The following is a 60,948-nucleotide window of genomic DNA, read 5'->3' as shown; positions in this document are numbered from 1 at the left end:
TAGGACCGGGGGGACGCGGCTGTGGGGTGCCGGCTGCCGCGAGGAGGAGTTAGGCTGCCTGACACCCCGCTGCGGTGGCCACCTACCCCTCAGTGGTGGCTCTGGCGCTCTGCCATGGTGGCTGTTGCCCCCTTCTCCCCCGGTGTTTGCCTGTCCTGTCCCTGCCGGTGGTTTGAATCCCAGGCTTATCAATTTCTGCTTTTGTAGCTTTTTTTGTCTTTTTGGGAGCTGGTGGCTGCCGTGGGCAGGGCGCTCCCAGTGCAGTGTTTGCCCTAAAGCCTGAGGGACTGCCGGCTTCCCCTCCAAGCTGTGTCTCCTGGCCAACAAGTGTTTTATCGCATAAAACCCTCCCAAAAATTCCGCGAGAGCCTCTCTTAACTGCATTTAATTGCCTTGTTTTACCTTGCTGCCTTCAAACAGAGCGTTAATAAAGATGCTTCTTTGAGGATCTCTTGTGGTAATCGCACTTGTACATTAAATAATGAATTCTATGAAAATATATAAAAGGGTATCTTCTTGTGGGTTTGGGGTTTTTATGCCGGTTCAGTGCTGTTCCTCCTTCTGTCGTGATGTGTGCACCATCGCGACAGAGCTCGGGGGCTGCCCAAATTCCAGCCCCTTCCAGCTGTTCCTGCTCCTGGGAGCTGCTGCCCCCCTCCCTTTTCCACGAGGATACAACTGCAGTCACCAGCTCTTGATTTTAAATTCAAATCTGAGAATTTCCCTTTGGGTAAGAGATTGTAAGAGTTAGATTTCAGTGAAGAGAGGAGTGAGTTTTTAAGTTGTTTATGGGACAAAATCTGTGTTGCTCCTGTGAAAAACGCCAATCACTTGTTTTTAAAATTTTTAAAAGTTTAATAGTAATAAAATGGTTATAAAAATAGTAATATAATTAGAGTAATAAGATTTGAACAGTTGACATTAGGACAATATGAGACAATAATAATACTTGTGAAAAGCCAATCATACAATACACATTTTTCACACTGCTGAGCCTTTCCAGGGTCCTGATGGGTAATAAAAACTACCTGAATGCCAACATTAGTCTGACAATTTATATAAACATATTCCTAATTTTTTACACAGAGAAACACGTATAAACAGCACTGAGACTCTTCTGCTGTCCATTGGAAAATAGCTCATCTCTGGAACAAAATAAGCATAAAAATTTACATCCATTTGCTCTCATAAACATGTAAATCATAATTTGGATGAGTAACCTGGGTGTTTTTTCTAGGTAAGGTTCCTTATGTTTGAAGATGCCACGCTACGGAACAATCATTGTCATTAAAAGGAACGGGACTGATGGAATTGTTTTTCCACTCACCTCGACTTCTTGTTTATTTGGAAGGTGAGAATTTGCTTGCATACATTGAAATAATGAGTGTTTTCCTGCAGATCACGTATTTTAATGCTTTTTTACAAAAATAAACGTATATTTAGGGATGGTGTACAGAGGAGGGAAGGTGATACTGGACTAAGGTTAATGGAAGAGTGGAAAGTTAAACTTCATTTTATTACTGCTTTTTTGTCCTTTCCTTGCCAGAACTACTTTTATTGATTGATTTTAAATTTATGGCCACAGGAAATCAGGGGAAGGGATTAAAAGTGATAAGACCAACAGCAAGTCAAAAGCATTAGAGATTACCTTAAGAGAAGGACAGAAAGGAAAAGTCTGTACATTTATAAACACATTTTAACTCACTAATAACTTTTCAGAAGGTGGAAATGGTTATGCAGGTGAGACCAAGGGTCCAGTTACCTGTTTGCAGTCTCAGGTCAGAAATGTAAGCTTGAGAATGACTTTAACAGCTCATTTTGTCTAAAAATATTCCCCAAGTCTCAGGAAACTCTGGAGTAAGTTAATCCCACAGCACCAGCTGTGCTGTAGCCGTGTCTCAGCTTGTTGTGATCCGCTGTTTTCAGTTTGGCTGTTTCTCTGTTTTCCTGGTCTCAGTTCTCTGATGCTGGAGGAGTGCGAGCTGCTATTTTTTACCAGTTTAAAGAGACTTTGGTAATTAATTTTCTTCAAATTAGAGACATCACGCTGCTGTACCATTACTAACTAAAATGTTGGGCAATGCCCTAATTCTCCAGCAGATTTGCCAGTGTTTTGTGTGGAACTGAACCTGTGCTTTGCCCCCAGGAAAACAGAATGCGACATCCGCATGCGGCTGCCCTGGGTGTCCAACGAGCACTGCAAAATCGAGATCAATGAGAACAAGGAGGTGAGCTGGGATGTTTTACTGAAGCATGCATTGCCTCGCTGCATCTCTGCAGGTCACTCACGTTTTTGTTTGGTTTTCAGGCAGTCCTGACCAATTTAAGCTCAGTGAACCCCACGCAGCTGAACGGGGCTTGCTTTGAGCAGCCTGTTCCCCTGAAGCACGGAGATGTGTTAACCATTATCGATCGTTCTTTCAGGTATGTGCCACGGCCAGGCTCTTTAATTATTCAATTCTAGAGTAGAAATAATGTTTAGTTTATATTTCTCTATAAAATCTTACAGGATTTCATCAGAAGGCAGCATTGCTTAAAGTTATCTTTTTATCGCTTGTATTACATTAAGCTAAATCAGTAAAGATGGAATTGTTTAGACATCATTCTGATTCTGTTTCAAGAGCTGTGTTAAAGCCTTTTAAATGGAGATGTGTGCACTGCTGGGAGGGGGTAACTGTTCCCAAGTCATTCCTCTTAATAATCAGAATTGAGTCATCAATTCTTTGACAAAAAATGGTATTTTAAAATATTTTTTCAGGTTTGAATATCCTCTGCAATCAGCACCGAAAAAGAGGCGTTCCAGGTCTCCAAAAGATGAAACTCTGCAGGTAACTTTGTGGCTCTGGGATTTTTCTTTACAAATATATTGGTAGTAGTGGCGTGATTTTTATTTCCTTATTCTCTTTTCTTCTTAAAATAAGTTATACTTTTCTTATTAAAAGTAACTTTTCAGCCCAAGACTGCTGATTTATGTTAAAATACAAATGAACTCTTTCAGATAAATGCTTTGAAAGACTTAGTAATTTTGAGTCTAAACTTTAGTCAAAAATTTGTCACTTTTTGGTAATAGATAATTAATAATTCATTATGTTACCAAGACAGAGCTATGAATCTTCCACTGGATTTGGTAAGAAGGGAAGGTTCAAGGGTTTTTATTCTTATTTTACAGCTGCTTTGACAGCTCAGAATTTAAATGAAAAAACAAAATCAATTTCTGTTCTCTAGGGCCTCAAATATATTGGCCAATGTTAAATATTGCAAAGTTCAAGGATTTCATTTGAATGCTTTAAAGCTTGTTTAGGGACAGTGCAGATTCTCTTCTAAATAAGGTTTTTTCAATGTAGAATTGAAAGCTGAAGTACAAAATATTTGTTGCTCTGCTGTAATGTTGTACAAATTTACAGGTTCTTCATGTTCAGCAGGTGGCAGAAGTGGAATTATTGCACAAACAACCTCCAGGAGCTAAAAGTCTTGATGCTTCAGGTTGGTACCTGTTTTATGAGGGCTTTGTTTGCTTTTGTCCCCTTAACTGCATTTATTGTTGGTATTAGAATTAAAGTTAAAAGGGGGGGAAAGGCATTTTTCCAATCTGAGTGCATCTTGCTGTGTCAGTGGTTATCTCATCATGTTTAAATGCTGTGAATTCACCTTAGACATTAAAATTTAACTTGAACTGCTCTGCTGACCTACAGCTACACCTTTTTTTTTAGCAAATATTGCATTATCTCATGCATTCTTTACTAATGAAAAATTGAAACAAGTATAATTTTGGAGGTACATGGTACATATTGAAATAATTGTTAACAGGAACTGTTTGCTGTAGAACCAGAAAAATCCAGAGCTGCTAATTCTGGGTAGTTATAACCCACAGACTGGTAAAATGCTAGGATTGCACCTTCCCATCCTTGTTGTCTTAAATAATCCAGATTTTCAGAGAAGGCTTTTTATTGTCATTTCTGACAGACTTGTCTCAGTTCAAAAAGCCCCAGCTTGCTTTCAAGTGTTCCATTTCAGTAGATCCTCGTTGACCAGGAAGATCTCTGCTGACCTGGATCTTCCCCCTTGGGAGGGAAAATAAGGAATTTTTAATCTGTATTTATGGAACTTTTTTTTTTTTGTAGCTCTGCAATTTTAAAGTAACTCTGCATCTGTATTTTTGTTTCACTTTGCTTTCTTTGTAGATAATGCTGAGTGTAAAGAAAAAAATACCAATGAAAATAAACAAACTCCAGAGGAAAATCTTCCTGAAGCTTTCCCTGTCAAACTCCAAACACCCAAATCTTCACAGAGAATACATTGTGTTCTTAAAAAGCAAAATGAAATGTCTCCCTTTAGTAAACTCTATGAAAGTGTGAAAAACGAGCTGAAAGTGAAAAAACCTCTGCGCAGGAGAAGCTCCTCTCAGCAAGCTGCAGAAGGAGACCCTGGGTGTGTTCTGCCAGAACCAAGTGCTCCCATTTCATCCCAGAGCTGTCCTTTTGATCTGGGCAGCCTGGCTAAAGGCAAGAAAACAGGCAGTATGGGAAATATTGAAAAATGCATAATTGTGAGACGAGAAGAAGAAAACAGCCCAGGGTTTAACCAGCTGTCAGCTGGGGCGAGAACTCCCAGGAGGAGTTTTACCATGAGTCCTCGAGCTCCCATTTCAAAGGAGGTGTCAGGGGATACCAGTCAGAGTCCGTTGCAGGATCCCAAGGAATTAAGGACACCTGGCAGATCCAGAAGTGCTGCACTCACACCCAGATCCAGCATCGGGAACCGCAGGAGCTCCCTGGTTTTGCTGGAGCAGTGCTCCATAGAAAGGTTTGAGTGTCCAATTCAAGGGGCAGTGTGCAGCTCCAGAAACTGCAGTGCTGCTGAAGGATCTCCGTGTGTGCTGAGCACACCAAGGCCCAGGAGGAAGAGTCCTCGGTCTCTTTTTGTGTCACCTCCCAGAGAAACCACTGGAATGAATCCTGGAAATCCTGACGCTCCAAGGACCCCACGGCGTGGGTCGTTGAAACTGAAGTCACTTCCAGAGATCCCAGCTGGAGCTCCAAGGGAAGATGCAGTGTGCAGAACTGAGAACACACAACTGCCTTTGCCAGAAGACAAAAGCTTAAAGCAACGACGAAACAGCAAACAACAAACACCAGGAAAACCTGCCCAAGAGGTGCTGAAAGAAATCTGGGATCAGGCAAACCTGGATAACTCAGAGGTGGGACATTGTGAAACCCCTGCCTCTCTCTCTAATTCCAAGAGTCCCAGAAGAAGCAGCAGGGAAAGTAAAGAATTCTTGGACAAAAGTGCCCATTCAGAGGCATTGGCTGCAGAAGGAATGTTGGCATCTCCTGCTGGTCAGACACCTGGAAGGAAAAGGGGAAGGCCAAGGAGCTCTGGAGTGCTGGCTGAAACAACACTGGAGACAAACACTGCCCAGGAACAGCAAGATTCAGGCAGAAAAGCCAGTACAGCTCCAGCAGAGATGGCCGTGGACACGTGTCACCAAAACCAGGATTTGGAAGATGCTCCAAGACCTCGGAGACCATCAGTCAAGAGAAGATCTTCTGAATGTGCTGCTGAGCTGAGAGACACTGAGCCTGGCTCAGAAACCAAAACTTTTGGCCTCTTGCAAGGAGAAGACTCAGGTAAGTACTTTGGATTGCCTGTCTCGTTTTTGGTATTTGAGAAACTCTGTAGCACTTTTGTAAGAATTCTTCCACTTTGGTAAAATGTGGAACAAATTACTGACCGTAATTGTGAAATGTTTATCATGGAGTTACATTTGACCTTAACAATACGCAATATGTATAAAATATCCTGGATTTAATCTATTTCCCTTTAAGGTAAGTTCCTCTGGGTTTGTTTCCAACTTTGAAATGCACAAGGAAAGGTTAAAATGCTGCCTTGTGTTCTTGGAGATCTAAAAATCGTTTCAATTGTTCTTTTCAGGCAAGACAAAAAGAATCTCTCAGAAGAGGAAAAGTGGTGAAACACTCCCTCAGACTCTGGGCAAAAGAAAGAGAGTGTCCTTTGGTGGTCATCTGAGCCCAGAACTCTTTGATAAAAGTTTGCCTCCCAACTCTCCCCTGAAAAGAGGAGCTCTCCCTGCCAGGCGGAGTTTACCCCATGGAAACTCTCCTCGGGCTGTGCTCAAAAAGGCTCAGTGCTTGAAGCACTGGATAGATCAGGTAAATGTTCAGAATAATCAAGTTGCTGAGTCCATTACTGTGATCAGACTTTATAAATAATATTATATATGTATTTATTATTTATTCAAAATTAGTAGTAACCCTTGTGTGATGTGTGCTGGTGTCACTCGTGAGTGGTTTGGGATGCTCAAAGAATCATCAGCTAAAACAGGTTTATAATAAAGTGAAAGTACAACCATTGGCAAGGTCACTGCTACTTACTGGATGCGTAAAACACACAAGGGAAAATTGGGCTAAAAGTTTAAAATCGGTCAACTATAATTGACATAAAATGATTTAATTGGTGGCTGGGGATGGATGAAGGGTGAGGATCAAAAGTAAGGTAAACCCTCCTGCCCAACTTAGCCCAGACTTGATCAGCAGTTTAGGAATCATTTATCATTTGTGAAAAAGTAAAATCCAACTCTCAGGCAGGGTTTGCCTGGACTGATCACTTCACTAAAAAGAAGGAAATATCTTCCATACACTAATTTTTTTTATTTTTTTTTTCCTAGGAAGAAAAGAAGTCACCCAAAAATTCCCCAGCCCAGCAGCCCCCAGGTGCCTCATCCCCTGTCTCAACACCCAAAATCCCTTCAGGCTCTCCAGCCCCCTTCAGGAAAGGGCGTTTCTCCATCTCCCAGCCCCTCACACCATTCCCCATTGCAGAGGAGAAGGATGCTAGCACAGAAGACATGGATCCAGAGGAGAAGAGTGGTGTCCAAGGGAAAACCCCAAAATCTTCCCCTGCTGCCCAAGATGCCAAAGCCTTGGTGACAGGGACACCTGCCAAGTCAGCCAGAGGTGCCCAGCGGCGCTTGAAGGGCTCTGCCATGAAGAGCAGAGGTGGGGCTGTGGCTGTTATCAGTGCCAAGAGGAGAAGTGGTGCCTCCAGTGCCAATTTATTCGGTTGGTTTCAACAGTTAATTTTTAATACTCATTTACATGCTTTAAAAATACAGGAACCCCACTGGAAAAAGCTTGTTTTGTTATGCAGAGGCCACCAAATAATTGGTGAATCTTCTGAAATCTGCTGGCCTTAGTGGAAGTGCAAAGGGTTGTATTTTCTCATTCGTACAGCAAATTTATTAAAACATCTATAAACTCATTTAAAGACAAATACTGATGTTCAGAAGTTAAGAAATGGTAAAATTAGCATTCTCTTTGCAAGGTTATAGTCGTGATCTTTAAAATCTGTCAAGTTCCAGTAGTGTTAAACTAAACCATGTTTATCACACTACTGTTGCTTTGAAAAACTTAACCTTTTGTAGCAATGCAGCTTCACTTCGGTTATTTTGTGCCTTCTTTTTATACAAGGCTCACAAACTTTGTCCAGGAGCTGGGCTGTATTTAACTACTCAAAGTGGTACATAACTGATAGAAATAAAAAATAGGATCATAACTGGGTGTTACTTTCAAATCCTCAGAATTCCCAGTGTTGAGCACTGATTTCAAACAGTTTTGACAGCATTGGAAACTGTAATAGGGGAGATCTGGTTCTGCAGGTTTTGACTTCTGAATAAACTTTGAAGAAGGGTGTATTTGTCACCTGTTTTCATCAGTTAAATCAGTTTGACAAAGTCAAATTCCCCATTCACCCAGGATTTTTTATTACTTTATTATTTTGTCCATTTTAATGGCAGGGAGAGCTCTTGACAAATACCAGTGGCATTCCATTTCTCACCACCTCTGTAATGTGCTTTTTAATATCACTGCATCAATTCCTTCTGTAATATGAAAATAACATCACAGCTCTTAAAAATTTCAGCTCCAAAATAAAACTGTTTCCAGTGCTATTTCAGATAATTTCCTGGATGCTTGGCATTTTCCTCTGCATCCTGCACACCCTGGCAATGTCAGCTTTTCAAAGTTCTTTTTATTTACAAACTGACATAGCAATTCTGACAAGAGAAGAACAACATCCTTTTCATGGATGGAAAAGGAACAGTATTCTCCTTTTAATCTCTGTTTTAAAAAGTCATTTCTTTTATACGATCCCTCTGTTCTGGTAGCTTTTTTTCCTGAAGTAAACAAGGCAGGTGTCCTACAACTTCTAGCTTCATTTATTCCACAGCTGTAATTCCCTGCTCCCACTGCTGTGTACAGAATGATGCTATGATGAAGGTAACTTTGCTTTGGGAATTTTGGGAGTGTGTCACAAGGAGAAGGTGATACAAGAAAAATTATGGGAAGTCTGTAAATCTAAATTCAGGATAAAAAAACTGAAATTCCTCAGGAAGGTGGTGAAAGAAACTTCACTTAGAAACAATTTCTCTTCTCTTGTTAAATCTCACCAGAGTAAAGCTCATCTATAATAAGCGAGGCTGGAAAGCTCATGGCAAGTTTCTGTTGGGAAAAAAGAGTTCCTTCCAAAAGAGAGAGGAAGGAACTGGGTCAGTGTTCAGCTGTAGGATCTGAGCTGTGTTTGACACCGTGTGAAGCTCATTGTTTTGGTGTGGAAAGCCACACTGGGTACTTGGAGTCTTCTTAAACTTCAGCTGAAATGGGGTTTTCAAACTGAGAATATTTCAGAGAACACTTCAGGTGTTATCAGGTAATAACAACCACTTTCCTCTGCCAGACTGCAGAAGATGTATTGGAATAATAAAGAAATAATTGTAAACTTCCATTTACACGGCTGAGAGTTAAATTTGTTTTCTCTCCGTTTCTTCTAGTTGCAAAATCTTGGGCAGAAGTGGTAAAACTGGGGGTTGCAAGACCACAGCCAAAGACTGCTAAAAAAAGTGTCCATAAAGGAAGAGCCCTGAAGAAACTAAACCACCCCCCAAAGGTATCCTTTTCTTTTTTGTGTTGCTTTATTTTCCTGCATATCCACCAAGAAGCTTGGATGGATTTTGATTGAGAAGCTGAGCTCTTGGTGTGATGTAAAATGGGAGTTGATGTCTCCCACAGCATGTGGGAAATGGAGGTTTGTACAAAAAGAATCACAGAATTATTAGGGTTGGAAAAGACCTCCAAGATCTTGGAATCCAACCTCTGATCCTAAAAATCAGGCCTTTCCTAAACTCAGGCTGGCTAGGCCTTCCAACCCTCGCTGGTCCTGGACATCCTCCAGCCTTCTGGTTAACCATGGCTGATGATAAATTATGGGAGGAGCTTGGCCACCTCTTCCACCATGAATCTTTGTTTAATAACTCTTTTTTTTCTTTTCCCTCTGCAGACTCCAGAGAAGAAAATAAAAGATCACTTCAGCACAGGTCATGCAGAGTCACCTGCTACCATAGTTGTAGGTAGAGCTTATTCCACCACAGTCAGGTCAGCTGGATATGTCCCTAAAGTGGTGAAAAATCCCAAGCTGAAGCTCAACATGGATATGGATGAAAGTTTCACAGGTGAGATTTCAAAGTCTGTTGCTTCATCTGCCTGCTGTGCAGTTCTTCTGTCAGAACATCTCATTTCTCCAAATATCATTTCTAGGGATGCCTGAAATGTTCCAAACTCCAGAACACCAGGGAGGAAGAACATTTCCTCTGACTGCTGCTCAGAATGCTGATGTTACACCACCGTGGGCTGCAGGGGACATTTCTGACTTGCACACTCCTGAGGAATCTGGTAGGTTTGGTATTTTAAAAAAGAAGATTTAGGTATATTATGGGTTAGCAGCAGTCTCAGCCTAGGCAGACTTAACTGAGGTGAAGCATCCAGCAACCGTGAAAGGTACTATTGAGATTTGTCAGGTATTAAAAGAAAATGTCGTTCCAGTTAATTTCTGAGTAGAATATTTTATTATTCATTCAATTTGGATGGAACTTCAAGCTGCTCTTGAGTTGTTTCAGACAATGCACGTGTTTGGGTTTGATTTCTAGAAGGGTGTATTTGAATTTAATTTTTTTTATTATGCAGCAATTAAAATGCTTTGATTTTCTGCTTGATTTGTTTTCCAAATGACATAAGTCTACTGATTATTTCAGGAGAGATGATGGTGTCACCATTAAATAATTCAGATGCTTCAGAGCAGAAGCAAGACAGTCCGGGCATATTCCACCTTCTGAGAGAGGAGTCATCTCCATCTATGTTTGATGAAATAGCCACAAAAACTCCTGAAAAAAGAAAAGCTGTGCGCAAGGATACTGTGGATAGTTTAGCAGTAATTTCAGAAAAACCAGCATCTCTGGTGAAATCAGGAAGTAAAAGGAGGACTCCAAAGCAGAAGCTGGAGCCAGCTGAGGTCATGTCAAGCAAAAGGAAGATTTTAAGGACCCCTGAGAAAAGGTCAGAACCAGAAGAGGTTTTGTCAGGTATCAAGAGGCTCATGAAGACCCCAAGGCAGAAGCCTGAGCCTACCGAGGTTTTGTCAGGCATCAAACAGCTCATGAAGACCCCAAAGCAGCAACTGGAGCCTGTAGAGGTTCTGTCAGGCATTAAAGAGCTCTTGAAGACCCCAAATCAGAAACTGGAGCCTGTAGAGGTTTTGTCAGGTATCAAACAGCTCATGAAGACCCCAAATCAGAAACGGGAGCCTGTAGAGGTTCTGTCAGGCATCAAACAACTCATGAAGACCCCAAATCAGAAACTGGAGCCTGTAGAGGTTTTGTCAGGTATCAAACAGCTCATGAAGACCCCAAAGCAGAAACTGGAGCCTGTAGAGGTTCTGTCAGGCATCAAAGAGCTCTTGAAGACCCCAAATCAGAAACTGGAGCCTGTAGAGGTTTTGTCAGGTATCAAACATCTCGTGAAGACCCCAAATCAGAAACGGGAGCCTGTAGAGGCTTTGTCAGGCATCAAGCATCTCCTGAGGACCCCAAAGCAGAAACTGGAGCCTGTGGAGGCTTTGTCAGGCATCAGACAGCTCATGAGGACCCCACGGTGGAAGCCAGAGCCAGTGGAGGACCTGTCAGGCATTAAGCAGCTTCTGAGGACTCCACAGCAAGAGCTGGAACCACTCACAGACGAAGTTGCCTTGAAAAGGTTGCTGGAGACTGCAGTAGAGAGCAGGGAAGCAGTAAAAGCTGTGCCAGGTGTGACTTCAACCAAGAAAACCCCAAAGCTGAAATCCCAGCCCGTGGAAGACATGGTTGGGATCAGCCGCATTTTCCAGACGCCAAAGGGAAAGGTTGAGCCTGTGGAAAACATGTTTGGAATTAGCAGATTGATGAAATCTCCTAAAGAGAAATATCAACCAGTTGAGGATTTTGTGGGGCTGCAAAGGCTCATGGCAGAACCCAGGCAGAAATCTTCTGATTCTGAAGTGGACTATGCTGGAGTGACTGAAATGTTTGGTACCCCAGAGGAAATGAAGGTAAAATACTTGAACTTTTGGAAAGGATGTTTTTAGACTTTGAAACCTGTGGTTTAAATGAATGTAGACTTTCTTGTATGACACTTTGTATCTTGCAACATCTTTTAGGGACAGCTGCATTTGTGCATGTTAAAATGTATTTACTTGAAAGGACTTGTCACAAACGAGTGTTTTAAGGTTGTTTAGGTATCATTAAAAACAGGCTTAATATAAAAGTGATAAGGTTAATATTAAAGTGACATTCCCAGCATCTCATTCACCACTCCACACTGACCATTACAGGTAGGAGAAGTGAAGTTGTCCAATCAGTGGGTCAGTGTTGGTGATGTCTGTGCCCAGCCTGGTTTGTTCTGGTCCTTCTTTTTATTGTGAGAACAGTCTTCAGTGGAGATGTGCTGCCATCACTGCCAGTATCATTTCCTGAAAAAATTATTTTGATTCTGATATTCTATAGGTAAAATGCTGAGTATCCCTGGGCTTAGTGCTTAGAACACAATAAAACACTACAGAACACTCAATTTCTCTTCAATACCCCAAATTCCCTTTGAGCACTCATTTAGGCACTCCTCAACCTCTTCACAATGTTGTCTTTCACTTTAGATGGAAAGAATTGAATTTGCTGTGTTGGTGGGTTGATATCAGATAAATGGATGCATTTATAAGACTAATTGATTTAATTTGTAAAGAACAGAGTTTCACAAGCTTTTTTATAAACATTGCTGTACATTCATCTGGTATTGGTTGGCTCCATAAGTTCTTGTCCTGTCAGACATGCATTTATTGGTTATTTTTTATTCCTTTAGGTCAGATCAGTAAATGTCATGGATTCTCAGGGAAAAATTGCACCTCCTGGTTCTAATTCCAGTCATAAACATGGTAAGAACAAGTATTTTGCTTAGAGGAGTAGTGAATATATAAAATCATAAATGTTACCATGAAGTTCAAATGTTGTTCAAATCTCTCTCACTGAGCCCAGCTATTTCCTGAGCTAAGATCATTTTTTCCATTTGACCTATCCAAATAAATTAAGCAACTTCAGTCAGAGGCCTGGCCTTAAATGTAGGAATTGGTTAAATATTTCTTTATTTATTCTATGATTTGTTTGAGCAAGATGCCTCTGTGAGGAAAATGGAAATGCACAGACACTTTGACAGGAATGTCTAATTTTTGTTTGTGCTATTTACCCTGTTCTAGAAGAGAAAGGAAAAGTTTCCCAAGGTGAAGATTCCCAACAGAAGGACTCAAATGGAGAAGAGCAGCCTACCCAGAGACCCAGAAGGGGAAGGAGAGCTGTACCTCCTGCTGTAGCAAAACCAAGTGAAAATGATGTGCGTTTAAAGGATTTGCAGAGTCCTGACACCCAAGAGGAGATGGGAGTGATCACACCTGTAAACAAGGGAAGAGGAAGGAGGACAAAGCGTTGCATACAAGAAGTTGTTCCAAAGTGTCCTGATCAGGAAGGCCTTGACATTGTTTCATCTATGGAACCACCTGGAGCTGCTCAGAGACCAGGGAGAGGTAAAAGGAAAGAGCTGAAGGAGTTAAAACATGAAAATGAAAATCTGGAGTCTTGTATTGAAGATTCCTCAGTGCTACAAAAAGCACCTGCAAACAAACAGAGTTTGCAGGACTGTGGCATCAATGAAACTGAAGATGATCCAGGCACAAAGACAGGACTTGGAAACATTCAGAGTGAAATCTGTCAGCTGCAAACACGTTCAAATAATCCTGATAGCAAAGCTACTGATAGTGGGATTGAGGACTGTGAAGAAGTGCTCCTGTCACCGAGGAGGAGGCGCAGAGGAGTGGAGAACACAGAACCAGTGATTCCACCAAGAAGAGGGAGACGAGCAAGGAATGACCAAGGTGAAGCAGCTTCTCCAGGAGACCTTCACAGAGCAGCCAGAAAGCCTCGTAAAGACCCATCCCCAAAGGTTTCACAAAGACAGGAACAGGCTTGTGACAAAGCTCCTGAGGCTGCCACAGCACAAGAATCTGAAAATGGCACTAAACTTGAACTAAAGGCAGCAGAGAGAAGAGTTAAGTCTCTTAGAAGTACTAGAAACAGAAAGCACTCAGCTGAAATAAAAGCAGACATTAGTGGGGTTGCACTTGAAAATACACAAAATATTCCAAAAACTGAGGAAACATCAACTGAAACTGATGCTGAAACACAATCCCATGTGAAAAATGAGATGAAAGGATCTCAGGGATGTGAAACAGAAAATGCTCAGGAAAACACAACAGAAGCAGCTCGAAGATTAAAGGCAGAGTCACCTTCTGCAGAGACAAACAAAATGCCAGTCAGTGCTCAGAACATGGAAATAAAGAGGACTAGAAACAGGAGAGGCAAAAAAGACTCTTTGGAGCAAAAAACTGAGGAATTTACTGAAAATGTGAGCAGCCTAAAAGCAACTGCTCCCAAACTTAATTCAGAAACAGAAGTGGATGAATCTTCTCTCCAGGATTCCGTGGGCTCTGTTTGTGTCAGTGCAGCCCCAGGCAGGAAGGAGCAGCCCAGCCCAGGTGCCCCATCAGTCCCTGCTGCAGACAGTGCCAGTCCTGCTCAGGGCAGTCAGAGGAGGACGAGAAATGAACGGGGAATACTTAAAGCAAAGCAAACTGAAATCCTGCAGGGCAATCCAGCGCAAGGAAATGCAGGGATGTGTAGAAGAGGAAGAGGTAAAAAAGTTAATTTTCAGCTTGAAGAAGGCAGTTCCAAAGCAATTGAAGGAAAAAGTTTACCTGAGGGTGATGAAGGGATGACTGCCAAAGATAATCAACATGAGAGTTCCGAAAATCCTCCTTCACAGGGAAGGAGGGGCAGGAGAAAGCAACTTGATTCCATCCCACAAAAAGCTAGTCCTGCCTTTGTAGAAAAACAAACATTAAGTGCAGATCACAGGAAAGATGAGGCTGTTGTACAAGAGCCAGGACCAGCTTTGGAAGCTGCTCCCTCTTCAGCAGAGGACAATCCACCCAGGCGGGGCAGGAGACGCGAGGTGGCTGCAGCATCACAGAGCAGATCTCCTTCTGTCAGAACAAGACGTGGGCTGCTGGAAGGTGATGCTAAACAGATGGCAGAAAGAGAAGAGGAAAATCCAGCTCTGGGTAATAAAGCTTTACAGCCAAAAGTGAATGCACCAACAAGGGACAGAAGGAAAAAGATGGATCCGGCACCAGAGGCAAGAAGTTCAAGTCCTCTCCAGGGAAAATGTGGCTCGTCAGAGACTAAAGATGAGGGTACTCAGGAAGAACAAAGTGTGCCTTTGGAAGCAGTGTCCTGTGCAAAGGAGAAGCCAGCAGGAAGGGGCAGAAGGAAAGAAACTGCTCAGGCATCACACACAACCAATTCCATCTCTCTTCAAGGGAAGCGCAGGTTGCCGGCAGGTGATGGAGACGAAGCTCCCAAAGAAAAGCAGAATGTTCCTTTAGAGACTTGTGATTCATCCGGAAAAGAAAATCAGCTGAGAAGAGGCAGGAGGAAGGAAATTGCCCCCTTGGTAGAAGCCAAAAGTTCTATTCAGGGAAACCAGGTCCTCTCAAAACAAAGTGGTAGAAAAAATAACAATAAGGAAGCTAAACAGAATTTGGACAATTCTTCCCAAGAAAATATGGAGCTTGTAAAAGGGAGCTTGAGGCAAGCAACCACTTCACTGACTCTTAGTCCCACCTCACTTCAGAGTTTGCCAGAAGATGGTAAAGACAGAATTCCTGAAGAAAAACGTAAAGTTTTGGATGTAGCTCCACCTGCAAAAGAAAATCCATCAAGAGTGGGCAGGAAGAAAACAACTTGTTCCACTTCTGAAGAAACAATTTCCACTTCTCTCAGGGAAAAACCCAACCTGCCCAGAGGCAGAGGTCAGAAGAGGATTCTTAAAGAAAGTGAAGATGTATCTCCAGAAAATAATCCATGCCAGGGGAGAACAAGGCAGTTGAGAAACAACAGGAGGAAGGTGGAGGTGTCAGAGGCAGCTACTTCTACTCCCCATAAAAGCAGTGACTTGCCAGGAAATGGCAGCACTCTGGGAACTCAGGATTTGAGTGGAGCATCCACTGGTTCTGAAGAGAATCAGTCTGGAAAAGGCCAGGAGGGTGACCCTGCTCCACAGACAGCCCCCTCCTCTCGCAGAAGGAAGTGCCAGCTGCCAGCAGAGGGCGAGGCACCCAAAAGATTCAAATCAGGTGAGTCAAGGCTTGGCTTTCTCTGCAACAATTGTGTGCAGAGCTCTGGGGCTGCTGATGGAAAAGATCCAAGATCCTCCATGTCCCTCCTGAGCTGAGGGACCCAAACTGGGCACAGCACTGGAGGTGCCTCCCCAGTGCCCAGTGCAGGGGGACAGTCACTGCCCTGGTCCTGCTGCCACCTAAAATATTCCCTGGAGTTTTCAGCTTGACTTAAAAAACTCCCAATTAGAAAATATTCTCAAATGAATGCTTTGAAGTAGAAATGGCAGCAACTCTTCAGAGCTACAGCAGGGAATTTCCTGCCATAAAACTTGCTGTTTTCATTTTTGCAGGACTTTGGTGTTGGTTCTGTTTTAGTTTTACATATCAGTGGAAGGAATTTTAGCTAAAATGGCAGCTAATTGGTTTTGGTGCTCTCATTAATGTTAACCTACTTTCAGAAATAGCTGTAAATCCTCAGGGATCCAACTTAAAGGATATTGGATGTGCAGAATTGTGGGGTTGGTATCTGGTTTGTTGAATTCAGAGATGTAATCTTTGGAATGTTGTCATTGGGGACATTTCCTTTCAAAACAATGTAGGTGAGGATGGAATTTTGTGGGAAATATTTGATTGATGATATAAATTGACATTTTTTTCCATGTGCAAATAGGGAATGATGAAAATGGGTCTGTCCAAAGAGGAAGAAGAAACAAAACTAAACTTGGAGAAGAGGATGCAAGGGCAGCTCAGACCACTGGAGGGATGGAGAGGAGGACAAGATCCAGCACAAGAACAAGGAAATAGCCTTAAGAGTCCCAGAACCAGTTTTTAAATCAATTCAGTAATTCCAATTACAGGTTTTTTTTAATGTGAATTGATTTGCACTCTGATTTTAAGCTAAGATTCTTGCTAATTACATGGTTACTTTACAAGATACATTTCTTAATGTAGATAAGATAAGAAGTAGATATTTCTTCAGCAGCTTTGCCAACGTGTGGTGGTTCCTAAGCCATGGGGTGCTTGTGCAAAGCTGCAAACATAAATTACATTTTGTTTTACCAGTGTTTCTCCCTTTTTCCTGTTGATCAGTACAACAATCAGGAAGCCATATTACTGCCAGCTAAAGCTATTTTCTGCTGAAATTTTCCTACGCTTAAGTTTTATTTTTCGTTGGAGTTCTGTAAATATTCTCTTTTTAAAAAAAATAGTTGTATTGGCAAAAGTATTATGCTAAATTTTTAATAAGTTTTTTTAAAAAAAATACTAAATTTGTATTGAAGAGTTTCAGGTTTTGAAGTCATTAAACTTGTAAACAATTTGGGACTTGTGTGATTTTTTTGGTTTTAAGAATGCTTAAGTATGTGATTGCTGCTGACTTACGAGTTCATTTCTAAGGTTTGTCCTCTGTGGTTGATGTGGTTTGCAGACAGAATTTTTAGGACTTTTTACAGATAAATTGTCTTCAAGGCTGGGGGTTCTTGAACGCAGAAACAGAGATAATTCAGCCTGGGCATAAACTTGTATGCAGTTTTTAGGCCTGACTTTAAATCCTTTGTTTATGTGGTGTGTGAGGAGTCGGGGATGTTTCTGCAGCAGAGCATTTGGAACTGGAATTGTTCAGGTTGGAAAAGACTCCTAAGACTCCAAACCTCAGACTTGATATAATATATAATATTAAGGGGTTTTTCTAAAATTTTGGCTGGATTTTTTGTTTGTTTTTTTTATCATGTGGAATGTGCTGTACCCATATCCACAGAGGGTTTTTATTGAATTATAATGCACTTTTTTTTTTTTTAATTACTTCATTCTAGTGTGAAAATTCCAGTCTGTCCATACATCCAGGGCTGTTCCATCCCAGGTGCAGAATCTGGTATTTTCCCTTGAACTTCACATGGTTAAATACGAGAAGTGGAATAAATTATGGTGAGGAGTCTTTTGGTTTGGGTTTTTTGTGGTTTTATTAAACCCTGTTTCCCAATCATCACATTCCTAAAACTTTAACCCTGAAATCTCAGAGGAAAGCAAAATTTTACCGTCTTCCCTAAAATCAAAACTGCCTCCTCTGTGTAAGCAATGCCATGATTGGGAAATACAGGGATCCACAGGAATATTTTTCTGGAATATTTATTTTCAAGTTGTTTGGTTTTTTCCTCCAGTCACTCAGGTCTGTCACTTTTGGGTTTGGTCCAAGTTCAAATCTAACAAAAGCTCAGCTCAAATTAAATGCCTCAGTTCTCTTCCAGAGCTGGAGTTTCTCCCCAAGATGGAATTTGTGGATAAACTAAACTTGAGGAACATCTCCTGAAGTAAATTCTCCTTCTCTAGTACTAAAAAAATCAGGAATTGTCTCCTCTCATGGCCCTTTCCCAGGTGCTTCACTGGAGTTGGTCTCAAGACTGAGAAGGAATCCTGGGCAGAGTCTCTCCCTAAGGAATTTATCCCACTGCTTTTGTAGGAATTGGAGAAATCTCCAGAGTTAGATCCCAGTTTCTGTAGTCTGTGGAGGTCTGTGCAAGGCCAGATGTGTTTGGTGAAGAGATGGACACAAGGTAGGATGGGAATTCCCAAAGCAAAGGTTCATTTGTGGAAGTTTCAGAAAATGATGTTGTCTCATTTTTGGGAATGTTCTACAGCCAGCCAGGAAAATCAGGAGCTGAAGGTAGGTGGCTGATGCATTTTATTGTATTTATTTGGTTGTGGGGACCCTGCAGCCACCCGGACCAGGGCTTTGCTCACTGTCCAGGGTGTTTCCAGAGGAGATCTACTCTGTGCTCTTTGAACTGATATTTAACATGAATTCCTGCTGATTCAAATTGGATAAAGATGTGTTTTATTTTATGGGCAACTCCATTTCCACTCAGAAAATTTGAAACTGCAAGTTTACCTCAAGGTAGGTAATTCTGAGGGAGAGCTGAGACAAATCTCTTTCCTCTAGGAAAATTTCCAAATTATCTTTGTGATTTCTGTAGTGTTACATCTTCATTGTTGTGTGGCAGCACAAATTTAAAAAAAAAGGAAATGGTGGGAAAATTTCATTGCAAGTTTTCTGCATTGTCAATGTTTGATTTTTAATCTGGGCAGATGATTTTCCTAAGGAAGGAAGGAAAGGAGTGGGACATAAATAACATCAGGAAGCAGAGGTTTCTCTTAGTTATCTGTGACTGTTGCTTGCATTTAAAGTTGCTGGGTATAGATACATGTATATGTTTTTATGTCTATGAATTTATTTAAAGCTAATTTCTCCAGTGATTTTTGAGGGAGTAATAAAGAAGAATTTGAGTATTTTAAATTTTATGTAAATATAGAGAGCTGCCTGGTGATATTTACCTCACTTAGGTTGGAAAAGCTCTCCAAAAGCATTGAGTCCAACCCCAGAATGTCCAAGGCCACCACTGTCCCATGTCCCCAAGTGCCACCTCCTCATGGCTTTTAAATCCCTGCAGAGTATTTATTATTTAAGCAGGAGCATTATTTTTCCAGAGGTTTTGGTTTGATCCTCCTTTTTGATGGATTTGTCACCGCTGTGCTGTCAATTGTCACCGATCCCTGTGGGGACCTCCATCTATCCTCTAAATTTCATCTCCACACTTATTAAAAATAGATGGACTTCCTGCTTCCACTACATAAACAAGGTTGAAAAATCAACTTGATTGTCACAGAGAGTTTCAAAACTTCCTGACAACAAAACTGGATTTTAATATTTCAGCCCTGCCTTGCCATCAATTGTCGGGGTCCGCTGTTATGTGTCTCTGCCCCGACACGGGGAAAGTGGTTCTGGGCGGCCGCGATTGCGAAGGATGAGTCTGGACTCTCAGATTCTCGGTCTTCAGTCTTGTTTATTATCTCTTATCTACAAAGCTTTCTCTCTGCCCAGCCGAGGTCCGCTCAGCAGGACAGTCAAGTGCGCTCCCCCCCACCCACAGGGCAGTTGTGTCCTTTATAGTAAAAATTACGTGTGACATATTTACCTTTATTTCCCAATACTATTCACCCTTATAGACAAGTGTACCTTCACCCTGAACCAATCCCCAAGTATCAATGCCACAGCCCTGCCTGTTCCTGACAGTTTCTTTCATACCCAATTTCCTTCCAGACTTCTTGGCTTGAAAGAGTTCCTCGACAGCAAGACAAGCTGCTTAATTACATGAAACACGGAAAGAAAACTCGCATTGGCTTGAATTTTGCGCCTTTTAATTTGTCTCTTTCCGTGGCGTTCCTCCCCTGCCCTGACCCAGAGATGTGATGCTATTTTGGGAGAACAGTTGTTAACCTTGGAGCCGAGCTGTAAACACCCCCAGAATTTTGGGATTTTCTGTAATTTCCCAAAGGCTGGGCTCTGATGGAGGCAATTCTCAGAGATTAGCAGAGAGCAGGTAATTGATGATCTTTGAGGACGTTGTCTCCATAGATTCCCACTCCAGCTTCCTTCCCTGCTCCTTTAGAATATAATTTATGGCTGGTACTCAGAGGAGGTCACAAAAAAAAATCCTGGAGTCAAGTGGGAACTGCCACCCTTTTAAAAACTTCCATGTGATGTTCCCTGCCACTCCAAAATTTGTAATTAGTGAATATTCTCAGGTTTGCCAACAGAGGCTGGAATTTGTGGATAAGCTTGAGGAACATCTCCTGAAATAAACTTCCCTTCTGTAGTACCAAAAAAGGACTAAAGACCCACCTGGAAATTAAATATCAGGAGTGTGGGGAAGTTTTGATGGTGCTCAGGGCAGATATTGATGTTTTTGTGGTTCTGTGAGTGGCAGGTAGATCAGGACTTGTCAGCCTGTGACAAGCAATTAACAGTAAAAATTGGGAAAAATCAGTGTATTTGAAAGATAAAACCCCAATCCTGTTCTGATCTTCAGCATTATAAATTTCCATTTTTTATTTAATGAATTTAAGAAAATTCTCCAGATTAATTTTTTTTCTCCAGGAGGGCTTTTTAAATTCCAGTAGAATGCAGGATTGGGCATGGCTAAAATACACCCTTGTGATCCCGAAGTTTGATAACCACAACTTTTACAGAACACATGGCAGAAAGAGTAAAACTTTCTATTGTATTTCACTGAAAATATCAGTTTTATCAAGAGACCTGCAGCCAGAATTTGGAATTAAAGTGGGATACCATAAAACCGTGAAAGAAGTGCTTCAATCCCCACTCACTGCAGATTCTGAGCAGCATCATTCAGCATCACCTTGCCCAGGAAATATTTTTAGCCAAAGCCAGAAGAAATCAAAGCACTTTGAGGCAAATATTCCTGTGTCTCTGTGTATTGGGGAAGAAACACTGGCAACAAATCAGTGTTTTTAGCACTACTTCTAGTGCTGCTATTAGAATTATCTGAACAAAATTACTACATTTTAAAATTTATCTTATTAAGATACAAGAAACTTGCCAGAAAATTCCTCATGGCTTGTTTTCCCTCCTAAAATTGGATGGATATTTGAAACAAAACCTGTGTGAGAGGAGTTTCACTCCTCAGTGTTCATTTAGGGATTAAAAAATCCTATTTTCACTTCAGCAGTTTAAAATCTGCTGATGCAAATCCCTCAACACAAATTTCCCAGCTCCAGGAGAGACCTGGACTAAGTGACCTGCAGCACTTGGAAAGAGGAGTTTAATCCAGTTTAACCCAAGTTTAAACTCAAGTTTCAACCTGGACAGACACAATTATTTTTGGATTGGAGTTGTTTTCTGTTCTGGTGGAATATGAAACTTCTTAACAATAAATTGCAGCTCTTTCATTAAACAAATGAACTTATGATTTCCAGAAAAATACCATTTTTTGCTATTTGTGGTAGGGGATCAAAGGATTGCAAAGATTTGCAGCCATCTGAAAAGTAGAAATTTATTTGTAAATTTTTCTATTTATTTCTAAGTAAATGTTTATTTCAAAAATGAATTTAATGTTAACATTTAGCTTTTTAATAGAAATATTATTATAAAGTAAGTTACGTTAGTATGAAATTATTGCAGAATCTTTTCCATATTCAACTTTTTACTTTTTTAATATTACTTCCTTCAGTGAGAGTATCATATTTTCTAGGACAAGATAAAAGTGCTGGCATGATGGAATGAAAATTGGGATTTTGTGCAATTTAGAGAGTTTGCCAGGCTGCTTGGTGGAAGAATGCAAGGAAATCTTAGTGGCTACTGTGTGGCACAGGAATGAACTCCTGATTTTCCCCTCTGCTCCTTCCAGAGGGAGCTGCATCTCCATCTGGATCTGATGCTCTCAGTTTTGCAGCTCTGGAGGTATTTTAAATTGCAATGTTTGTGAATACCAGGGAAAGATGCAGCTTTCACTGCTCTCAAGAAGGTCAAACAGATTTTTCTAAAAACCAGCTAATTAGAGCTGTAAATTAGATTAGACCAGGCTCTTCTCAACCACCTATGATCATTTATCCTGCAAATCTCCCAAGAACCCACTGCCATAAATCCTTGTTTTTCTTTGAGGGGAGATACCCCACCAGCTGACCAAAACTGTGCTGCTGAACTTTGTAATTAATATTTTGCATGTGTTCCTAAAACTCTCAATGACCTATTTTTAAATAATGGGAAATGAGAAACCCCTCCAGGAGGGTCAGGCAGATCAGAAATCATCCATGAGGCAAGCGAAGGGCCAAATCCATTTTAATTGAACCCACTGAGAGCATCTCCTCAGTCAAAGCCTGAAACTAGGTTTAAAACTAAAGCTGAGACTTTTAGGTGCTGGACCAGATGAAAACCCACCAGCTTTTTTGATTTTGAAGCCAAATCCCGTCAATTTACCAAAACCCAGCTCATTACAGATATGCAAATCAGCACTGCAGTGCCTTTTGGGGTGCGGGCATCACTTTGCAGCCCTCCCGTTAAAACGTGTGATTAATCCCAGCCAAGTCGAGCCCACCAATTAGCACCAGCTCATTTTCCTGCCTTTCCAGCGTGTGCCTCCTTTGTTGCACTGCTCGTTGTTCATTAGCTGGTGCCCCCCGTGCCAATTAGGCAGGCAGAGGCGCTAATTTGATCACCTGGAGAGTTGCCTCCCAAGATCCCACCGTTCCTCCAGGGCGCTCCAGCTCAGCTTGGTGCTCCCGTTCCCCCCTCTGGAGAAGGCTCCTGCTTCCCATTAACTAAAGGGAAAGCCTTGGTCCTCAGGCAAAGCTCAGCCCCACTCCTGGTTTAATGAAGGAACCCCAGGCAGGGTTTGGCTGGGGAGCTCCAAGGCTGAGGTGGCTTCTGAGTGAGCAGGAACACGGGCACCACCATCCCACCACACCCTTCCAGCTGGCACAGCTTTCCCAGGCTCTGCCCGTGGCTCTGCTGGTCCCTAGGATCAGTTCTGGCCCTAGGATCACTTCTGGCCATGGGCACAGCAGTTCCCCCTTGGACAGCTCCCGTGTTTCCTCAGGACACCGCTGCCCTCACCAGCACGGCACCAGGGAGGGATGAGCCTTCCCAGGAGAAAAAATTCTGAAGTGAGAAAAAATTCTTGAGCTGGCTGTGGCACCTGTTTGATGCCATTCATTTAGGTTGGGAAAGATCTTTAGGTCTTTTAGGGTCATTTGGGTCGGAAAGAGTCATTTAGGTTGGAAAAGACCTTTGAGTCCAGCCACCAGACCAATTTCCCAGACCTGTCCCTTGCTGTGGTTAGCAATGTCCACTCTGAGCTTGCACTGAAACCGACCCTAAAGAGAAACAACCCCTGTGCCCTGCCCACCATTGCTCCCCTCTAATGCCAACTTTTCAAAGTCCAAATTCCCTGTTAGGATCTCGGAGCAGACCTCGGCTGGTGAGGCAGGACTCAACATCCGAATGAGGTGAATCCTCCTGGAAGTTTGGGACAGCCCACCCTGAGCAATCCTGACCAGTACCAGCTGAAAAAAGAGCAGCCTCGTGAGTGGATTTAATAACTTTTCATATTTAAAATTGCCTTGTCATTTGAGTAATGAGCTCTCTGTGCTTTCTGCTGGAAAAGATCACCATGGAGCTTTATTTTTGGTGGGGTACCCACTTGGGCAGCCCAGGTGTGTTGCTAACTGAACCCAAATTATTAACCTTAATACAATTTTTAAACAATTATTAAGCTAATCGGATGCAAATTAAACAAAATGAACCTATAAATATATGTGTTTTTCAAATTAGTAATTGGATTTTTTGATGATCTTTGGCTTGACATTGATAAGCTGCTTCTCATAACAGTCTAATTAGGCAATATGTAAACTTTGGCATTCGGTTCTGTCCTAGTGGCTTTTTCAAATGATGTTTGTAAAATTTGCAATTTCATATTACAGATTAAAAATTAAAAACTGCAGGAGGCTAACATTAAAATGAGAATTCATTTCATGGAAAGCCCTGTAGACAAAATTCACCCTAATAGAATTGTGCATAAGGGGCTGCAAATCATGATCTATAGTTACACAGGGGAAGGCTTGTCAAAACCAGTATTGTTGGCCTGTAGTTCTATTCACAGTATTAAACCCATCAGTGGAGTCACTTTGGGGAAAATGCGAACATTATCAAAGAACAGTAAATTAGCAAGAAATTAAAGCATATACCCTTGCATTTCCAAAACAAAAGATCCCTTCATTAAAAACCTTTCATCAGTGGTTTAATATTCATAGCAGTAATTTGCATAACTAAATCAGTTTTCACTGATGAGAGACGACCAAAGTTTTTTTTTTTTTTTAATTTTTTTTTTTCTTCACTAATTTCTTTTTTGAATGAGCTCTCTAGTGTTTTTTTTTTTTTTTTGATTAAAATTTCACACCAGTAGTTGAGCAAAATTGAATACATGACTTCACTGTATTTGTGAGCATCCTCCTTTTCAAGCCTGGGGTTAAATGCTGCTGCTGGGTGAAAAAGCAAAGCCTGGGCTTGCTTTGTTTACCCCTGTGCCTCCCTGCCAAACTCCAGCCCCAAACCCCACATTTGTTGGGGTTTTATTGCCTTTTCCTTGCTCTCACACCTGTCCATAAACACAGGGGGTTGATCCAGGTGAGGCAGGAATAAAGAAAAGTAATTTGAGTGCACGTTGAGAACTTTCTCTGAAAGTGAAACCCTTTTCCTAAGTCCTTTTTTATGTTTTCCAAGGACCAATTCCCTTGTGAGAAGCAGGGAGGGAAGAGGAAACAAGTTTGCCTTAGGGAATGAAGACAGAAAAGTCTTTTTCAGTGAAAATCAGTCTTTTTTTCAGGAGCTGTTTCAAGGTGTTGATGGTAGGACTTGATGAACTTTGAGGTCTTTTCCAACCTCAACGATTCTATGATTCTATGTAAAATAAATTTATATTGTTCTGGCTGAGTAGCCTTTGCTAGGAATTATTTTGGGAAATAATGAGATTTAATTCATTAAGAGATACAGTGGGCAACCAGTCATGCAGTATTTACTTTAGGCTCTCTGGGCAGTGATTCATCCATCTCAAATAATCAAATTTATTGGAATTCTGACATGGTGACCTCAGCCACAGAAAACTGTAATAACAATTAGCAGAGGCTTCATTTCTCCTCTTATCCAAACTTTTGGTTGTCTATTATTAAAACTGGATAGAATTACTTTAAAAACCTTAATCTTTCCCCTTGTATCCCTAATTATTCAAAGGTGTGATCTCCCAAAGTGTTTGTGCTCTAGCCAGCAAACAATATTTCATACAATTCTGATCTATTGATTCTAATTAATATCAAAGCAGATATTGGCAGGCCCTTCCAAGTTTTCTCCTCCACTTTTAAAGAAAGGCCTTGAAAGAGAAGGACCTCAAAATTTCTTGGGTTTTTTGGGTTTTTTTCTGACATTTCTTAAATTATTCTTTCCATGAGAACTATTTTTCACCCCAGAGTGGTGGTAAACAGTGTCCGACTGTGGAGGAATGAAAAAAAAATCAAAATATTAACAAAATTATTACCATTTTAAAAATTATTTGAAATGTTGTTTATGTTAATAGAATCAAATAAATCATTGATTTATTGCCAAGAATACACAAAAAGTGTCCCTTGGTTGTATAAAAAGGCAGGGCAGGAATCATCAGAAAGGTGCTCCACTAATTATGAATGATCATTAAAATTCTTTAAAAAGAAGCAAGGGAACCTCTGTAAATAAAAATAATATAATCTTCAAAAATAAATGGCAGGAGAGGTCCATGGAGAACTGGCTGGAGCAGGGAAGGGCTCCAGTCCCCGAGGAGAAGGAACAGAGGGTGGAAGTGAGCAGGTGACCTTCTGTGTGACCTCCTGCTGTCCCTCCTGCCCAGCCCGGGGGGACGGAGCAGCTTTGGGGATCCCTGGGTCACACCAGCACACCTGGGCTTTGGAACAGCCCCAGCCCGTGGAATGCCGTCCTACAGAAGCTGCTGGGTGTGAGAGCCCCACCCTTCGTGGTCCAGCTGAAGAGGAGGATGAGTCCTGCTCCAGGCAGGGCAGCTGGTGGCACCGAGGTGATGTTTTTAATGTTTGTCATTAGGGTTCAGCAGGAGTGTTGCTGTGGGAGCAAATCCCCTAAGTTGGTGTCCATGGGATGAACAATTCCCAACGTGCCCTGATGCCAAAACTGGACAGCTTCCGGTCCAAGGACAGGAATAATTTCCTCACAGAATCCCAGGTTTGGGTTGGAGGGACCCCAAATCCCAGCCAGTGCCACCCCTGCCATGGCAGGGACACCTTCCCCTGTCCCAGGTGCTCCAGCCCCAGTGTCCAGCCTGGCCTTGGGCACTGCCAGGGATCCAGGGGCAGCCACAGCTGCTCTGGGAATTCCATCCCAACCCCTCCCCACCCTTCTGGGAACAATTCCTTTCCAATATCCCATCCAAATTTCTCCTCCTTCTTAAGCCTTGCCCATTTTAATATAAATTCACAGGTATGGCGAGGACAGAGCAAACTTCACTAAAAGCCCACCAAAGTGCAAATGATGAATAATTTCCGTTTAAAAACCCAAATTTCAGTCTGCATGTTCTGTGTTAGTCATCTGGAGGATAAGACAGAAGAACTCAAAAAAGGCAGAGAGATTTGGTTTTTTGTTTATTTATGCAACTCTCATAAACTTGGGCAATAAAACACTGACTGCAGTTAAAGGATCTTTATAAAAATTACAATGATAAAGCGAAATTTTGGTTTTTAGTATTGACTTATTCCTAGTAAGATTTATATTACTTAAATTATTTATATTATAAAGTTAATACATCTAATATTGTTAAACTAGTAAATTCACTAAAAAAATAAGTTTAAGTGCATGGATTGCTTCAATTAAAACCTTTGCATAGTAATTAATCATAAGCGTGTGGAATGCCTGTTTTAAACTGCAAGCTGAGACATTTGGGGAGGTAAATTTAAAATGTATAAGTGACAGGGTAAAAGAAACTTAGTTTTAAATCTCATCCAGCTCTAATTTGCAGTGCTAATTATTATTGTTGTATTCCTGACTTCCCAAAAACGCTCCACACAAAACTTTTTTGTGGTTGGGATTTTTATTTTTTTTCCTTTCTAATGGAATATCATCTGCCTTCCTCAAGAAATCCTAGTGGTAGCCCCTGACCCAAATGTACATCAAGAGCTGTTCCCCCATGGCCCTGGCCTATTTATTGCTTTCCTAACTACTCCACTTCAAACAGGAGCTCAGAACAAAATTGAAAATGAGCTTGGGGTCTTTTCCTAGTCCCAATTTGTTCACTTCCAAAAGCACTACCCAATTTAGCCTGGCTGCTCAGGAGAGGGCAAAGGCTGCAGTGCAGGGCTGGGATGTGCTGCCAGAGGAGCCTTCCCAGGCCGGGCTAATTCCTCTGCTCTGACAACCAGCAGCAGGAACTGCACAAGGCAGGAAAAAAAAAAAATAAAGGTTGTTTCTTAATGGTACCCACTCAAAAGATGTGTGTTTAAATCTGTCTTGAGCTCTGGCAGCAAGGCAGGCTGTTGCTGAGGACTAAATAGCAATTTCTTGATATTTATATTGTAAATATAATATACTTATTATCAATAAGACAAGATATTTCTTATCTTACTATTGATAATATATTCTCTCAATAAGATAATATACTTATGTTATCAATATATTTATCAAGGTGCTGCTGTGGGAAGCACCTGATCACAGGTGCATTTTATCAGGAAAATATTCCTGGTTTTATTTGTGTCTTGTGCTGGGGGAACTCCTTGTCCTGTACATAATGAGGGGCTGTTATTTTATTTTATTTTTTAATTTTTTTAATTTAATTTTACTTTGTTTTACTTTATTTTACTTTACTTCATTTTACTTTGTTCTTTTTACTTTATTTTATTTTACTATTTTACTTTCTTTTCCTTTATTTTATTTTCCTTTATTTTATTCTCCTGTACATAATGAGGGGCTTGACTGCTCAGAGAAAAGGGCTGTGGTGGAAAAAAACAAGATGCTTCACACTCTTATTGCCCCTGCAAAGTTTGGTTTTAACTGGTTGCCCAGAATGAAAAGATTTTTATTTTATTTTATTTTCCTTTATTTTATTCTGTTTTATTTTAATTTTCTGCAGAGGCCTGGCTTGCTTTGAATGGTTTGCACCGATGCCTTTTCAGAATGGAAAAAAGTCATGTTAAGGTGGGTAAGTGAATATTGACCTGGGAAAAAAACCTGAAAATGTAAATGAAAAGTGAAAAAAAATTAAGTCTTATTTTTGTGGAAAATCTTGAAAAGAAAATTTAGCATTAAATTTGTGTGGTACTTTTAGAGGAATATCTGGAGCAGCCTTTGCTTTTCAGGGCTGGTCCTCCTGCTCCAGGTTATTTCCTGGCATCATCAGCAGCTCTGGATCTGCCCCTGATTCAGTAAATGCCCATTGGCAGTTTAATTTAAAAACAAAAAGAGATTTAGAAATAAAAGAAATGCTTTAGAAATCAAAAGAGACACACAGGAAAACTTTCCTGCTGTAAATTAGGAGTAAAACCAACTCGTTAGAACCAAAAACCCCCACAAAGTGTAAGAGAAATTCAGAATTAAAGATGTAAAAATGAAAGCCAAAACTCAATCAAGGTTTTTGTTTTGCTTGAGGTATCGATGGAGTGGCAAAAAAGCCACACAGAAATATTACAAATATTTCTTGTGACTTTATTCCTGTTTTCTCCTGACATTCCCACCTGGCTTCACATGGATTTGGTGTCAGGAGACACCCAGCAGTCAGTTCTGCTCAGTCTGGGCAGAAATATTATTATTATTAGTATTAGTATTATTAGTATTGTATTTTTAGTATTAATGATAATAACAATAATAATAATACTTTTCATAATTAATAATTAATTTTAAAATTTTTTCTTTGAAAATATTGAGGTGGCCTTGTTTTGCCTGTGCTTTCAAGGAGCACTAATTTAAAATGCCTGTAGTTGAATTTGGGATTTCTGTGGATGGCACAGGGAAGAGACTTCCTGCTGCAATTAATTATGGAAGCTTTTACTCTTTGCAGGTAAAAAAAAAAATCTGTTCCATGCACAGGTATAAATATTTTTTAAAGCAGTGTAATGGCATGGAGGATTTCAAGAATTTGGTATGAATTATATGAATTTTTTTGTTGTTTCAATGAATGGATTTGTCTTCAGAAAAGCCAAAGCAGTTAAATGTGAATGAAGTATTCGTAATAGGATTTTGATCTGACAAAATTGTGGGATTTTTCTTAGAGAATCCCACCTTTCCCTTTTGGCCAAGAAGCCCTTGGTTGTTCCAGGCATTGATGAAACCCAAAATGATGAAAACCAGCCCAGCTGCAGCTGCTTCCTGCTCTCCCCAAATCCTCTTCTCGCTGGCATCAGCCTGCAAACAAGACAAACTTTTTTTTCCCACTTTCCCTGTCATTTCTTCCAGGTAAAATATCCTGGGAAGAAAATAACAAATGTTTCCTGCCAGCCATAAGGCACAACTGGAAATGCAGGAGTTCTGTGCAGGTTTGGTAACTGGGGTTGCTCAGGAAATATTTCCAGGATATTCCCAGAAGAATATGAAAACAGAACTGAGGTAGAATTACACTGAGAGTCTGTATTTGTATAGTGAGTGACACATGAAGTTTTGTCTTTGTTTAAGTTTAAAAATGCTGAATTTGCTGCAAAAACCTCTTTTTACAGAACTAAGGATTTCTAATTTTTTAGAAGATTCTCAGGACCACAGGCTGTGTGGGAGCTTTCCCTGATTCACCACAAGGAGAAAAGGAGGGAAAAAATTTGCCACTTTGCTGCCAGCATGTGGATTTGATTCATCCAATTCCCTGGCAAATGCCCAATGCTGCCTTTTCCTGCATCTCCAGGACATTCCTTGTGTTCCTCAGGGTGGTTTCTCTCTGAAAAGTGCTGCCTTTCTGGATTTCCAGGAGTCTCCTGCTGGAAATGTGTTCCTTGGGATGGTTTCTCTCTGAAAAGTGCTGCCTTTCTGGATTTCCAGGAGTCTCCTGCTGGAAATGTGTTCCTTGGGATGGTTTCTCTCTGAAAAGTGCTGCCTTTCTGGATTTCCAGGAGTCTCCTGCTGGAAATGTGTTCCTTGGGATGGTTTCTCCATCCTCTGGGCTGGAGGTGCTGCCCAAGCTGAAACTTTGGCTCATCACTTCCCACTGAAATGCCAAAGGATCTCCTGCAGGGAGAAAGCAGCTCCAGGCTTGCTGCCAAAGTGCTCTGACCTTGTCTTAGGCACTGATTTATGTCTTTTTTCCAGTTCTCACCAACTCCAGGACTCCTGGAGCCTCCCGAGGTCTTGGGGCCGCCTCATTTTGATGACCCAGCTCAGGACAAGCAGCGCTGACTCCAAAAAGGACACGTTTCTCCTACAATCAACTCAGCATCCTTCCCTTCCCTTCCCTTCCCTTCCCTTCCCTTCCCTTCCCTTCCCTTCCCTTCCCTTCCCTTCCCTTCCCTGCTCCCATGGCAGCACTGCAGGCAGATTTTACACCCTGAATCCCATTTTTAGATGCTCAGCTTGAAGCTTTTCCAGGGATCCTCCAGCAGAGAGAAGAAACAGCCAAACCATGGGACATCCACGTGGTTGGGCTCCCTTCCTCAGCTTTCCTCAAGTGGGGAATAAATTAACCCGGTGGCTCATTCATTCCAAAAGAATTTATTCCCTACAACTGTTTTGGGTTTGCTTGACAAGGTTTTGGTGGTTTCTGGCAGAAGCTGCTGGAAGTTTTCCCCATTTCCCACAGAGCCAATTCCAGCTCTAGGCCCCTAATTACGTACAGGACAAGGGACAAATGAAAACAGGAATGTTTTTCCTGATAAAATGAGCCTGTTTCCCAGCTTTATAACCCAGCAGCACCTCGATAAACAGCTCCAGGAGGGAGGCACCGCTGGCCAAGCTGAGCCCAGCTGCCATGGGGACAGCTCTGGGATTACAGGCTTAGGAAGGGAATAAAAACCCTGCACAAGCCCGGCTGGACAGGGGAGTGAGGATGGGCAGGAGGAGCAGCTCTGCAGCCCCAGGCAGTGAGGAAGGAGGAGCAGGAGCTGGCCCTGCACCCATGGAAAGGGACCCAGGCTGAGCAGGGGAAGGGGGTGAGGGGATAAAGTGACCCCAGCCCCATTCCCCATCCCCCTGTGCCTCTGGCAATGGGGAGGGAGAGAAAAGGGGGAGTGAAGCTGAGCCAGGTAGAAGAGAGGGGCGGGGGAGATGTGTTTTAACATTTGGTTTGTATTTCTCATTATCCTGCTCTGATTTGATTGGTGATAAGTTAAATTAATTTCCCCAAGTCGAAGCTGTTTTGCCCCCGAGGGTGAGGGGTGAATGATCTCTCCCTGCCCTTATCTCCACCCTTGAGATTTTGGTTGTATTTTCTCTCCCTTGCCCAGCTGATGGAGTGGCTTTGGTGGCACCAGCCAGGATCAGCCCTCCACCACCACAACTGAAAGTTGTCACCATTGCAAACTGTGCATTCTTTGCTATTAAAAAAAAAAAAAAAAATGCTAATCAAGTCAGAGTGTTGAAAAGTGGCTGCTGTGCATGGGGAGTCACTATATTTTATCAAAAATAAATATCAAGTATAACGTAAATAGTTCACACACTCGAGTGGCTCCTCAGATTAAAGGTGCCAAAAATCCTTGGTGACACAAAGGGCTGGAGTCCCTCTCTCCAGAGAGGTGCACTTTGTGCTTGCTCAAAAATGAGCTGTGGCACTTTCTGTGGCCAGAACTTAATTTTTGATCAGTTTGCTTTATCTGCAAGCTCCATTTCTGTAAATATTGAAACAGAGTTGTTGTCTGTGAGTGTCTGTACCAAGTGGAAATTTTTAAAAACTATTTTGGTTTGTGCTTCAAAGAGCACTTTCAATTAAAAAAAAAAAATCACTTTGAGGAAAATGAGAATTAGACTTAAAAATGTAAAAAGTCTTTGCATTACCCAAAATGAAAGATAAGGTGTTGATCAAAGGTTTTGCCTTTATATTTAGGTACAACTGTAAGAACTTAGAAACTTTTCAGTTCCTGAGTATCACACCTAAGCAGGTTTTGTAGTGGTGGATTATGGAGAAATCCCCAAAATCCTGTGTAAATGTACATCTCTGAGAGAGCCATTGGTCACCCTGACTTTTTAAGTGCAGCTTGGAAACAGAGCTTGGGATCTGAAAATGTTTCTCCTGTCTTCCTCTCCGGAGTTGCAATTCCCATTGTCAGGGGTTCTCTGCCTCCTCCTGTTTGGGTTCTGTTCCCACTGCTTCCCCTTTTGTGAATTGTGCAAGGTGGGTGAGAAATGACAGAAAATCTGGGTACACCTTCCTCCCATACACTGCAATTCCCACTCATTTCTGTAATTCTTTATTTGATTGGGGCGTCTTTATTTGTTCTATTTTTCAAAAAGTGTCTCAAGAACCTCCCATCCTACCTGTGATGCACCAAATACCCAAAGATTTCACTTCTTTTTTTTTTGTCCTTGACACTTTTCAGGTGGAATTTCAACTTCTGCTTCACTAAATTCTTTCTGCATGTTTTTGTGGGACTGTCCTGCAGTTAGGATTATTATTATTATTATTATTATTATTATTATTATTATTATTATTATTATTATTATTATTTCTATTACTATTATTACTATTGCTACTATTACTATTGTATTTGTCTATTTATTTTTAATTTATTTGTTTATCATTATCTATATCGGCACAGTTTCACACTCTGGGGGCAGCGAGAGATCAGGAAATCTGTCCTAAAAATCCAGGGCAGGAGCAGCCCCTGGATCAGTGTCACCACCTGGGCAATGCTTGGAACAGCAGCAAATAAAAAGCAGAATTAGCATTTAATTGTTGGTAATTAAGTGTAAAACGCCACCGCCCTGTTGCATTTTTTTTTACCGGCCACACTGGGGAATTATCAGGTGAATGAGTTCTTTCAGTGATGCTTTTTATTCCAAAATCCTGTCAGTGGTGGGGTGCTGCTTTCCAGGAGGAATTTTGGGCTGGGTTGGCCTCTCTAAAAGGTTGATGGATTCTGATTCACCCCATTCTTTCAGGTTTATTTGTGTCTCCAGCAGCCCAGTGGAACTCCTCAGTCCCACCCGAGGCTTCCCAGCCTTGCCCACAAAATGCATCAAATCCTGAAAGGTTTATTCGGGCAGCCCCAACAAACACTTCAACATTTTTAGCATTTTAAACATTTTTTAAAACGTTTTCGCCCCAAAATCCAGAATTTTTACAGGGTCGCAAGAGAGTTGATTTCAGTCCTCATAATCTTCCATCCTGGCCACAGTTCAGGTCGGTGGCTTTCCTGGAAAGTTTGAGGATAAAAAGAATGTTCCATTTGGGTGCTTCAGGTGAGAAAAAGCAGTTTCCAAGGGGGATTCCTAACAGGCCAAATTCCTGGGAGCAAATGGAGTTTCTGGTAAGTCAGAGCTTAATTCAGGTGCCGTTTATCAAGGCCAAGCTTAAGGAGCATTTCTGAGATCACAGAGTGGCCGAGGAGGGCTGCAGGGATACCCCATCAAGACAAATGTGTCAATAATATAAAAACCATGAAATTTATTGTTTCCAGCTTCGTGACAGAGGATCAAACACTTCCCAGTGAGCCTCTCCAAAAGAAAGAAAAGGCCCTGCCTCCTGCCCCTTGGGCTTGGGTGAGATGCAAATCTGAGATGTGCCAGTATTTGTGTTCGTGACTCCCAGTGGGACTGGGAAAAGAGGGATGGAAACAGCCTCTGGCTCTGGGAAAACAACCCCCAAAAGAAAGGAATCTGGTGGTTTTTCCCAAGCTCTCACAATTTACACATTTAAACAAGTGGTACTCAGCCCATCTCCAGGCTGAACTGTGAATCACAGTCTTCGGGGAGGGCTGGTCTGTACACCTGTGAAACTGGAATTAGTGCAGGCTTGAAAACAAGCTGGCTTTTCATGCTCTCCTTGTTTTCTTTTCCCTAAAATCTGAAGAGGAAGTCGTGCCTGCATGTACAAACTGCAGTGTTATAAATAATTTGTTCTGTCCCCTCTGAGACTGTGAAAATGGAAATGTTTGCTTTCAGCAGAGCTTGTTTTCTGTTGACTTCACTTGATAGCTGCCCAGATAAAAATATGAGCTAATATATTTTGACAAATTTCCTTAGAATGTGTGTGACATCAGCTGGCTGCTGCTATCTTAGGGAATATCAGAGTGATGTCATGCAGCCTCTTGATTTTAAATGAATTAAAGATGAAATATGACCCCTCTGTAGCTTGTTGTGCCGTACTGAAGCTGCATACCACATTCATTTACTATCAGCTTTAAAGTATTTCAAGTTTTGTTGCAATAGCAGAAATTCTGATCTGGTGTCCAATAGATGGGAGAGATAAAATCCAGCCCAAACCAGGCTTTTCTTCAGGATATTTATCATTACATGCTTTGTAATTTCAGTTTATATTTGCTGTCTAACCTGGTTTTCCACAGTCCTGACAGTCACAAGTGCAGCCGTGGACTGTTTCTCAGACTCATTCAGGGAGGAGGATAAATTAATTCATGGCTCTGCATCTTTTCTGCACTTAAGCCAAGAGCAGGGGAATGTGCAATCCTCAGTGCCTTGAAACCTGACAAAAATGTAAAACCATGAAAATTATCTCACTTCTTCATAGATTGGCCCCATTCATGTTGGGAGTGTGCTTGGCATTTCTCCCTCTGTCCAGCTCTGGATTTCCAGGGAAGGGAGTTATTCCTTACTTGGAATAACAGCGATTTTGGCTGGTTCAGACCCCTCAGAGTGATATCCAGGTACAAACAAAACCGACCAAGAATTCCTGCCAAACTGATGCTGTTTGTATGTAATCTCCTCCTCATGGAGCCAAGAATCTGCTTCCATTTTAAAATTCCCCTACAATTTGATGCTGATTTGTATGTGATCTCCTCCTCATGGAGCCAAGAATCTGCTTCCATTTTAAAATTCCCCTACAATTTAAATTTCAGTACATTTCAATCAAATTTCAATTTTAAATTTCCCCTAAAACATCTGTTAAGACCAGAGCTGTGATTTCTAATTTTGCCATGGTCTCTGAGCTTCCTTTTGGCCACCTCCCACAGCCCCAGCTCTGGGGAGTTTTATCCAAACTCCAAGTCTCACGTTTATTTCCATGTCCTAATTCCATGGGCTCCAAAGAAACAAGCCTGCAATGACTGAGCCACACCAAATTCCTTGACTTTCCTTAAAAGTCCATTTAAAACAGCCTGGGACAGTCACAGCAGTTGCTATGGATTAAATATCCAGGGGGATGAACTCTGTCATTTATAGAGGGTGCAATCACTTATTTAATGGAGATTTAATTAGGTAGAAGCAGAGGCCAAATGGACACACTTCCATAACCATCAGAAGGGCTGGAAAATGAGCCAAATCCCCATTTTGTAAGCCTGGTAAAAGACAGCTCTTCAGGGAGATGTTGTAGGATACCAACCAGCATCATGTGAACACTGAGTTGTCAGCAGAAAGAAGAGTTCTCCAATTTAATTTATTCTCCAAGGTTAATTGGGGAACAAAGTCCCTGAGCTTCACTTGAAATAACTAAAACTGGAGGGTTTGGGAAGTTAAAATCTGAAGAAGACCCTGAGTTAATATTTTAAAAATATGTTTATCTGTACATAGTTTCTTATAATTGGATTGAAGCCAAAAGCTGCCCAAAGTTGTTGTTTCAGCCATGACCAAGTGAGAAAATCAGAGAGTTCTGACAAAGGTCTGCTGGCCATCCTGCTCCAAGAAGGAAACCCCTGGACTTTGTGTCTCACCCTGGGAAATGGTGAGGAGGATGGAATTCTGAGCTTGTTCCCTCAGCTGGACCTCCAGGAGTGCAGTGACAGCACAGACCCGAGGGACACCGCTGGCTGGGCCCTGGCCTGGGAGGGATTTCAGGAGGAATTTTGGCACAGAAAGGGTGCTCAGGCCTTGGCAGGGGCTGCCCAGGAGGTTTGGAGTCACCACCCCTGGAGGTGACCAAGGAATTCCTGGAGGTGGCACAAGGTGGGGATTGGGCACTGCTGGGACTGGATGGTCTTGGAGCTCCCTTCCCTTCCCTTCCCTTCCCTTCCCTTCCCTTCCCTTCCCTTCCCTTCCCTTCCCTTCCCCTTTCAAATTTTGAGGAATTCCTGCCTTAAATTCCCTCTTTGGCTCAGACCTGGTCTCTGCAGTCCCGTGAAGGCAGGAGGAGCACTTGGCACAGGATTTTCAGGAGCAGAGCCAGAGCAATACCCAGCCCCAGCCCTTCTGCTCAGATATTGATTAGCAAAACAAGCCCATCACGAATTTGCCGAATTTAATTTTGATCAGTTTTGTCTTCCCCCAGGGAAAATTCTCACTTGTCTTTTTTTTCCCCTTTCCAGGCAGTGTTTGAGTTCTCACATTCTGGATTTTACTCGTGACCATCTGGTATTTTGTAGACACTTCACTGGTGCTGGATATTGATTTCTCTAACGATTCCTGGGCAGCCCAGCTCTAATTATTTGCAATTTTTACTGGTTTTAAAGTAAATTAGATGCTATTTTAGATGTTGGCTCTGGTGATTTGCTTTTTCCTCCACAGCAAAAATGAACCATGCCTAAAGTGAAATAACGGTGCCCTTCAGTTACATTTTTCTCAAAGAAACTTCAAACTTTGTCATGTTCTTGCCATACTGTGAAGACTGTGGTTTTGTTTGATTTTATTTTATTTTTAAAAGTATATTTTATTTTATTATTTATTTTATTTACTATTATTTTAAATATTCTATATTTTATTTTATATTATTTTAAAAAATTTATTTTTTAAATATTTTGTTTTAAAATATTTATTATTTTAATGTTTTATTATTTTATTTTATTTTATTTTATTTTATTTTATTTTACTTTATTTTATTTTTAAATAAATAAAATCAGTGCTGCCCAGGGGAGCACTGACTCTGACTCTCATTCATGGAGAAAGTTTCCTGGACTTCAAGATTGACCAGAACCCACAAAAATGTGCAATAGATTATAGAGAATAGTGGGTGTGTCACTTGGTGAGAAATTTAGGGATTTTTAGTATGTTGTGGATGGAAGCAAGGTGGAGGGCACAGGGTGTCATCCTGGGTTTCTTCTTCGTGCTGCTTCTTCCTTCTTCTTCATGGGTTTGGGTGGCATTCTGCAATTGGGCAGAAAAACTGCATTGCGGGCCCTTTGGGATCAGTTATTGGGTTAAAAGGGAAAATAATCCAGGTGTCAGTTCTTAATTGGATAGTTTAGTCTTAAAAGACCTTGGAACAAGAGCTTGTTGTGCCTTCTAATGAAAAGCTGACGAACTCACACTTGTGATGCTGTTCTGCTGATAAGAAATAATCAACACCTGAGTCTGAACATGAACTAGAGTCTCAGGTGCCTTCAATCCAGACCCAGAGAAACAAACAACGGGAACATGAACTAGAGTCTCAGGTGCCTTCAATCCAGACCCAGAGAAACCAACAGCTGGAATCCTCACCCCTGCTGGAATCCCCACCCCTGCTGCCCCGTGTGGGGATCGAACTCACGACCTTCAGGTTACCGGGCTGCTCCCAGGGCTGACTGTGGGTGCGGCTGGGGCCCAGTGCTGGGCAGTGAGGCCCGGGGAGATTCTCCACCCTCACCTGGAGCAGGGGAGCAGCACCAGGACTCTCAGGGTAGGAGCCCTCCCAGTGCTGGGGGTTTGGCAGACATTTCCTAAGCCTGAGGTCGGTCTCCAGCTGAGCTTTTTGCTGCTTTGGGCACGTCAGGACCCTCCCAGGCTGCTCTGGGCAGAAAAGCTCCTGGAGGTGCTCAGAGGGACAGGTTGGGACACAGGCACCGAAATGGGGTGTGGAGCAAATGAGGAGATGCTCAGGGCTGGGATATCTCTGCTCTGGGACAGGCTGGGACACCTGGGGTGGTCACCTGGAGAGGAGCAGCTCCAGGGAGAGCTCGGAGCCCTGCCAGGGCCTGAAGGGGTTCCAGGAGAGCTGGAGAGGGACTGGGGACAGGGATGGGGGGACAGGACACAGGGAATGGCTTTTCATCTCTAAGGTCCCTTCAACCCAAGCCATTCCATGATTCCATGACAGAGGAAGCCCACCTGGCTGTTGTAGCCCCAGCCCAGTGTCCTGCTCAGGTGTGGAACAGCCTCCTGGGCCTATTGGTATCTCCCAGCAGGAGAAATAATCCCGAGAACCTCCTGGAAAACCCCTGTTTTTGTCAAAACTTCCTCCTGCATCCTGTGCAAGTACTTATAGCAGTTCTGTTTTCTCATCCCCACATCAATATTGAAGTTTAATGTCAATATTAGTATGAAGTGTCTGTGAGGGTTTGGAAAATGGGAATCAGAGCGATCAAATCTTTTATTTATGCGCAGTAAATTTTTAAAGTCTCCCCTGTGTTTTGATCGAAAATGCATATTACTGAACAGTTTAGTTCCCAAAGTCTGTCTCTGGTGGAAACATTTATTTGGGATCTGCCAGAGGGTGATTGAAACGTGGGAAAAGTCAACGCTGCCCTCACCTGCACCCCGGGCAGGGCAGCTGGAAGGTTTCTGCTGTTCTGGGGTTCCTGAGTTAAAAGGAGCAATAATTCCAAACTCTGGGCATGTCTGAAGGAATGAGTAGTGGAGAAATGGGATGATATTCCCTGATCCTTTAAAACTCCCCCCTGGCACAACCCCGGGCTCCTGCTGCTGCTGCTGCCCCAGGAGCTGCTCCCAGCACTCCAGGATTTCAGCTTTGCCAGGGAAATTCTCTTGGTTCTGCTCTTGGGAACACATAGCAAATCCCTGGAAATAATAATAATAATAATAATAATAATAATTCATAATAATAATTCATTATAATAATAGTAACTCATTATAATTAATGACTCCTAGGTTTTTATTTCTAAGGCAACATTTCCCCTCCTTTTCCTTTGAAACAAAATGTTCTAAGTAAGAATGATAATAAAGTGAAAATGAAAAAACCCACCACCCTTTAGAGACAAATTTGCTCTTAGTAATTTTTTTTCAATTAATAATAATAAACATGAGTGTTCTTAATTATTCTTAATTCCTAATTAATGCCAAATAGCATTCCCTTCACCTCCAGGTGATGGCTCACACTATTGAGTCTTGGATGTTTTGGTGGTCATCTTTTAATCCCTTTAAAAATATCACCATAGTTACTGTTAAATCCCAGGAAGTGGCAGATTATTACAATTTTTCAATTTCAGAATATTTAGGGGTGTTTTATGTTAATTTCTTTTTGAAACTGGAGCTTCTGACAGTGTAGAATGACAGAGACTTGCAGCTGGTCCCTGTTTCCATCCCTTCTCCCACATTTCATTTCATGCCTTCAGAAACGGAGCCAATTTCCAGGACAGCCTGAGCAGTTTTGCCAAGGTCCTCTTTGTGGATCTGAGTGTTTAGAGCAGCCTAAGTGAATATTTTGGTTTAATTTATGTGTATAATTATGGAACATTAGAATCCTGGGATGGTTTGGGTGGGAGAGGACCTTAAATCCCATCCATTCCCACCCCTGCCATGGCAGGGACACCTTCCCCTGTCCCAGGTGCTCCAGCCCCAGTGTCCAGCCTGGCCTTGGGCACTGCCAGGGATCCAGGGGCAGCCACAGCTGCTCTGGGAATTCCATCCCAGCCCCTCCCCACCCTCCCAGGTAGGAATTCCTTCCCAATATCCCATCCAGCCCTGCTCTGCCTGCCCAAGTGTGGGCAGCTATGAAGTTTTCCTTGAATCACCCATACCTTGCTGAAGAAGGTATGCACCCATACCTGTTCTTAATTTAAATTTAAAGGATAAATCTTTTCACAGCAGAAGATGGATTCCCTTTAAAAAGAGAAAAGCAGGAAGGTGAGTACCAAACACCTACATCCCAGGGTGGAGCTCGTGTCTTGTTCTCAAGATTTATTTTTGTTTGCTCCATCCAGGACCCAGCGTGCTGTCATCAGGAAATAAATAAGCTGATAATAGGTTTTTCCTGGGCAGGCAGACAGGGATTTCCAGTCCTGCATCCCACGTGGCAGCAGGAGCTCTGCAGTCACGGTTCCACTGGCTGTGCTGGTGTCACTTCTGCTTGTCACAGGCAGAAAAACCCAGTCAGTGCCACTTTCACCACTTCTATAGAAAAGGCTTTCAGTGGAGGCTGGAACCACCCTCTTCAGCAGCCCTGAGCTTCCCACTCATCCCAGGACATCCCAGGGCTCTCACTTTGGGTCCCAGTTTGAAGGGAGAGAGTTGCCTTTAACCCTGCTGGCTTCCATCCTGGCTGCAATTTGGGTCAGGAACTGCCAGTTCTTGGCTTCTTTTCTCCTCTGTCGATATTTTTCTTTACAAGGCCTTTTAAGGCTAAGCTATTTAATTAAGAAATGGCACTTAAATTATTTTCACTTTTAACCCAATAACTAATCACACAAAGTCCACAATGCAGACTTTTCTGTCTAATTACAAAATACCACTCAAACTTATGAAGAAGAAGGTGAAAAAGGACCAGCCTTTGCCCTAAAACCTCTATCTCACTTTATATCTATTACTATATTCTAAAACCCCAAACTCTGTATTTTCCACCCTGTGATATTACACATTTCTAATCAAACTCCACACCCACAATCCCAGTGCTATTAATCAATTTTGGAAGCTTTCTCTACAGCTTCAGGTCAAATGAAGTGCTCTCATGAGGGTCAGGGTTTGTCAGCACAGTCTCAAATTCTCAGCATCCAGAACTCCAACAAGGAACTTCCTTTGAAAGTTTGATAACAAAAGTATCTTCCCCCTTGGGTTGTTACCCAGGTAAGAAAACTCAGTTTTTGAGGCTGTTGGTTAAAAACCTGGAGTTGTTTATCCAGCCTGAGTTCCATGGGAATGCCACTTCTTCTTTATTCACTTTATTTTTTTCAGCTGAGTCACGACTTTTTTGGCATGGAGACATCACTGCTGGTTTATTCCTTGCCTCAGATAACTCCAAAGCACACAGATAAGCTTTGACCCTACCACTGGTGCCCTTTTCTGCCAAGGTTGTTGGCTGGCACGGGGAGCAGCAGTTGGTGATTAATCAAAGCGTTCATTAGAGCCGTTTATTTTCCACGGGAGCAGCACGGAGGTGGTGACTGGAGGTGGTGGCAGTGACATTGCCTGAGCAGGATCCCTGTCCGAGGGCTGCAGCATAATTATGGGACTGCTCTCATTTGCATATTGCCAGGATGCTGCCAGTAAATATTAATGGATTACTTTTTGTTCGTTTAGCCTGTGTTTTTGAAAGATGCCTAAAAACAAAAAGATCATATCTGTATGTTGTTTTTTAATTTATTTTCACCTTTTTGTCTCCTTTGGAGACCCCTGGTGTATCAGCACTTTGTTTACCACAAATTAAACCTTAGCTGATTGTTTACCAGACTGAAGACCCTTGTGCATTACTCCAGCACTTTCCCTTTTTTTAATAATCACAACCTGGGATTCATTTGCAAGAGGCCCTAATCTGCATGAGAATTATACAATTAACTTTTGATTAACCGCCTAGTTCTTTTGGAAACCGCAGTGTATAGGATACTCTGCATTTAAATAATTTTCCTTAAATTGGGAGCAGGCCTTTCATTAAAGCGGCGAGTTTGACTAAACAACAACATTTGGAGATAATCAGGGTCAAGACAATAGGCAAGGCTGCAAGGCTAGAATGTCATCTTTAAATATAACAGCTGAGATAAAGGCGCCCAGATTGCGCCTTATCGAAACACAAAAAATCAAAGCTCTCTCTTGTCTGTGGCAAAATACCAGGCCCTGGTGTTTAGGGCTCCCATTGTTTGGGCCTGGAAGGTGGCAGGATTTGCATTCAGAGAGCCGGGTCTAACACACATTACATCACGTAGGGTACTTATCTCGGAGTCTGACAATAATTATCGGGAAGAATATACTCAGAATGACTTTTTTGTGATTTTTATGCATCCCCAACACAAGGAAAGGGAGATAACGGCATTATGAAAAAGGGGAGAGTCTCCAAAGGCTCTCCCCGGAGCTGCGTTCTTCGATTAAATTTGCTATGCCACTTTGGTGTGCTGAACAAGTGGAAAGAAAGACTGTGAGGCTTTTATAGAGGGTAATAATAGTCCTGAACACAGCCCTTAGCAAAAGATAAGATCCATTGTCAAAACAAACAAAAGGAGCGGTATTAAACACCACTTGAAGAATATCTATGAGCAAAGTTTGAAATCCTTGCCTCTTTTTCATACCTTGAACCTGGCTCTGTGGCATGGCCATCTTCTAACCAGGCACTTTTGCCAGCCCAGAGGCTTCCACTGAGGCTTTTTCCCCTGTTTTGTGGTGGGATCTATCCATGGTTCCAGGGAAGAGATTTAAACCATCCCAGCCCAAGTTTGGTGTCTTTCCTATGGGGGATTTTTGGGCATATTTGTTGCCAAAAGAGGATTTTGTTCCTGCAGTGCCTTTGCTGAGGGGTGCTGCACTGGTTTAATGCTCATTTTTCACAGGGTGATCGTGGCCTTGCACCAGAGCTCATCCCCAGGTCAGCACAGGAGAGCTGAGGGTGACGAACACCAAATCGATTTGTGAGAGCCTGGAGTGCCACAAAAAGGGGGAATGGCTTCCCACTGCCTGAGGCAGGGATGGATGGGATATTGGGAATTAGGAATTGTTTCCTGGGAGGGCGGGAAGGGGCTGGGATGGAATTCCCAGAGCAGCTGGGGCTGCCCCTGGATCCCTGGCAGTGCCCAAGGCCAGGCTGGACACTGGGGCTGGGAGCACCTGGGACAGGGGAAGGTGTGGAACAAGATGGGCTTTAAGGTCTCTTCCAGCCCCAACCAGTCTGGGATTCTGTGATTGTAGGAAATAAATCAGAAAACAGCTGAGGCATTTCTCAACATCCTCCCTCAGTCTCTTCATCCTGCCAACACCTCCATAAAGGCACAGGAGAACTTTCCTGGGACTGTGCCTTGTGCATCCCCCAGGCTTCCAGGAGAGCTGTGAGTGCACAAACTGTGTTGGCAGCAGGAGCAGCTCAGTCCCTGCAGCTGCAGGAGCAGCCAGGGCTGAGCTCAGCTGCTGCTCCTGCTTTTCCTTCTGCTGCCTCCCTCCTGCTCCACAGGGCGCTCCAGGAGAGCTCCTGGAGCTCAGTCACAGCTCAGAGCAGGGAGGAAGGCTGGAGAGGAGGGTGCTGGAGCCCAGGGAAGGGACTGATTCATTTGGCACCTCAGAAAGTTCAGAAGTGCAACCCTGACAAAGCTTTGGTGCTTCAGATCAGTATCTTCAGAAAGGTGTGACCCTTTAAAATCTTTGTTTCAGCCTTCTCCTCTCTCCCCCCGCTTTCTCTACTCCTTTTCCTAAGATTTTATTGCTTCTAGGGGACCCAATTCTTCTCCTAAATTGAATCCAGGTCTTGCTTCTGTTCCCTTCTTGCATTTTTTGCCCATTTTCCCCTCCAGCAGGCACTGCATTTTTTTGTTACTGCATTATTGAGTCACTCGTGGAATTCAGTCCTTCATTAGAATGTTCTTTATGCCAGTGACAGAGAATGTCTCAAAATGCACAAGCAGTCCCAAGCACTCAGGAATCCAGGTGAGTCTCTCAGGTCATGTCTAAAAAATAAGATTCTTAAAAGAAAAGTGTCATTTGCAGCCCTGTATTTGGCTGCTGCCTTTTTTTTAAAGTTTGGGGCTTTTTATAGTTTTGATTTTTTTTTTTTTTTTTTAGCTTAATCTTATGGGTACTTAAAGAAAAAGAAAAAACAGGCAAAGGGAAGGAAGGAATGTGAGAAGTACAAAAGCTCAGCTTTGTGAGTAATGTGAAGTATCACGGGGCTTGTGATTAAATCTGTATATAACATTTGAATGCAGCAGGAGGAGATACTTTATTTCCTGAGTAAATCAAAGTGCTCTGATATGGAATAAACTGCAGGAGTGTATTTATAGGCTCCAGGGCCTCTCACCCACTCCAGGGCACAGCAGCCACCAGCAGCAGCCCTAAAGCCCAAGGGTTTCTTTGATTTGGGTTGTGGGGTTGAAGCCTTGTGCAGGCTGCCCTAGAAAAAATAGAAAAGCCAAACCTGAGGAGCAGGGTGGGTGGTGATGAGGGACCTGCCAGTGCTTCCCAGGCTGTTTCCTCAGCTGATCTCACAGGATTTATGAGCGATGCCACAGCTCTGGATCCATGGAAAGGTGACAGACAGTCCTTCCACTGACACAGAGGGGCTGAAAGGGATGTCCCACACCCCAGAACAACATGCCCAGTGTGTAAACTGGGGGGACTGGCTGGCAGGCACCACTTGTGCCTGGGAGATGGGCTGGGGATTGGTCAGTGCATGCTGAGAGATTGTGTTGGGCATCACTTGTTTCTGCTGGATTTTGTTAGTTGTTCTCCCTCTCCTTGTAATTTCTATATTATTATTATTATTATTATTATTATTATTATTATTATTATTATTATTATTATTATTTTATTATTATTATTAATTTAATAGTAATAATTATTATATGTCAATGTAAAAATACTATTAGTATTATTAAAATAACATTATAAAACAATATTATTAAAATAATATTAATAATATTTGTGATATTGATGCAAAATATAATAGTACTTATTCTTATTACTATTATTATTATATTATTATATTTTTATTATTATTTATTTTTATTATTTTTGTTACTGTTAAAGGAGAAGCCACTGCATAAGCATTCTCACATAAATCAAGGATTCACCATCCCTGGAAGTGCTCAAAACACCTCTGGATGCCCTCAAGGACCCGTTTGAGCAGTAACTCCTGGAACTCTGCAATGGGGACACCAGGGGATCACAGGAGGGACTCAAGTCTCTGCCACCAAACTGACATCCCGTGGCAGTGCCAGGGTGTGCTCTCTTTTTCTAATTCCTGATTCCCAGCTGTGTTTCCTGGGAAGAGCTCCTTTCTCTTCCTGCCAGCACCCAGCACCACCCAACTTTTTGAAGGTATTGGGATTGAAACTGGCCAGCTCAAAATTTTAATTGGCTCATCTGTGTTAAATATCTTTGCAGGACTGAAACAACCTCTGCAAAGCTGCCAGTAGTGATTTCATGGTTATCATGAATTTTGAACTCTCTTTAAACCAAATCCAGCTTCAGCTGATGCTCCTCAAGACCTGGCAGACAGCAGTGGATGCTTTTTTTTTTTCCAGACAATGCCTTCCTTCTTTCCAGGACTTGAATGAAAAAGAAAGGTGTGAAAACCAGCACGTTGTACAGACAAAAAGAGATGCTCACTTATTTCCTGACAGAGTGGAGAGGCCATGGGGGATCCTGAAAGCATCTCCAGCCAGAAGGGATGTGAGAGGGCAGCAGGAGCCCCTCCACGAGACACAGCCTGGCAGGCAAGTCAGAATTATCATCTCTAAAAAACTGCTGGAGCAAGCAGGAAGGGAGGCAGAAACCTTGGAGATCCGACAGCAGCTGTGGTTTACAAACAAATCTATTGAAATGGGAGTTTTTCCCAGGAATTTCTGCTCTTTGCCCTGCGCTGGTAACCAGGAGTGTCCTGGGGTGTCCTTTCCAAGGTGGGCAGAGCCATGTTTGGGTCTCACACTGGCTGATACTCCTTCTCCTGCTCTTGGCTGATTTATGAGCTGTCCTTTTCCCTGCCTGTGCCTGACAACAGCACCTGGGCAGGGAGCAGGGAAGAACAAGGCTCCTGCTGGGCTCCTGAGGAGCAGGAACAGATGCTGCAGCATGGATGTGAGGCTGAGCTGCCCACTGAGCTCCTGATGCTGCTCCCAGCAAACCAGGCAGCTCCTGGGGGACAGAATTCCTGTGAATTTGATGTGCTGGGAGCACCTGGGTTAGGTCCCTGTTACTGGGGCTGTGTGAATTTACAGTTTTATTCTTGTCCATAATATATGTGGGGTTTATTTCCTCTGTCCCACCTTCCTGGGACTGGGAAAGGAGGAGAGGGATGCACCTGGGAATTAGGAATGCGTTCCTGAAAGTCCAAACCTAACCCATAAATTTTCATATTTCATCTTATAAACCATCCATTGGCATCCTCTCCTAATTAGGGAATTTTAAAAAAAGCATATCTTGCTAATACTTGTAATATTTTTCCCAATAGTTCTCTGGGTTTTTTTTTTTTTTCTCCAGAAAATCTTGGAGATCCGTGGTTTAATCTAAATATGCTTAAATTGGAATTTTTCACAGGATTTTTTGTGCTTTACCCTGAATTAAGAACCAGGAACATGGGAGTTGTGTGTGGGAGGAGGGTAACAGGACTTATTCCCAGATTTTGGAATTAGCACATCCAGGCAGAAGTTCCTATTGACATAACATTTTTTATGATAAAAATCAAAGTTTCGTAGCTACATTTACAAATAATAGCACAGATCCTCGTTATCTTCACATCTCTGTCAGCCAAGTCACCGTTAATTGGCTAAAATATTAAAGATGGGTTGTCATCACCTGTGACCACCTCATTTATGGCCCTGGATGACACAAAAATGAGAGTATTGACAAGGCTGACAGACAGCAAATTTGGGAAGGAAGGATGCTTTAGAGGAAAGAGCAAGACTCCAATTTTGGTCACTTTAAATTAGAATTTGCAGGAAGAGGTGTCAACAGAGAGAGAGAAAGGCAAGGCTGAATGCAAGGAGACAAATTGGGAGCAGGGAGGTGGATTTGAGAGTCATTTCTGTAAAAACAGACATTACATATCTGGGTGAACAAGCTGCTCCACCCTCACTGTCAGGAGAAGCAGGAGGTCTTTCAGGGAATATTCTGGAGAAGAAGTTGAAGAGGAAAATAAAATTGAAGGGGAAGAGAAACAGACGCAGAAATTTCCAGAGCAGCTCGTGAATCCTTGGTCAAAGGAGGAGTAAAGGCTGCTGGAATTGGGCTGGAATTCACATGAAGATGGACAGAACTGGAGAGCTGCCTTTGATTCCCCTGGGAAAGGAGATTTTCTCAGTGCTGAATCTCAGCATTGCCTACCTGAGCCATTCTGGGCCATATTTCAGGTTAACCCACAGGCAAATGGTGCATTTGTATAATGTGGGAATAGGAGCTTCCAGCTGTTGCTCTGGGTGGATTATTCAACCTCAGACAGCTCAGTTGTTGCATGGCTCTCACAGATACCAAAAATACCAGTGCATGGGGAGGGCATTTGGAGTACTCAGTAGTTGGCTTCTGAGCCATTCTCCTACAGAATTTTGTTCATTTATTTGCTTGTTTGGCTGGGTTTTATTTTAAGGCAAACTCTCTTTCAGAGCAGAGATGTGATATCTGTGTTACACCAGAAATGGATGCAGGACAAACCCTTCAGTGTCCTGTCCGAAGTGAACCTGTGTGGCCCCTCACAGCCAAAAGGTGAGGGGTGAGGAGTTGTTACTGCAGGTGGGGAAATGGGATGGAGAAAGGGAGAAGCTCAAGGTCACATCAGGGGTTGGGGGCAGAGCTGGAAGGAGAGCCCAGGCTCTTTCCCCCACTCAATGTATTAATAACATCAGTGACACCTCACCTCCTGCAGCATTACCTCAGTGAGGATCTCATTGCTAAAAACCTTGTGTGATCAATCAGGGCTGCTGGAAACGGTGCTGGGCATGAGGCTCCTGCTCTGCAATCATTGCTGTTCTCCCTCAAACTAAAGAGGATGATTAAAGGCACTGATGGCATGAGGAAGATGCTCCTCAGGAAGAGCTATGGTGGGTCGAGCTGTATTTTCTGCTCTTTCACCTTTAAACTGTCTTGGCCAGCCCTGGCAAGGCAGAGAGCAGTGATGTATTTCTGATTGCTGCCTTTTAGCTTGGCAGAACAACTCCTAAAGCCAATTTGGAGCTGCTCCAGGACCATTGCTTGTGGTGGAGGTGCTGCCAGAGCCACTGAACAACAGCAGATATGAAAATGAATCATTCCAGAGCATCTGTTTTGCACTGCTCCCAGTCTAGGAGGAGAGGAAAGCAAACGAGCTGGCAGAGCTGGTGCTGAGCAGAAGTTATTGGTGAGTGGCTGATTCACAGCTCTCCTTTCTTTCTGCATTGTCCTGTTTTTGACTTCCTGACTCAGAGGAGCCTCATCTCTGGCTGGCACTGAGTGAGAACTCTCCAGTTACAGCCCAGGAATGTTAGAGGAGAGCTCCTCATGCATTATCACATTATTTTTGCTATCAGCTCAAGGAAATGGACACTTGATTCATCTTCTCCCATCTATTGATTCAATCCTCCTTTTAATTCAGCACTGGAGCAGGCTATTAGCCTCCATTCACATTGCACTAAGATAATATACCCTGATAGCTGCTCTCCTGGTCCATTATGGAACAGGGATACAATGGTTTTGTTTCTGTGTGTGAGGAGCTATCGACTCCCTCTGCTGCCCTCTCAGCACTCGCTGTCCCCACTCCTGGATGTCTCAGTGGCTGCCACCAGCTGGGGCACTGATGGCAGCTGCTCTGAAGAGCAGACACAAAGCCTTGGCCAATGCCTTTTGCCCTGCAAAGACACCCAGCCTTCTGCCTGGAACTTCCATGGAGTGTATTAAGGTTTGAGGAAAACAAACTCCATCTCTGCCATCACCATCCATCATCCTTTCCCATTTCCCAGTCTGCAAACCCCAGGAAGGTTTGTGCTGGCTGGGTCCCTCCCTCCATCAGCATCCACCAGGGATCCTCCAGCTTGTCCTTCAGCCACATCCAAGCTCCAGCCCAGCTCTCTGTGTGCACAGACCATCCCCACTGATCTGAGGACTGAGAACTGCTAATTTATTTATTTTTTTTATTTATTTTTTTTACTCTCTGAAATTTTTATTTATATATTTTTTGTTCCTATTTTCATCTTCATTTTGTTTATTTGTCAGCGTCAGCCTGCCTTGTCTCACCCACACACAGCTGATGCCTTAGGATTCTACAAGGTCCCAAAGTCATGGAATCACACAATGTTTTGGAGGGAAGGGACTTTAAATCCCATCCTGTTCCTGGCAGGGACACCTTCCACTGGAGCCTCCTCCCAGGTTCTCCAACCCCAATGTCCAACCTGGCCTGGGACACTGCCAGAGATCCAGGGGCAGCCTCAGCCTCTTGGGAGAAACTTAAATCCTGGGCAGGTACTCAAGAACCCTTTTCTTTCATTCACAAATCAGAGATATTCTATTAATTCTCAGTTGGGGATGATCTTCTGAAGAATGTGCAAAGTAGAAAATGAGACACACAGAGTGGAATTTCTAAAAAAAAAATCTCACCCCAGACCTGCCTTTGGGTTGGAAGGGACCATTTCCTGTCTATTTCTGTTTCTATTTCTCATCCAGGTTAAAATATATCAAATATTAATTATGTTGTCACAGAAAAAAAAAAAAGTTTTGTTTTGTCCTAGAATACACTTTAAAAAAATTAATACAACATGTTAAAAAGTGCTAGTTCTAATTGTTGCTGCCATGGAAAAGGTGCAGCTGAATTAAATTAATCCATGGGAGACTTGTTTTGTTGTGCAGTAACTACCACTGTTCCTTGAAAGGCCATGCTTTTTTTTTCCAGCTCCTTATCTGAAAAGGTTTGCCATGTCTTCATGCCAGCACTTGTCATGCTTTAGAAAAATCACAAGCAGCAAAAAGTCAGAATTGTCAGTTCAGAAGACACTGCTTGTTCCACTGGGTAAAAGCCGAGGAAGCAACGTCGGCAAACGATCTTTAGGAAGAGAAAAAAAAATAAAAACCCCCGATGGAAGCAGCAGTGGAATGAAGATAAAAAGGGTTGCAGGCTTTATTCTCATTGAAGGTTGGCAACGGGAAAGCTGTTGGAGTAGAAGAAGAATATCTGATAGGTCATCTGTTGTGTAATGAAGAATAGAAGACAAGCGAGGAGAAGCAAGGTGATTCCAAACCTCCGAGGGATGGAAGATCTTGGGAGAGAAACATGAAAGCAATACCTTTATAAACTGACCAAATTTAATTTACTATCAACGAGCCTTGTAAGGCTGCAGGCTGACAAAATCCATTTGTAATGCTGTGGGTAAGGCTGAAGTCAGGCATTTTTCTCCTGTGGAATCATTTTATTATGTATTCCTTTCTTTTTGGTGTAGGTTTTCTGATTAAAAATTACCACGAGCATGTCAAATATTTCCTTGTCCTCCTGATATCTGGGTTTAGTTACCCCATAACTGAACCCACATATCCATCTTCAACAGGCACAAGTAAAGGGGGAACAAAAGCAGATAAATATGTTGTCATTTAAAATGCACAATTTCCTGCAAAATGTCCATATGGTTCTGCTCTGGATGTTCCTTGAGAGACACTGGAGCTGTCAGGATGTTTTGCTGCAATATTTTCAATGCATCTTATCAAATGCATTCCTGATTTCAAGTGGGAAGTCAGGAAATGCTCTGCATGAGGTCCCGAGTGCTTTTTCTTTTGTTTGTGACACACTGAGAGATGTGAAATCTGGATCCTTTTGCTGAGAACATGAGGGGGTGGGATGGGATGGGATGGGAGAAGATTTTCATTGGAAAATGAGAATGGTTTGGGTACCAGCATCGCCAGGCCAGTCTGGGCTTTCCTTGGATGTGTAGAGAGAGAAAAATAGGTTTTATATTGAATTTCTAATTCAGTGGTGGGCACAGTGACTAAATCCTGTCAGTGTTTCTGAGGTCTGGTAGGAATTTAACAGGCTGGGAGAGCCAGGCTGTTCATCCTGGAGAGGAGAAGGCTCCAGGGAGAGCTCAGAGCTCTCCCTGGAGGACCTGAAGGGGCTCCAGAAAAGCTGGAGAGGGACTGGGGACAAGGCATGGAGGGACAGGACACAGGGAATGGCTCTAAGCTGAAAGAGGATAGATTTGGATTGGATTTCGGGAAGGAATTTTTCCCTGGGAGGATGAGCTGGAATAGAATTCCCAGAGCAGCTGTGGCTGCCCCTGGATCCCTGGCAGTGCCCAAGGCCAGGTTGGACATTGGGGCTGGAGCACCTGGGACAGGGGAAGGTGTCCCTGCCATGGCTGGGATGGAAGAGAATGATTTTTGAGGTCCCTTCCAACCCAAACCTTTCCACAATTCCATGAGTGTGAATTTTCACTCTCCATGCAGGGAGCTCTTTTCTCTGTGAGGAGCCCCAGTGTTTTTTTGTGATTTAGTTCAGGAGGAGCAAGAAACAACCAAGTCCCTCCAGATTCTGTTTTCCAGGCCTGGGATGCATCAGCAGGACTCCTCCTTGGTCTCCCACAGCATGGAAAGGAGTGGGATTGGGATCCTTCACACTTCCATGGGCCTCAACATTTCTTTGAAGGTAAAATGAGTGGAGAAAGTGGAGGAGAGGGGAAAGTTTCCTGTTAGAGACAAGAACAGCTTTGGAGAACTGTGTCTGGTTTTAACCCTGACTTGATGGGTCAGATCTGCAGGAGGAGGAGGAGTTCTTTCTCCTCGGTCATGGAAAATTGGCTGGAAAGGGTTAATTTTATGGTTAAATGGGGTTAATTTTATAAAAGGATTGAGCTGGAGGGGGAGCACCTTTAGCACCACAGGTGAGAACATTTCAGAGCTGCATCTCTATGATGTCACATAGAAAAATGTCAAGGTTGTGATGTCATAGAATACCCAAAAGTAAAATGAGTCAAACCAGCATTTCATTGTGTTGTAACCCTGCTTTGCAATTAGGATTCTTTGCCAGTAGAGTTTCTCAGCTCGTTATAAGAAGCTCTGTGCGTGGACATGCTCGTTTTATTTCATCTTGTTTTACAAATCTAATAGAAAAAAACCCCAGCTAAATTAGGCTAAACCACTTGATTCTGCTCTGCCCTTTTAAATGCTGCAAAGTAAGACGATTATGTTACCCCCTTCCCCATAAATCAGGATTAAACTGGTGTTTTCAGGGTTTTGTGCCAACAAAATCCCCAATTTGCTGAGCTCAAATTCTTTAATCTGAAGCCAGAGGCCAGAAAGAGGGGATGCACTTTGGAAAGTGCAACTACCACGTTGTGTATTTGGAAAAATTAGGAATTTTTCCTTAAACTATCAGTGCTCCACTCGCTCTGCCATGGGAAGGGTGAGTTTCTCATCTCTAGAATCACTTTGTTTTCTCAGTGTTTCCTTGTTTCTCACCCACTTGTATTAGAATTGGAAAATTTCACCTGCAGCACAACATGCATCTATTAAAATCCGTGCCAACCTCCTCATCTCATTTTTAAGTGAATGTGAGTTTTCCTTCGTAAAATTCCGGTGGGCAATGAATTAAAAATGACAACTCTATATACGGCGAAAACAAGAAAATAAAATATACAAAACATTGCTAACGATCAGTTCTTGAAAAATTTACCAGACACATTCTACCCAGGGAGCTAAACTCATTAGCAGAAACTGATAGGAAAGCTGAGAAACTCCAGGATGGGGCTCAGACACAACATATTCAAATGAAATCTCTTTCGCAGAATAGTTTTGTTTCTTTCTCCAAAATATTTAGCAGCAGTATGTATTGCTTTTTTTTTTTTTTAAAAAAAAAAGAGGTGTCTGGGAGGTTATGGCATCTTGTTAATCACGTTTACCTGCCCGGGAGCTGTTCCCCCCTTGGGGAAGGAGAAGACCTAATGATGGGCCAAAAATGTTCCCTGTTTTATCAGGAGGGTGCTGCTCAGCCACGGCCATCCCTGGCCCCAGAGCAGTCCTGGATGTTGCCTCCTCTGAATCCAAAGGTGAATTACAGACCTGGGCATGCTCCAAAGCCACCCAGAGCATCCCTGCACTGCCAGCACTCAATAAATTGTAATAATTAATGATATCTGGGTGACCTCACTCGATGACATTGGGGACAACCCGACCCATCAACGTCCTGCTTGTGGCACTTGAATGCTGCTACCTTCCAGGAACAGACAATTGTTTCACACCTCATTTGCAAACTATAGGAGATAGGGAATGAATTAAACTTCCTGCAAACACTCAGGAGGTTTACAAAGAGTCCTATCTCTAAGTCTACTGTACTATTTGCATAAAAGAATTCAGTATCAGTGTAATTATTAATGATAATTCTCAAGCAGTTGTGCTGCTTCAGGATTTTTCAGATTAAGAACGTAATGAATTAGTAATAAAATCCAAACACAAATTTATTCCTAAACACAATTTCCTTCCTGGCTGTGAATCTCCTTGTATTTATTATAAAAGATGTACTTGTTGAAGCAGCTTTCCTCCGGCAGCGTGGTTTAAAGGCACATGTCTTCAACAAACTCAAATTCCTGTCAGCAAACCACTTTAGGAGAAGCTTTCCTGTTCTCTGGGCAGCAAGAGGATGTGACTGATATGTTCTTAATGAGAAATATCTTCCAAGTATCCTCCTCACCCTGTGTGCAATGCTGGCAGTGCTGAGGAGGGCGAGCCCTGGGAGAACTTGAGCTGCTCCCCTCCCTGTGAAACCCGCAGGACCCAGCCTAACAGCCCTGCCTAAGTGACAAAGCCAGGCCTGTTTGCTCTTGCTTGTGGTCTGGGGACTAAAGATCTCACATGGATTGTTGGAGTTCTGGATGCTGAGAGTTTCAGACTCTCTGTGCTGCCAGGCACTGACCCCCAGGAGAGCACTGCATTGACCTGAGGCTGTGGAGAAGGCTTCCAAAATGGAATGTCAGAACTGGGATTGTGGGTGTGGAGTTTGGATAGAAGTGTGAGATATCACAGGGTGGAAAACTTGGTGTTTGGGGTTTTAGAATATAGTAATATATCTGAAGCAAGATGGAGTTTTTAGGGCAGAGGCAGGTTTTTCTTCTTCACCTTCTTCTTCCTTCTTCTTCACGAGTTTGGGTCGTATTTTGTAATTGGACAGAAAAGTCTGCATTGCAGACTTCCAGGGATTAGTTATTGAGTTAAAAGTGAAAATAATTTAGATGTCATTTCTTACTTGGCTAGTTTAGCCTTAAAAGACTTTGTAACAAGAGATTGTTGGTCATTTTGTAATTGTTAGTGAAATACTGCAGGACTCATTTCTGTGAGACTGTAACAGAGATAAGATACACACTTTGCACCAGAGATCCTGATCCCTGTTAATGGTGGCTCTGGGAAAATTTCCATCTTGGGATGCAGTTTCCTAGAGATCCCATTTTCTGTTCAGGTTATATTCATATATTTAATGTGAATAATGGTGGATTCCTGATTGTTTCAAGCCACACTGGGAAAGTGGAGCTGTTTTTTACCTAATTCCAGAAGTGAGAGCTACTGGATGTGGAGCATCCTAAGGGCAGGCATGAGATGTGCTGTACTTTAGACTTAAAACTGAAGGTTAATTGTCTCTAAAATCACTTGCATATGGGCAGAGTTGTAGCCCCACATGATTTCCTTTCCTTTCCTTTCCTTTCCTTTCCTTTCCTCCCCTTCACCCAAATATCCCAATTTTTTATTCCAGATTTGAGGCTGTAAAGGGTTACCTGGAGGAAACACTCCTAGAGCAGCTTTATTTTACACCAGGGAGAGTGGAAACCCAAAATCAGTGGCTAATTTTACTCTAACAATACTTAAAAATTTGGACTTATTTAGAACTTTTCCTTTTAAAAACATCAACAAAAGAATCCTGCTTTTACCCCCAAATTTGGGATCCCCACTGGCAGCAGTCCCAGGTGATTTGGGGTCTGCACCCATCATGAACCTCAGTGGAAAACCCCAAGGGAGGTATCCTCATTGGATGGAGCAGCCACACCAAAACCTGGAAAAACTTGAGAGTTCAGGCATAAATCATGTGAGTATTTCAGATCTGGAAAAAGAATTGTGTTATTTGTTGTAGGAAAAAAGGAAGCGTTATAAGTTCCTGCAATTTTGCTTCATTAAAATGTAGAAAATGCTAAGGTCATCTTGAATTTGCTTTGTGAAGTACAAAAAGTAGGGAAAAAAAAGGCAAAATGTTGTGGTGTTTGGTTAGTTAGGTAAAAATTGTCTAGAAGTATCATTTCAGGATCCTTTGGTGACAGGATTTGAGCTTCTAGGAAGGGAGGCAGATCCATCTCAGGATAAGACAAGGGGAAGTGCCCTCAGGTTGCTCCAGGGGAGGTTTGGCTTGGGAAAAATTCAGGAAAAATTAGGAAAAATTCCAGCATGGAAAGGGTTGTCAAACCTTGGCACAGCTGCCCAGGTCTTGCTGGCCAGCCCTTGGTTCTGGGACAGCTGCTCTTAACCTGGGATAATTTTTTAATATTTAAATTGAGCTCTGGGGGAAGCAGTGAAAGAGGAAATTATTCTTTATAAATTCATATTTTTGTGTGTGTTTTCTCAGCTAGTGACTCTTTAAACTTCCCCCTGTGAAATGTGCTGCAAGTCTAGTATTTGAAAAACCTCTTTTTAAAAAAAACATTTAAGTTTTTTTTAAAGACTTCCAGGCTACCCCAGCTGCCTTTTTGAGGCATTTAGGTTCAGCTTTTCTCCCAGGAGTTTCCATGGTCATCTGCAGCCACTGAACCCAGGGATTCCTCAGCAGGGTCGGGGGGATTTGGGGTGATTTAGGAACTGAGCTGAGCACTCCTGCACGGCCCCAGAGCTGCTTTCCCCTGGTTTCTGTCTGGGATCTCCTGGGATCAGGTAGGAATTGGGTTGTGACCCTACAAATGTGAACTCAGCGGGTTCTGTAGGAACAGGGAGCAGTGCTGGGCCGTGGCTCCACCTCCACTGCTTGCAGATGTTGGGTCTGTCCTGAAGGAACAGTGCCTCAACTCATCCCAAAAGATGTTCAACATCTGTGCAAGCACTTCAAAATGTGACCCATGGCTGCACACCCCTCCCTCCCATTTATATTTTTTCATTTATAAGATTTAAGCTGCTCAGGACCTGAAATTTCCCAATTTTCAGCCTGTGTGGAGCATCCTTATTTCTGTCAGTGTGAAACTTCTCTGTGTTGCTTCACCTTTGGTTCTCAGCAGTTTTTCCACTCACAAAATCACTCCATTATCCCACAGTTTCCTGTTTGCTGTAATGAAGACAACTGGATTTTTGATAGTCTATTAAATGGTCTATTAAATAATGTGGTTGCTGGAGGGACCCTGGTGATTCTGTGTGGAGTGGCAGAGTAATAACTCTGTGATTCAGATGCTGCCTGGATTTCCTTTCTATTCCAGCTGTTGGAAATGTTTTCCTGAGAGTTTGCATAAATCTTCCTCCTTCTCAGCTGGCCTGCAGCCAGCACGGATCCACTTGTTCTGCTGGAACCTGGGATATTCAGCAGATGGGGAAGCTCCCAACTGTTGGAATTGTCAGTCCAAGATGCAGAAGACAGGATGGCCTGAAGCTAAAAATCATGGATTTAATTATAGGATAAAATCTGGATAATGATAAAATATAAAATCTGGATATATATAAAATTATTCTTCAATCTGGATTAATTCAGTGAACAAGGGTGTGTATTTACCTTTGTGATGGGACAGCAGAACTCCTCTAATCTTGGTCTGGGAATATTTTTGGGCAGCTCTTGATATTTGAGTTCCAACCCAAACTGGATCTCCATATATGAGGTACCTTAAAAGCCTCCTGACCACCTCAGTGTTTAAGGTTCTGTCCCCAAACACAGCAGTGATAAGGTTTGATAAGGCTCTCATTGATCTGCAGACTGTGGGACTTGCTTGTGTTGGATCAGAGCCTGAAAATGTTTCTGGTCTCAAGTTCCAATACTTGAAGATCACGACTTAATTTCCCTTGAGGATCCGACCCCAAAGGCACAGGGATGGTCCTGATGAGATTCCAGTTTAGGGATTGTTCTGGGTTGGGGATGAATTCTCACCCTGGTCAGTGGCAGTGGTGCAGGTTGTTGGACATTGCTGTAGTAGAGTGATGTGTCTGCTGATAAAATGATGTTAAACTTCTTCCTTTTTCCCTCTGTTCTTCAGTTTTTCTCCTCCATCTCTAAAATATTGCATTTACATCCCAATTTGTGCATTATTACCCCAAATCCTCACCATGACCTAGCACCACAGGAAGCCTGTGCAGTGAAATATTGGGTTTTTTCTCCAGCCAATGTCCATTCTTCACTGGCAGATGGACTTTTACTGAGACAGGGCTGAAAATGAACAGCACCAAATCCCAACACTCCTTCCCTTTCCTGTTCCATCCAAGTACAAACCACTGTGCCTTAAAACACTCCAAATGCAATTACAGCAGCCATGAAGGCACCTTTTTGTTCAGTGTTTCTGCTGGGGAAGGGTTTCATGGTGTCACTGTGGTTTCTATCCCCAACATTTCACCAATGGTTCTGTTCTCTGCCCTTTGAGCTGAGCAGGGAGAACTTTGCTGCTTTGGATTCACTTAAAGCTCCACTGGGTTCTGCTCTGCTCTTTCTGGGCTCAGAGATACTCAGAAGTCCCCACATTCTCAGGTAAGGACTTGTTTTGTCCCAGTGTTGGCTTTCTGTCCTCTTGGGGTTTGGAACAACACAACCTTTAAGGTCTCTTCCAACCCAGCCCATTCTCTGATTCTTTCAGGGTTTTATGGAAGGAGAACGACAGGAGCTCCTTTCCTGTGGTTGGATGGTTTGATAGCACTGTTTCCTTTGCTATCAGCTTTTATTCTGTATATTTTTATATTCTTATATTTTCATTCTTATATTTTCATTCTCTATACTTATATAACTCAGATTCAATAGATAAATTGATTCCAGGACAGACATGACTTCTCTTTTTCAGAAAACCCGTCAATGTTATTTTACTCATGGGCCTCATTTCTGTGGTTTTCCTTATCCAGGGACTCTGGGGGAGGAGCTGAGACCCTTTGGATAATCACCTTCCACCCTCCACATCTCTTCATAATCCTGATTCCTTCCTTCATCATAATTTTCCTTGTAATCTGAAAATCAGTGTAAAACTTCTCTGTTGCTTTCTTTCCCTTTCACTTGCCCCAAGGAATTATTGGAGATTTCTCCGAGAGCTCTGTGCATTAAGACTTTTGTATTTTGCTGTGTTAACACTTAATTTATTTTAGTGTTTTTGTGGAGACATCTCAGTATTTTCCATTTATTCTGCAGGATCCATTTCTTTAGTACATTCAGAACTTCTGGTGAATTTAGAACGCAAACTGCTGCAAACTCCAGGGATTGGAGACCTCCAAAAGTGCTGTAGTTCTGGGAGTCCTGGGAGTGCCTTAAATTGCTCAGAGTTGTGTCTTGAGAGCACAGAGGCTCAGAAATGAAAAATTTTGGAGTGGTGTCTTCAGAGTTTGAGGCCAACACTTTTTTTTTTGTGGTGATTTTGCATAAACTCAGCACTCCCCTCTCCTCCTCAGCGAGGGGGCTCACACTGGGCTTTGGCTGAAGAGGTGACATCTCCTGAGGACTTTCCCAATTCAGATTTTGCGTTCTGTACTTGCAAAAAGAAGTGTTGTCAGAGAATGAAGTCTGTGCTAGACTCTGGAAATGATTTTATTCTGTTGTTGTTACCTGATGGAACTTAATTCTTTAAAAACCTTGTCCTTATCGATATCGGTCACCTGCAATTTGCTTGCAGTGTTATTCCAGTGGGAAATCCCATTTCCCTGGGTTACCAGCCATCCCATGGATTTGAGCTGCAGGCTGTGGTTCCTTCCCAGGCTCACTGGATAGCTGGGAAGGAATTATTGGCCATGATTAGATGCAGCTGCTGCAGCTCTCGGAAAGGCTGAAAAACTCTTCTGAAAGACTCTTCAAGATGGTTCTGATAAATTCGAAGTTGGAGAGTTTTTATTTGCTTTCCATTAAAAAGCCATAAAAGAGACAACTGCTCATATGTTGCAGGAGGAATTCCTTTACCCTGTTGAGAGATGGCAGATGGAAAACCAGGAATTTTATGTTGCAGTGATAGCTGGCATGTTGTACATGTTAATGTCCTGCTTCCCATCTTCAGCAAATCTCTAAATTTGGGGATGAGACAGTGGAAAGATTAGAACCAGTTCCCTGATGGCTGCTTGGGGCTGCTTTCTGCTCTTTGTGTGTGTGACTACAACTCCCTGACTCACCCATTGCTCCTTTGCCCTCCCAGTTTGGAGACCCAGGGAAGGTTTGACTCCCAGTTTTGCTCTTTTGTGGCACTTTGTGCTCACTGCTGGTGCTGTCAGGGGTTCCTGTGTCCTCAGGGTGGGCTCTGGGGTCTGTTGTCCACCCTGTACCCAGCAGAAGCTGCTGCAGGAGACTTTTGTCCCATGGTTGCTCTCCAGGCCAAAAGCAGTGGACAAGCTGAACAGAACAGATGTTCTTGTTGCTTTGCTGATGTTCAAAATCTGCCCTTTCTGATGGAGCAGATAATTTTTGTGGCAGCCCAAGGGATGAGATCCTTATTTCCCTGCACATCTCCGATGGATATGAAGGCAATATTTTGTTTTCTCTGATTTATGGGTGTGTCTTGCCAATGCCAGCAGATGAAATGGATTTTCACTTGAGATTGTGGAGACTCGTTACAGATGTACATTTATTTCTCTCTCCTCTGTTCTTCCAGAAGATTTGCACGTCCTGGCAGACACCACAAGCTTTTGTTTTGGGTTGGGAAGAGCACAGAAAGGGTTTATGCTACTGTTTGCATGAGCCACGAGAGCTGGAGCAGCTTTCCTTGGGCTTGCCACTTCCTGAGGATTTGCTTCTCTTCTTCAGTCCCTGGGATGGAAATTTTTTTGCACTGATGATGTTTAGTAGAGCTCTGAATATTTTTTTCACTTCATTTTCAGGTGTTTGGCACCAAACATTGGCTGATAGACTCCCCTTAGTTTGTCTTATTTCTTTGTTCCAGCCTTTCATGCCAGGGGGTTTTTGGCTGTTCCCAAAATCAGTTGCCAGGGGACAGCTTTACCCATCCCCATCGTGTTCCTGCACCTCTTCCCACTTCTGGGAATTTCAGAAGCAGTGAACCATGGTGGATTTATGTCCCAGAGTTGCTTTTTATGGGATGCTGGTTCTTCACTTCCTGTACACTCCACAGGATTTCTCCATTCAAGGGATCAGGGCAAACCCTAGGTGTGGGGTGGTCCTGGGACACCTATGGACACCTGAGCCTCATTTGGTGTTTGTGGGGGAGCAGAGGGAGCTTGGGATTGGCTTTGGGGTCTGCCCAGGTGTGGCAGTCCCTCAGGATGAGGGATTGGCTCCTTTTTGGTGAAGGTTCAGCAGGACCTGGGGATCCTGAGGGCTGGAGCAGCTCTCCAGTGAGGAGAGGCTGAGAGGGCTGGGATTGTTCACCTGGAGAGGAGCAGCTCCAGGGAGAGCTCAGAGCCCTGCCAGGGCCTCAAGGGGCTCCAGGAGAGCTGGAGAGGGACTGGGGACAGGGATGGAGGGACAGGACACAGGGAATGGCTTTATGCTGACAAGGGATAGATTTAGATGGGATATTGGGCAGGAATTGTTCCCTGGCAGGGTGGGCAGGTCTGGCACAGGGTGCCCAGAGCAGCTGTGGCTGCCCCTGGATCCCTGGCAGTGCCCAAGGCCAGGCTGGACACTGGGGCTGGAGCACCTGGGACAGGGGAAGGTGTCCCTGCCATGGCAGGGGTGGGCTAGACATCCTTTAAAGTTCCCTTCCAACGCAAACCATTTTTTATTTTAGGATTTTTTTCCCTTGCTGCAACCCCAGGCCGCGATTACCAGTTGGGCAGACAGGTGAGCCGAGCTCAGTCCCCTCCTTGCTGCAGGGAACGTCCCTGTTCCCAGGCTGCGGGCAGATTTTGGGAGCTGCTGCTCCTCATTCCCTGCTCCTGCAGCTCTCTGGGAATGTGCAGCTTTCCCAGCCATCCACCCGATGGCAGCACAGCGATGGATGTCACACTCCCGGCCTTCCCTCCCAACCCTCGCTCCCACAGAAGCAGCAGTTTTTCCACAATCTAAAAAACAAACAAACCAAAAAACCCCCCAAAAAACCAAAGACAAGCAAACAAAAAAAACCCAACAACAACAACAACAACAACAACAACAACAACAACAACAACAACAACAACAACAACAACAACAACAACAACAACAACAACAACAACAACAACAACAACAACAACAACAACAACAACAACAACAACAACAACAACAACAACAACAACAACAACAACAACAACAACAACAACAACAACAACAAAAAAAAAACCCCCCCCAAAAAAAAATAAAAAAATCACTAAACCACCAA

General features: G+C 42.8%; 1 protein-coding gene across 1 annotated transcript; it reads left to right on the top strand.

Annotated features, from left to right (window-relative positions):
* Positions 1 to 1,259: 1,259 nt before the first annotated feature.
* MKI67 (marker of proliferation Ki-67) lies at positions 1,260 to 16,792 on the top strand. Its single transcript, XM_041461123.1, has 9 exons — positions 1,260 to 1,351; positions 2,147 to 2,228; positions 2,309 to 2,424; positions 9,447 to 9,523; positions 9,609 to 9,743; positions 10,103 to 11,430; positions 12,234 to 12,316; positions 15,263 to 15,615; positions 16,271 to 16,792. Exons 1-9 carry the CDS (start codon positions 1,260 to 1,262, stop codon positions 16,402 to 16,404), a joined length of 2,400 nt encoding a protein of 799 aa, XP_041317057.1. The 3' UTR covers positions 16,405 to 16,792.
* Positions 16,793 to 60,948: the final 44,156 nt, after the last annotated feature.

The sequence above is a fragment of the Pyrgilauda ruficollis genome, unplaced genomic scaffold (assembly GCF_017590135.1).
Source record: "Pyrgilauda ruficollis isolate IOZ18807 unplaced genomic scaffold, ASM1759013v1 scaffold15, whole genome shotgun sequence".
NCBI classification, from domain to species: domain Eukaryota; kingdom Metazoa; phylum Chordata; class Aves; order Passeriformes; family Passeridae; genus Pyrgilauda; species Pyrgilauda ruficollis.
The sequence above is the reverse complement of the archived record's forward strand: the minus strand, read 5'-3'. Positions and strand labels throughout refer to the sequence as shown.

Excerpts from the sequence above, each read along its gene's own strand:
- MKI67 (XM_041461123.1), top strand. The coding sequence starts at position 1,260 with ATGCCACGCTACGGAACAATCATTGTCATTAAAAGGAACGGGACTGAT. Across the intron at positions 2,229-2,308 it reads AGATCAATGAGAACAAGGAG|GCAGTCCTGACCAATTTAAG; the intron begins GTGAGCTGGGAT and ends TTTGGTTTTCAG. Across the intron at positions 15,616-16,270 it reads ACCCAAAAGATTCAAATCAG|GGAATGATGAAAATGGGTCT; the intron begins GTGAGTCAAGGC and ends ATGTGCAAATAG.